Consider the following 71584-nt stretch of genomic DNA (forward strand, 5'->3'; position numbering starts at 1 on the left):
CTGCACTGCTGCCACCTGCAACAGCAGAGCTCCCAGGCCTGACTCTCGGGCCCTCCCTAGAGCTGTGGGCTCAGCGGGCAAAGGGGGGCTGGGCACTTGTGTGGTCAAAGTCCCTGGCTGCTCTGAAGCAACCGCTCCTTATCCTGGAACTCGGGCCTCTGGATCTGGGCCCTGCCTCCCCTCCAAACGTCCCCTCCCTGCCCCAGGGCCTGCCCGGACTTGGAGGGGTTTCTAATGCCCCTGCAGGGAGTCCCTCACTTCACAGCTCTGGACACAGAGAGTCACCCTCGATCATCCCGGACACGCCAGTAGAGCCTGTTCGAGGTGGTGCCTCTGAAGTCCGGCTGCACCTCTCATCCAGCGAGGCATCCTCGGGATTTCTCCGTCCTCCCCTGAATTGTTTCTGCCAGTTCCAGGTGATAACAGTGCCTGGTAAACAGCCCCACTCTGTGCAGGATTTCAGCCTCTTTCAGGGCCAATCAGGGCTGGCAGCAGAGGAACGCGCCCCCGAGGCTCCCTACACACCAGCGTGGCAACGCCGCGGAGCCAGGAAAATGGGAGCAAAGGGCTGTACATTTCCACTCCAGGCCTTTATGTGTGTTTCCCAGTCGTGTCCCCAGGTGCCTGCAGACGTCCCAAGGACCCAACACAGCTCCACTGACTCCAGAACTTCCAGTGTCCTCAGGCCTGGCCTCGGGTGGCCCTGTCCTCCCCACGCTGTCCTGCATCTTGGAGAACGCAGACCAGACTCCAGGAGCCCACGCACCCAGGAGACGCTGTCCTCTGCGTCACTGTGTGCCCTGACTCGAGTCTGTGCTGACCCTTCCCACGCGGGGTTGGGTGTGTCTCCCCGCTGGGCAGAGAGCCCACTGAGGGCGTGTCCCATCTTACACCTCACACCCCACCTGGTCCAGCGCAGGGCTGGGCAGGCAACAGATGCCCCACAGACGCTGACAAACGAACAAGGAAGCAGGCTCAGAGAGGCTGAGCAGCCCGGCACTGGAATCCCCGAGTCAGGCGGGGCGGGGGAGAGAAGGGGTCACGTGGGCTCACGGTGGGGCTGCCCACACTGTCGGCCCTGAATGCTTTAAAGTGAGCAAGGATGCCACGTTTGTTCAGATTCACGCACTCCTCTAACGGATGACACGGCTGGGTCTTGGGGGAGCCCTCACAGCAGAAAACATTAACGAGAGATAAAGGCTTGGCTTTGAAATTCAAATTCCTCTGCTTTCCTCATCAACTTCTTCGAGATGACGATGACTCAGATTGGTTTTTCCAGACCTAGTCGCTTTGATGTTGTTAATGAAAATATGAAAGGTGATTAAGGAGAACTCTTTTTCTTTTTTTCTTTATTTTTTTCTTTATTTTTTTCCACTTTGGGAAAATGCATAATGAGTTATGCATTTGGGCATTTTGGCCTATTGTGCATTTTCATTATTTGTTAAGGGAGGGAAACCTTGAAAAGCCAAAGAAGTCTGGAACCCAGTCTTGGCTGAGATGACTTCCCGAGTGGATGGAGGAAGAGGGCGGTGGCCCACACTGTTGAGTCCAAACTCTCTGCATGGGTCAGCTCAGGGGGACTCGGGGCAGAGTCAGATACAGAGTTGGCAATCACAAACTCTCACTCAGTCATTCTACAAACACTGAAGTAGCACTTCCTGCGTGCCTGGCCCTGGTGGGGCTGACCACCTCCTGGGACCAATATGGCCCTTTCCCTCCCCAAAGCAGGGTGCACTGAGCTGTGTGTGTGTTTGCTCTCTGAGATAGGGAGCTCCTTACACAGCAGGGACTGTGTCTTTGCTGCCAGATAACTCGGGCCCTCACACAGGCCTGGTAACTAGGCAGGGCAAGGGAGGGGAGGCAGGAGGCTGCCTGGGAGACAGGCGGCTACAGAGCATCACGGCTTACTGCGAACAGAAGCTGCTGGAACCAGGAACTGGTAGAAACACTTAATCGAGAACTTCAACAAACTGCTGGAGGCTGAGTGTAGATGAGCTTGAGAGTTAAAAACTCCAAGGGGGGCCAGCCCCGTGGCTTGGCGGTTGGGTGTGCGCGCTCCACTGCAGGTGGCCCAGGTTCGGATCCTGGGCGCGCGCTGACGCGCCGCTTCTCCGGCCATGCTGAGGCCGCGTCCCACATACGCAACTGGAGGGATGTGCAACTATGACATACGGCTATCTGCTAGGGCCTTGGGGGTAAAAAAGGAAGAGGATTGGCAACAGATGTTAGCTCAGAGCTGGTCTTCCTCAGCAAAAAGAGGATTAGTAGCTCAGGGCTGATCTTCCTCACACACACACACAAAAAACTCCAAGGGGCCCAATCTAAGAGGGATGGACCCGCACACTTCTGTGAGTGTTACCTCCAGGAACCCCATCAAGTTCTCACAGTAAAGACTGGAGAAAACCCCTCTGCTGCTTGGTTGAGGGGAGGGGGAAAGTAACCATTTTGAAATACAACGAACATATATCGAGCACCTACTGTTTTCCCAGCTTTTGTAGGGCACCATGGGAGGTGGGTGGGGGCACCACGGGAGGGGACTGTCTGGCCCCTGCTCCCAGAGTCGTGCTACCAGCTGAAGAAGACCTACTCCAGCACCGTGAAGTCAGGGCAGACTTCTCAGAGGAGGAGCTGTCAAGTCAGCTCTTACAGGATTAGCAGGAGTAAGCCAGAAGAATTACTACAAACCATTCTAGGTCCACATGTTTCAGACACTGATGTGCTATCCAAGTTTGGAGCTTGGGAGCGGGTGTCTCGAGACCTCTGGACTAGGTTGACCCCTCCTCCTTGCTCAGAAGCACTGTAAGCTCTGGGCTGGGGCCACAGCAGTCTTGACAACAGACAGGAGTGAAACATCAGTTCCATTCTTGGCCCTGGAGTGTTGCTGTGCGATGCTGTAAACACATACGTCTGTAAGGACATAGGGGTCTGCACAAACGTGCCCCAGTGTGACCCACGCTTGCATTTTCATGTACACAACCTACATCCCCAAGTGTCCTGATGCCACACAGCACCAACTCCTTCATCCACGCAGCTTATGCGGAGTTTTAACGCCAGACAAATGCACTGTGCCCACAGCTGGTCACCACCTCACCAGCCCTCATGGACGCAGCCTGATGCTGAACAGCGTATGTCAAATCAAGCCCTAGACTGGAGGAGAAAGACAGCTCTTCAAACAGCAAGTCTCCTTCCACCCCTGCTGGCTTTACAGTTCAAATCAGAGCTGCTGAGTGCGAATATGATTTAGATTTAGTAAGACCAGGGTGGTACAGGGAGATGAAGATGCCAACCAATTTGTTTCAATTAACGGTCTAACGTTCTGTTATTCAGAGTTTTTAGATCATATAATACTGCTCAGTACCCAACTGGTGGATAAATAAGTCAAAAAGAAACATGAATTAACAAATGGGTGTTGTGATTAGAAGCAAACACCCTGGAATTTAAAGCTGAGAGAATCCTCAGTCTTCAGTCTTTGCTTTTCCTCCAGCATGGAGCACAGCCTGGCCAGCTCTCCTGGCCAATGACTCCCACCTTCTCCTCTCTCTTCATGCCTCCTCCACCTGCTCTCTCACCTGAGGGCCTTGCTTCTCCTTTTACTGAGAAAAGAGAAAAGAGCAGAGAACCTTCTAGAGGCCACCACCACCATCCCTCTACCCCCTCACGTGCATCAAGTCACCTTCTCTCCAGGGACTGAGGGTCAAGGTTCCAAGCTCCTGGCTGAGACACCTCTGCTCCCTCCACCGGCCTCACCACTGGGATGTGCCTGAGGACGTGTGGCACCTGCCTGGCCTCACTCCCGCTCTGGCCACCTTGAGGCTGGTCCTGAGCAGAAGCGCAGGTGGTAGACGGGCAGGGACCTCGCAGAGCCACAGGGGGCTCCTGTCCCCTCACCCCCTATGCCAGCCTAGAAAGTGTGTGAAGAGCCTAGTGACACTGGTCACCACTCAGATGTCACATGGCTCCAACAAGCAGGACTGGTCTGGCCCTTCCCGCCATGACCTGCTCACCCCAGCCCCCTTGACCACCCTGTTGGCCAATGAGGCACGTCACAGAGACACGTGTACCGGACCCACTTGTGCTGTGTAAAGGAGCCCCTTCCCCTCCGACAGCACAATGGGTTTGCTAGCCAGGACGACCATCTTCAGAGCACGGAGCCCGTGCTGGGTGCCATGGCAGCACCTTCCCTGCCTCATCTCCTCCTCCAAGGAAAACAAGAGGGAACTGAGGCTCCAGGTCCCTAAGAGACTTGCCCACGGCCACACGGCTGAGACGTGCAGGAGGCAGGATCCCAACCCAGGTCTCCAGAGTCACCCTCCTTCCCCAAAGCTGCCCCATTCACCGAGGCGCGCCCACCCACACCAGAGAATGAGGCAGCGCAGGCGCTCTCCGCGGTGCTGACCCAACGCGGCCCAGCCGCTCCTCCCGCCCAGGACGCCAGGGCTCCACCCCGCCTTGCCCAAGAGAGGGCGCTAATCGGTTTTGCTTCATTTCCAGAATGTATCTCGGTTAGAAACAAAATTAAAAATGTGGCCTTTTCGCTACTTTAGGGGGAAAAAAGCAAATTTACGACTTATGTCTTACAATTTACACAGCTGGTTTCATGTACTGTTGACCGTTCTGTCTTGTTTCCAAACGTCACACAACTTTCTTCCTCTAGGAAGCTGGAAGGTGCCCTGTCCCCGGAGAGTGTATGGCCAAGGACAGCCCTGACCCCTCTGTCTGCCTGCTCTAAAGCCCAGAATCTCTCTGCGGGTTTGAGGCAAGATGCCCCATACATGCAGGTTCACTTTAAAAATGTACATGTGTTTTATTAAGTACCGAAGAGATATTAGAAACAATAAAATATGTGTAACATTTAAAGAAAAACAATACCATCCGTATACATAGCACCCAGCTTAAGAAAATGAACTAAGCTTTGAAATACCCCTGCACACCCTCCTCATCCCCTCCCATGCACAGGTAACTACTATTTCATATTTATCTTTCCCTGACTTTTCTTTATAGTTTACCAAATATGTTTATCAAAAAATATACTGTTTTGTTTTGCATGTTTTTTAACTTTATATAAATGGCGTCATACCAAAGTATTCCTCTGCAACTTCCTATTTGGACTCAATGACACGTTCCTCGGGTTCATGTGGCCTGGCTCACCCCTTTCACAGCTGTACTGTGCACGCATGAACCTATTTATCTATTTACCGTCAGTAGACATCTCAGTCCTCACCATTTTGTTTGTTTTGTTTTATTTCGGCTGCTGGGAATGTGCAGGTCTCCTAGTACACCTGTGTAAGAATTTCTCTAAGGTATATACCTACAAGTGGGATTCTGGGGTCACAGGATACATGTATCTATCTTCAGCTTTACTAGGTAACTCTAAATTGTTTTCCAAATTCTCCAATTTCTGGCCCACGAGCACTTCATAAGAGTTCTGGCTGGTCCACATGCTCACCAGCCCTGGGCACCGGCAGCTCCCTCAGTTAGTGTAATCTAATGAGGAGGAAATGGAAGCTCGCTGTGGTTTTCGCTGGCATTTCCCTGACACGGGTAGGGCTGGGCATCTTTTCACATGTCGATGGACTCTTCTTTTCCCTTTCTAGGAAGGCCTGTCTGCCCATCATGCCCTGGGAAGACTCTGGACCATGGTTTCATTCCAAGGAACCAAACACGTCTCCTTTGGGGGACTGGACAGTCCTGTGTGGTCTCTGCTCGGAGGCCCTGAGTGAGGCCCACCCACCCAGAGTCCTCTCTTTGCAGGAGTGCACGTTTTCCCAGCTCACAGCTAAACATTTTCCTTGCCACCCCCGACCCCTGATAAAAATAATCCCTTACACTCTAATTGCACTTTGAGTTCAGAAAGCATCTCCTCAAGCTGTATCCCTTTCCAGCTCCCTCAGACACCCCCACCACGCAGCCTCGGGCAGTTCCAGACTGACAGCCCCCTGTGGGCAGACCATGTCCGTCTCCCTCTGCTGCACCCGCAGTGCCTGGTCCCGGCCTGGCACAGATCCAGAGGCCAGGGGATCCTCCTGACCGTTTGGGGTTGTGGGGGACAGCGAGGAGTTGCCGTCTGAGGGCTGCCTCTCCAAGCAGCCCTGGCAGACACTGCAGCTGAGGCCAGGTCCACCCGTGAAGCCACGGAAAAGGCAGACACGCTCCAGAGGCTGCCGTGGTCTCTAACGGGCACGACAGCAAGGGGGTGGCACCTTAGGGCAGGTGGGGCAGTGGGGCTGCAGGGCAGCCTCCTTCCAGCCATAAAGATGCACACACTGCCCCCTTCCTGCAGCCCCTGGAGGGCAGCCAGAGGCAGAAAGGAAACATGGTTTCCCTTCTGCCCACTTGTCTTTCCAGCCTCTTCCTCACTCTTGCCCCAAGGACGTGCTACACCTCCCGGGCCTGGGGCTTCACTGTGCCCCTGGCACTCACTGCACACGCCCCTCCTCTCCTCACCCCTCTGGCTCTTTCCCACCTCAGAGCCAGACTCAGATTCCATGATCATCTCCATTTATCAGCTCAGTTTTTCAGAAACTTCATCCCACTAAAGCCTCTGAGATGTGCCCAGTCTACAGCATTTCCAAAATATCTCAGCACTTTGCTTCTTTTTTTTTTAATTGAGATGAAATTCACATAACATAAAAATAACCATTCTAAAGAGAACAATTCAGTGGCATTGAGTACATTTACAAAGTTGGGGCAACCACCACCTCTATCAAGTTCCAAAACATCCTCATCACCCCACGGGAAGCACTTGGCTTCCTTCTGCAGGATGTCTGCGTGTCTGGTGCCCCCATCGGAAGACCGGGAACTCCTGGGGGACAGGAGAGACATGGGTGTCTCCCTTCCACCCACCCCCCGACCCTTGCTCAAAGTCCCTGCAATACACACTGAGATAAACTGACTTGGTAAGAGGCGGTCACATAGTCCCAGTGTCTGAGTCCACGCCACACCTGACAGTGTTACCAGGCATCCGGCAACACCCACAAACACACCCGAGGGCGTCCTCGCAGCAGCCAGCTGGGCCTGGACCCGGCAGAGGCCCAGTCTTGGAGAGAGAGCCCACAGGGAGACCTGAGGGACGGGGGTTGGAGGGCTGGGCTGTGATAAAGGGACCCATAAAGAGATGAGCAGGGTACAAAGGAATCCACTGCTGCTGTCATCGGTGGTGCCAAATCAGGGCAGCCTAGAGGACGCCGGCTCCCCAAAAGTCAGGCTCACTGCCCCCCCCAGAAAACCACAAAGTCACTTTACACAACACAAGCGGGTCCGGCACACGCGTCTCTGTGAAGCGACGGGGCTGGGGTCCCACGCCCCCAGGGAACAAGAGGCCCTTCACAAGGGGAAAGTGCCCTCCCAGCCTAACGGGGTCCAGGAAGCACATCTGTCACCCCGCAAGGCCACCCAGTCATCAGCGCAGCTAATTACCGCTAATTGTAAAAGCGTTTCTGTCTCCCCGCTAATACATTTAGACTTGCTAATCAAATCAAACCATCCCACCTTACCGTGCTGCTTTCAAATAAACATTTCTGCAAAGTGAGAAATAAATAACTCCCAAGCTTTGTTCTCTGTTCTCTGTAGCCGCCATCTGCAGGGACATGGGGGCGGGGGGGGGGGGGTGGAGGTTGCCATTTATTTGTCTCTGGGACCAAGGAATCTGGTGAGGAACCGGCCTTTACTGTCCAAAGCTTCCAAAGACAGGGGGAGACAGAGGGGTAATACTGGGGACTGGGAGGAAGGGGGTGGTGGGGGGAGGAGGGGGAGAGGGGGGAGGCAAGAACCCGCCATCACTAAGTCTGTACTTTTCCTGTGTCACCTCTCACGGACACTGTCTCCTGCAGCCCCCGGCTGGACTGGTGGCTCCTTCTCAGGTCCCCTCAGACCTCTGAGCCCTTCCTTTCACTCATCAGGTTGGGGTGCCCTCATCTGATCTGTTCCCTGGCCATGAGCTTGTCAAGGGCAGGGACCCTGCGCTGTGGTCTGTTTGCCCAGCCCTCCCCCAGGGCCTGGCACACGGCAGGTGCTCAGGAAACCCCCGGCTCAATGGACAAAGGAACCAACAGCCTAACAATGAGGTGTATGTGACTCCCCTGCCTGCAGATGAGGAAACCAGGGTGCTAAGAGATGCCGAGTAACTGCCCAGCATTTGTGATCAGTGAAGAGCAGCACCTAAGGACGGTCCCTGGTAGGTCTGGCCCTGCACCTGTGCTCCTTCAGAAGTGGGGGGGCGGGGGGGGGGCCCTGGCTCCTCCATGGCCCCACATAATAGCTGCACAGGCACCAATGAGGGAATAGAAGCCTACGGGGTGCTCTGCTCAAGGACACGCTGAGTGATTCTGAGCATCTTGGAAGAGAAACTGACAAAAGGTTGACCATGAATGTAACTTCATATAAATGCATCGGTTACTATAGCAATCCTACTGAAGAACTTCCTCGCCCCTACACATCCTCCCCACTGCTGAGAAAGGGGCTTCTGTTACACCAGGAGCAGAGCTGTGGCCCTTAGGGGGCTCCCTCTGCCTCGGCAAATGCCAACCCCGATCACCCTACCTGCCGAGAGGACAGGAGTATGGTGGGGCAAAAATGGCGCCAGCTAGGGGTTGGGAACCCCGGGTTCTTGCCCGGTTCTTCTAGGATTGGCCCAGATCAAGTCACCTCCCCACTCTCAGCCCCAGTGTTTTTGCCCAGATGAGAGAAACTGTCCAGTGTCCCTGCCATTTCTGATTCCTGCCACGCTTCTGTTTATCTCATGGCAGAAGTGAGTGAATGAATGAAACAATAAGACTGCAACAACAGATGTGCAGGGTAAGCCTTCCGAGGCTGGTCTGGGGCAGGGAGACAGGGGAGGAAGGAAGGGCGAGGAAAAGCATGAGCATTGACTCTGAACATCATCCTCGCCATCACCTTCCAGAGACCCTGTGCAGCTGGTATGACTGAACCCATTGCACAGATGAGGAACCTGAGGTTCAGAGGGTCATCCAACCACTATAAGAGTACGGAGGGCTGCCAGCCAGGTCTGGACAACTACAACCCCCTGTTCTTCCCCCTCCTGCCGGGCAACTCAGCGGGTCTTCCAGCAAATTCTCCCCACCTGGCTTCTCGCAGCCACTGCTTCTGCCCGAGCAATATCCACACAGCTCACATCCATAACTAAAAAACGAGAAGCACATCCCGCATCAAAGGAGGCTGTCGATTTTAATTAATTTCAGACTTTGTGTGTTTTTGGCAATTATTTGTAACAAGGTTTACAGAGGGTATTTAAATTAATTGTGATTTTTATCTAGAAATCAATGCTTATTTTTTAAGTAGCTCATTAGGGGTGAGTATGTATTACAGGAGCAGCAGACTCTATGTCAGGAAGGAGGCATCCGGGGCTAAGAGGAGACGCCAGCAAGGGGAGAGGTCTAAACACGACGACGAGATCAAAGTCAGCGGAACGATGAAACGCTGCTCCAGTAGACAAGATAACATCTGATCTGCATTAAGCAAAGGCAAAATCGGGGAGAAATGTATTCAATAACCTAAAATGGGAAAAAGAGCTGGGCTCCTTTCGCCTGTCAGCCTGGGCTGGTGGCTCTCAGGGAGGTCCAGCCGTCCAGGCCACCTGGCTCAGGGGGCTCACCGGCAGCACAGGAGTGTCAAGGGCCCCTGCGTGGAAACTGCAGCAAAGACTGAGGAGGGGCCACCCAGACATCAGCAGACAAGCCTGGACCAGCCGGGGCGTGGGACACCGGACCCAGGCCTATTCCTGAACACCCCACCACAGGGCAGGTAAGGAGGCCTGTCAGATTATCTTTTGCACTTTCTGTTTCTAAAAAAATTTTTGAAGAAATACGCTTTAAAATTCAACTTAGCAAGACCAAAGCAGACAAACAGAAACGTCTAAATACCAATGTCATAAAATATAAGTGAAAACAGTCTAACATCACAGACTACTGACGAACGGTTAGCCCTCTTTCCCCTTTTATCCCTTTACATAAGACTTAATTAAAATCGAATGTAGTTCTGAGTTTTAATAATAAAACCACCAATATTTGCACAGGTCTTATAGCTTATGGAGATATTAGTACTTCCATTTTGCAGGTGAGGAAAATGAGGTTCAGAACGTTTCCACACCTTACCCAAGTGTGTGAGGTGAGTAATCTGAGGACCTGGAGCTGGGCCCCTCTTCCACACCCCAATCTCCTCAATCTTTCCCTGAAGTTAGCAAGGTATGACAACCATTGCCACCACCATCCTTACAAAAATCACCACCACCACCATAATCATCATCACCATTATCACAATAATCACCATCACCACCACCATCATCATTACCATCATCAATATCACAATAATCACTATCATCACCAACATCACCACCACCACCATCATCAACATCACAATAATCACCATCATCACCACTACCATCATCATCACCATCATCAATATCACAATAATCACCATCATCACCACCATCATCTCTATCACCACGATAACCACCACCATCATCATCACAAAAGAGGAAAAGATCCAATAAACGCTGAAGAATCATGCTGTCCACACCTTTCCCTTTTCTCAGGCGGCCAGGGAAAGGGTCATCCTGACCCAGAGCCCTGGTTCTCACACTTCAAGGGCTCCAGGATCTTGTGGGGAGCATGTCACACACACTCCTGGGCCCAGTGGTGGAGCTTCTCATTCCGCAAGTATGGGGCGGCACCAGGCACCTGCTGGCAAATGGAGCTCCCGGGAGATTCAGATGCAGACGGGCAAGAGGCAGGCTCTGGGGGACGCTGAGCGAAGGTCCAGTCAGGGCCTGAGTCTTTGCAAAGCCTGCAAACACTGTAGTTGAAAGTAAAGGGCCACCTGAGAGTTAAAAAATACACATTAAGTATGATAAGTAGCAATTATGTCAATGAAAGTACTTGACATGTATGCTGATTTGTACTTAAATCTTGCTCCATAATTTATCAATTCCATTTGTAGGGTGGCAGGATTGTTTATCTTGTTCTTTTCCATTTAAAGTTTTAATTTTCAAGAAAAATTGTGTATTCTTTTCTATTCCTGTGATTTCCTTCCAGAACCTCAGTGTGACCTGCTGGCAGCCAACAGAACTGCAGGCTCAGACCCGAAGAAGAACAGACAACTTCCAAGGAGCTGACCTGGGGTTTCCATACCTACTCAGTGAGAGCAGATGTCACAAAAATAACTGCAACACAAGATCTACTTGCCCAGGAAGATACTGTCTGAGCTTCACAGTCTTTCAAAGTAATGTTGGAAACATTTTCTGTTTTACATCATCTTGTTATTAACTGTGTACGGGGTTCCCAGGAGGGCATCCTAGGTGCACAAGGGACTCTGCTGCTTGGGTGTCAACCTCAGTGACTTTAGAACTTTTAAAGCTTTTTGCTTTTCCTTGACACACACACACAAGCATCTTGTCTTCAGGGACACAAGGTAACAGCAAAAACATTTCCAGCACATTTGCAGTTTCTAAGGCACACCCACGCCCACAGTTCACTAATTAAAACGTAACTGTGTGCACCCAAGAGGCAGACAGGTAACACCCTTCATTATCTCCTTGTTACTGAGGAGTCTGATCTGCCACAAAGTAGCAAAGCCATGACTGACAGGTGCTAGCTCCTGGTACGTCTGTTTCCTCCAGGCCGTAGTGGGAGTGGAGAGGTGTTGTGATAGTTAGTAACATAACTTAGAAAACACACATACCGTAGAAAGTAGTCAATAAGTGGTACTTGCCATCGTCATCACTGACGTCATCATTATCACCATCACCATCATCACCATCACCTTTATCGTCACCAGTATCATCACCATGACCAGTATTACCACATCACCATTCTCACCATCACCAATCACCTTTGTCACCATCATCATCACCAGTATCAACATCCTCACCATCACCTTTACCACTATCATCACCACCATCCTTACCACCACCACCACCACCATCACTACCACCACTATGATCCAATCCAGACGAATCCAGAGATGCGTTTCTTGAGGGTAAGGAGATGATCTGGGTCTTGGGGAATGCACAGGACCTTGTTAAAGAGAAAAGGGCGCCCAGCCAGGAGAGCTGCCCTGAGTGAAGAAGGCTCAGTGACCCACAGGCATCTAGTCTGTCTGCAAAATGGTCAATAGTTTCATGTCAGGAGATGAGGCTGAAGAAGTGACCTGTGGCCAGAAAATGAAAGGCCCTGTCTATCCATTACAAAGAATTTTTTGAATCTTCTTCCTCAAGTCCCTGGCTTCCAGACTGTGTCCCCTGCAGGCCCAGGTGTCTCCCACTTGCCGGTGTTCTGGAGTCGGGCCTGAGGGCAGTCTGCATGGTGGGCTCCAGGCCCCAACCCCAGCTTGAAGCAGAGCAGCTCTATCTGAGCCTAAGGAAGAGCTGGAAGGTACTGCTGTGGGCAGCGGGGAGTGGGAGACAGTTTTTAAGCACAGAGAATTAAAGTAAGGGATAAACTTTAAAAAACAACCTTGGTAACAGCATGGAAGACAGACACTGGAGGCAGAAAGAGCAGTTAGGAGGCTGCTAGAATATTCCAAGCAAGAGCTGCTGAGTGGGAACTGGAGTAGCTGAGGCAGGAAAAAGTGAGGGAAATATTTAGGAGGTGAAATTAGCCAGATGATTGTGGTGAGCTGGGGGCAGAGGTGAGAGCTGAGGCCAGCGGGCCACCCGGGAGATGGATGTCTGGGAAGCTCATCGCTGGAAGAAAATGGCCTGGTCTCAAGACACAATGAGAACTCACTTCTCCTGAGCCCTCGCCGTGCGCCAGGCCCTGTGCCAGGCTCCTAACGGCCATCATTCTACCTCATACTCCCAGTTCTACGAGGCAAGTGCTTGCATTATCTCCCCTCACAGGTGAGCAAATGGAGGCTTAAGGATAGTCAATAACATGCTCAAGGTCACATGGAGAGCTGTGCAGGGTCAGGGTTTACAGCAAGAACCACCCTGTGCTCTGACCTCCTGCAGCACTGATGGCTGCCATCTCTGGTCATCACGGCTGTCCCCAGGCTGCTATATAACTGCTCCCCATGGTGATGAGGAGCTCCTTGAGGGCAGGCATTGAGGCTTACGGTTAGTTCTTAATTCTTAATTAATTCTTAATTTGGACCTCCCCCCCAAAACTCACACACGTACTCCATCATCTAGTGGTCCATGCATCATAAAGGTCTCCCCCAGTGGGTAGAGAGATGAATGGAAGGATGGGAACTGACGGACCTCAAAATAAGGTGGGCCACTCTAAGATCAGTTGTCCAGGCCTGGGATGGACTTGCTTTGGAGGTAGTGAGTTCCCTGTCAGAAAAAGGACTCAACCAGTGGGAATGATGAAGCGGGAATTCCTGGAGGATTCAGTAGGCATTTGTCAAACTTACCCAGGAAGCAGATCCTAGAGGCATTGTTGCAGAACACCATAAACTACTGACGAATTCAATCCCATGATACAATCAAGGAAAAACTTGACTATGGAAAATATAACTGCACTTATCCACGTGCAAAAATAAGAAACAAGGCCACTCTCAGAAGTCCTCCCTCGTCTTCCAAATAATCGTTGACGAACTGTAAATTTTTGTCTGCGAATTTTTGTCTGCTCCTTATGACATTCTGTCCTCTGCTAGAGCCCAAATACTGAAAGTTTAAGAATTATTAATGCCAGAAAAAGAATTTAACTGAAAAAGTTCTGTCGATTGCTACAAGTTGCACATTTCTGCAAACTAGGAAAAGACTCCATTGTTGAAGTTAGCAGTAGCATCACAGTTAAAGAACCACTTAATTAGCAGACTTTGGGGAACCTTTCAATAATGCCTTTCCCAAACCCCTGGCTCGAGGAGTGAGTGAGATGCAGCTGTGGCATGGGAGCAGGTAATAAAGGCTCTCAGAAGCGGCCTCCCAACTCCACTCGGCCCTCGACCTCTGGGTTTTTCTCACGGTGCCTCGGATGAGGCCCACCAGCCCTCAGACCTCGGCTTTTCCACCTGTAAAATGTGACGTTCCAAGGGGTTAAGGTACGTGGCAGTGCCTGATACACCGAAACACTGCTGCACAAATGTTAGCTGTTGTTAATGAACAAGAAGACTCGGGGGACTCGGTCCCACACCTGCATTGGCTAATCATCATAAGAGAAAAAAAAGGAAAAAAATCACATAATATAAAGTCTGCACAAACCACCACAACCGGGCTACATTTTTAATGTCAACACACATCTCTAGTGGGAGAAATCCTTTAGAACACGTCCACGCCCCTTCGTAAAGTGCACACTGAAGAGCCAACAGGCTTCATGGACGCTTCTGCTGGTGGCCACTTCCACCCATGCCCATGTCCCCAGGGCGGAGATCTGCCAGAGGCCAGGGAAGCCAGCCAGGAGACACGCAAGTTCCCTAGAAGGTGGTGATGTCAAAACTATGGATCCCTGGGTCACAGGACGCAGGCTTGATGGAAGGTGGCCACCCCTAGACTAGCTCCCCACAGATGACCCAGGCAACCCTTGAGGCCTATCCTCTCTGCCGTGGGTTTGTCCAGGATGAAAAGCAAAAGTCCAATCCAGCAATTCCAGTTCTGGGTATTGCTCCCAAAATAACGGAAAGGAGGGACTCAGATACCTGTACACCCACACTCAGAGCAGCATGACTCACAATAGCGAAAAGGTGGAAACAACTCCAATGTCCATCGACTGATGAGTGGATAAACAAAAGGTGGTCTACCCATACAATGGAGTACCATTTAGCCTTAAAAAGGAACGAAGCACTGACACATGCTACAACACAGATGCACCTTGAGGACATTATGCTAAGTGAAAGCAGTCAGACAGAAAAGGACAAATACTGTAGGATTCCACTTACACAAGGTCCCGAGAGGAGTCAGAGAGACAGAAAGTAGAACGGTGGTCACCAGGGGCTGGGGGAGGGGGATGGGAGCTGTGTTTAATGGGGAGAGTTTCAGTTTGGGGTGGATGGTGGTGACAGTTGCACAACACTGTGAATGGACTTAACCTCACTGAATTATACTCTTAAGGTGGTAGATTTTACGTTATGTATATTTTACCATAATATAAAATTCTAATCAATATTATTTAATAAATCTATGCTGTGTTGACAAGAAGAAAACAGGCCAAGTCCACTAACTGACCATCGGGGGCGAGCTCGTATGCCTCCGTAGGAAAGCTGCGACGGCCAACGTGGGGCCTGAATTGGGATTCAGAGCCCGGCCTGCCCACCCCTCAGGGCTGTCACGAGGGTCCCGCCCATGACTGGCGGGGACGGCCTCACCACACTGTCCGGAGAAATGCAGCTGGGCTGTGTTCCGGGCCAGGGCACAATTCCAGCATCAACACTCAGAATTTCAGCCTTGGTGCACAGAAAGGGCTAAGCCGAGAAGGCAAAAAAGCCTGACATGCATTTTACAAAAATTCTCTGAAACGGGTAAAAGAAAAAGCAGTCTGATCACTTCCCAGACCTGGCAACCTGGTGCGTCACAGGCGCTCGACACACGTGAAAGGGGAAGGGATTCCGGCGTCTGAAAACCTACTGTGTGCGACTGGTTCATTCTTTGGTGACGTGAAATGAACAGAACATAAAACGACAAAGATGACAGAGGAAAACTTCCCACAGAGGGTCCAGTCACATCTCATTATGTCCCCATGACCTTCTTTGGGGAGGGGGCAGTCCCTCCCCTTGGAGAAGGCGGCGGAGGCTCCTACAGCCACAGCCATGGGAGAGACCAAGAAGAAGCTGAGAATGGGCTGGGGGCCTGGCGTCCAGGTGGGTAGAGATGGCTGCTGCCCTCTCCACCGGGGACGGGGGATCAGGAAACCCACGAAGGGGCAGTTCCCTACAGAGCCTCAGGGACCCTGAAATTTGGCCTCCCGACCAGGCCTGACTCTTAGCTCTGCTGGCCTCATCCAGGCACGTAAGCAGGAGGACTCACTTGGGGACACAGGAGGTGACAGTGGCCGCCCTCACTGGTTCTTCTGTGCTGGCCAAGGGGGTCAGCTGGGTGTAGAGGGGAAAGGGGTTGCCAAGGACTCTCATCTTCACTTTCTTTGGTATCCTCCAAAAAAGCACTTAGTAAACCTGTCAACTGAGTAACTTAAGAAACGGGTTTCTAAATGAAGCTGTTGGCGGGGTAACAAGAGGGACTGCTTGGCAGTGGTAAAGGCCCGGCTCCTAGTCGGGGGGTGGGGAGCCCGCTGGGCCTGGTCTCACACGAACACCTCTTCACCAGCGTCCCTCGCTCTCGACCAGGTCAAGCGATGGAGCTCGTGACCTCTGGGGCAGTCGGTTCTCTCCACGCATACCTGACTCTTAGGAAGTTCTGTAGGTTAAGCCAAAATTTAGCTCGCGTCACTCCCTTCCTCTGCGGTCTTAGGAAGCACCATTAACGCCCCTTCCAGGCGGGAATTCTGCAAGCGTCTGGACAGCCACCGGAAGCCACACTGCAGGTAAGGACACCACTGCTGTGCATGCCGGGACAGAAGGAATGCTCCGGAAGGAACTGGTGGGGAGGACAGTGGGGACAGGGCCGAACAAGGGCACATTCTCAGAGCCCTAAAAATGGTTAAGGGGGTAAACTTTATGCATGTGTATTGCATAAAAATACGATTAAAATAAAAATTTATAAAAGAAGGAATTGAGACCCTGCAGTAGAGCCGAGCTCATGGCTCAGTCCTGCGACCGAGGCCATTCCAAGCATGGCTGGTGCTCGTGCTGAGGAGGACCTCACAGCCGGTGAGGAAACTCAACGGCCGGCTCGGCCCACAGGCCCCGGAACCGGGTCCTCTCGGCCGAGAACCCGCATCTGAGGAAACCCCGGCCTCTGGCCTGCCCGACCCTGAGCAGACACAGCGTGTCTGACGGTGTCTCCAAGCTCTCGGGCGATCGCCCACCTGCCGCACGGGCCGAGGTCCGGGCTTCCCCTCGGGTCTCGTCCAATCCCTCAAAATGGACCAGAGGGCGCCCGGAAAGTCAGAGCAAGCCCCAGACTCGGACCCAAAACCAAAGCCTCACCAGTCCAGCTCCTCGTTTTTCCCTCAAACTGCACACACGTAGTGAATACCGAGACAGTGGCTATCACGTGAGGGGTGGGTCCTTCAGGAGTGCATCTTGGCTGTGAACTCGGAGGGGAGGGGGCATCAGGAGGAGAGAGGGCAGTACAAACACCAGAGCACACCAGCCAAGCAAGATCAGGACTGCGCAGCAAGTTCTTGCTTCCCCTGGCCGCGGGGACTTTCCAGGGTCCCTGGGAGCCAGCGCACCCGGGGGGAAAGGGAAAGCTTTGGAGTCAAGAGACCTGGTGGGGATCTGAGTGCCGCCACTCAGGAGCTGGGTGCCTTGGGAAAGTTACTTGACCTCTCAGGGCCTCAGTTTCTTCATTTGTAAAGTGGGGATAACAGTGCCTCCTGGAGTCAAGCAGATGCTTCTGGAATCCTGGTGCGGCCCCACACGGGCTGTGGGCCTTGGGCAGGTCGCTCAGTCTCTCTACCCTCAGTTTCCTCATCTGTAAAATGAGGAAATCACATCATACTGCTTCCCAGAGGGACCTAGGTGCTCCCTCTCTGGAGCTGCCACCGTCACCCAGAGGCTCCCACCAGAGCGCCCATGAGGGGACGCGGCTGCTGATGGCTCTCGGTTCTCTCTCTCATTCTCACCCTCAGGCTGTGTCTTCACATCCACATCCCCCAGGTCTGCCACATGGCACAGACCAGGTGAACAGGCAGGGAGGGGGTGGGGTTCAGAGGACCTACAAGCACCTCTGGGGGGTGAAGATGACTTTTATTGACAATAATGATGGTGACGATGATGGTAAATCCGGGCCACCTCCTCTTCTGCACCTCGCAGGCCCCTCACAAGCCTCGGCCACAGGCGCCCAGCGCCCAGCATACGCCCGTCACTCCATGAATACTGGCCGAATGACCAACTGGTCTCCCAACAAATATTTACCGTGCATCTAAACGGGAGCCATCGATGAAAAAGCCACTTGAAATGCTCCCAGCCCCAGAGGAAAAGGACTCCATTACAAACGACATGCAGCCGTGTCCCCCGCAGGCCAGGCCAGCCTGTCCAGTTCCCATGTGTGCCGAGAGCCGGCGAGCCGGGATAGTTATCAGGGAAGGGTGAGGGGTGGGCCCGGCCCCACCTCACGCAGCCCCCACTCAACAGTAACTACCAGAGCAGTCAGGTACCGAGGGCACAAAACAGGGGCCCAGGGCCGTGGGGTGTCAGGGAGGTGTGACCTGAAGGACGGACGGTTAAACCCCAAGCCGATGGGCGAGCCCAACTTGGGAGCTGGGAGAGCACACAGGCCTGGAGTGGGGAGGGCTGGGCATCTGAGGAGCAGGGGACCCCGCCACAACTGGGGCACAGGGAACAAGGTGGGAAAGGCTCCCATGGGACAAAGAGCTTGTAGAGGGAGGACGTGGACCCAGCTGCGTCCACCCAGAGGCCACCCGCGTCCAGCTCCTCCTGCCGCCTCGCGGCCTCGGCTCCAGGACTTCACAGGGGTAACGGGAAGTGCGTGTGCAAAGGGGCCACCAGGGCAGGCGGCTTGTCTGTTGACCAGCTACACAACTTGGGGGGATGCCATCCCCGCCCTGTGATATGTACCCTCAGGGCCTCTCTGCTGTCAGGCGTGGCAACGTGACCTGCTCTGGCCAAAGGAAAGGGAGCAAGAGCCACAGAGGCCACAGCCCGAGGTCTGAAGGCCCCGACGGGAAGGCACGTGGCGAGCACAGAGCCTGTTTGTTACCACAGCAAAGCTGACCAGTACATCACGGCATTCAAGACGCTACTTGGAGAAAAGCCCACTCCCCACAGGGCGGCCGTGAACTGCGGGGAATCTCGCGGGTCTTCCCGCCAGAGCACAAAGCATACACAGCCCCTTCCCCACCCACTTCGTGAGGAGGATTCTGGGTTCTGTTTATCCACCAGCTGGCCACGGACACCTTCTAGCCCTCAGGACTTTTCAACTCCATGTGCGGTAATGAGCAGGGGTCAAGCCATAACAGGACGAGAACGCTGACGCAGGGCCGCGCTCTTCCTTTGCTTCTTTGTGGCTGCAGGTGGCAGGAGCTGGCGGCAGGATAAGGCTCCCACCAAAGGAGAGAGGCCGCTCTAAGCGCAGGCCGGGGCGCCCCTCGGAGTGAGCCTCTCCGGGCGGTCTGAGGGCTGCCTGACCGGAGCCCCAGCCCGCGTTCCGGGAGCGGGAGGGACAGCAGCCCCGCGACCCTCCTACCAGCTCTGCCCTCCGGTCCTGCTCTGCCGCCGGCACCGACACAGCGGGCGGTTACCCAGCACGTCATCCCACTGAACCTCGGAGCCCTCCCAGGAGACAGGAGTCGCTGTCAGGCGTGTTCTGCACACGACGAACTGAACCTCTGAATGTGGACGTGAGAGGCAGAGCCAGGGTTCAAACCCAGCTCCGTCTGAGCCAGGCTCTGCGCTGTGAGCCCCCACCTCCTACTCAAGAGCTCCGGGCCCCGCTTCCTGTTCCGGCAGCAGGGATCCTAGCTCTGCTCCAAGGGTTATCAGGGCCCACACATGCGTGTAACTGGGCACACAGAAGGTGCAAAATAAGTGGTTAACATGGTGGGGGTGGGGAAGGAGGAAGAGGGTGAACTGACCCTGGCCCCGTGGGCAGTCTCTCTGGACCCCCGCCTGGCCACTCACTTGATCCCTGTCGCCCACTGCGCAGCTCTCCAAGCCCACAGGCCGGACACCCCCTCGTAATTACCTTGTGAAGTAGACAGCAGAGTCTCGTTCCCATTTTACAGATGCAGAAACTGACACAGAAAGATCAAAGACTTAGCCAGCAGGGCCCTGGGGACGTGGCAGGTATTCTGTTTCCTCACACTCAGTCCCATGGGGACACCTGCAGCACCCCCCACCACTCCCTGAGACGCTGAGGGCTGCACGGCATCAGGCACAGGGAGGACCTGGGTGAACCGCAAACGCCACAGACACGTGCCAGCTGGGGCTGGCAGGGACTAGCTGTCTGGGCAGGCTGGGGGTTCCGTCTCTGCTGGCGGCCAGTCTGACACACACACAGTGCAGGGGCTTGGGACCCAGGGTAACCAGGTTCACATTTCAGCACCAGAGCTAAGCCTGTGGACAAGTAACTGACCCCTGTGAGCCTCAGTGTCCTCCTCTGTAAATGGGGACAGGAGTAGGACTCGAAGTTACTGTTGGAAGTGAAGGCAGTGGGGGCCCCGGCTCACTCTCACCTGTCACCAGGAAGTGCAGGCTCCATCCTCTCATCCACAAGAGTCTACAGCAGCCCAGAGAGGATGTGGCTCCTGAGACTTAAGCACGGACTCCAGCCTCCTGGTCAGCCAGGAGGACAGGCCATAGCCACTGGACAGCAATTCTAAAACAACACACACACAGAGCAACCTGCAGTTTACAAATGTGCTTCCACAGAAGGCATTTAATTCCCGTTGCAGGCTGCAGAGGCAGGGTCTTTCATTATAGCCATTTTACAGATGTGAAAATTGAGGCCCCTGGAGATGAGCAACTTGTGCAAAGTCATGAATCTTCTGGGAGGTGGCAGCCAGTAAGAGTGGGCCTCGACTTCCAGCCTAGAGGTTCTTCATCTTCCTGCAGGGTAAACAGAAGCTGCAGGCTGCCCAGCAGGTGCACATTCCTACTTGCTGTCTATTTGTTCTAAAGCACCCTCTCCCGGCTCCTGAATGACAACCAACCAGGATGAAACCATCGGCGACTGGTTTTCAAAACTGCATATGCAAATTAACATCAAATTCAATAAATGAGGCACCCCAGATCTTCCGGAGTGGTCCTGATTTCAAATATTCAGACCAACTGCCAGGTAGTATGTTCAGAAAGTACGGCTGCCCTGCTCACGACGGAGCCCAGATTTAGCAGTTCCTCCGTCTCAGCTCTCGGCGGCAGGGAAGGGGCAGGAAGGCAGACACCGATGGAGCCGGAGGTGCGCCTGGCGCTGGGTCAGCATCGAGCATCCGACCCCCAACCATACCCCAAGGCAGGCGTGACTAGCGTCAACTGACAGGTGGAGGCGGCTGAACAGTGTCCCTCCAAAACTCACATCCATCTGAAAACTCAGAATGTGACCTTATTTGGAAATTGGGTCTTTGCAGATGTAATTAGTTGAGATCATACTGGATTAGGGTGGGCCCTAAATCCAATGACTGGGGTCCTTATAAGAAGAGACAGGCAGAGGGAAGACAGCCGTGTGAAGACAGGGGCAGAGACTGGAGTGATGTGGCCACAAACCAAGGGATGCCTGGGGCCACGGGAAGCTGGAAGAGGCAGGCAGGATCCTCCCCTGGAGCCCCTGGAGGGAACGCAGCCCTGCCCACACCTTGATTTCAGACTTCCAGCCTCCGAACAGTGAGAGAGTACATTTCTGTTGCTTCAAGCTGCCCAGTTTGCAGTGACCTGTTAACAGCAGCCACAGGAAACTTACACAGCAGACGAGAGCTAAGGCTCAGGGAAGGTGAGTAACTGACCGAGGTCCCTGAGCTCATGAGCAGCAGAGCCAGGCTGGAAGGCCACCTCAGCCCAGTGCCCCGGCCCTCTTTCCTCTCCTCTACTGCCCTCTCCCCACGTCCACTTCATCTAGAACACTCCCCCACCCCCACTTACAGGCTGTTGACTGCAATGAAAGATTTGCAAACGTCCCCACTTCCACTGCATCCAAATTAGTGTCATTACAGGAAAGAAGTCCAGATAAAAATACCCAAAGCCAGGGAGCGCTGGGGAGAGAATCAGCACATGTGCAAGGCAGCTCGCAGTGCCGGCAGCCCAACTCGTGGCAGCCCAGCCTCAGGAGGGCCGCCCTCCTCTCAGGCCAGGGCCACAGTGCCCTCTGCACTGGCAAAGTCCCCGCTCCCAACCCCGTGTCTGCCTTTTTCATCAACTAAACAAAGCAGAAGGGATGCGAACGCAGCCTTGGGAGAGCGGGTCGGTACATTCCTCCCTCCACTCACCAAAGAGAGACAGAGCGGGGAGCTGGGGGGGATAAATTACTGTGCGCGAGTCCAGCTGCACCAGGATGTAATAAAATGTGTTGCTAAGATACAAGTGCCAAAGAAGTTCATTAAAGGACACTTTAAACCAAGCTGCCAGACTCTTCTCCCTCTAAAGCCTGCTTATTTGGTACCGTCCCTCGTGTTTATAATTAGATCCACAACATGACAGTGGCGACCCCCATTGAAGCCCACTCAGCAGAACTCGTTAATAAAACAGCTTCAACAAGGCATCGACTTGGGCGGGGGCGGGAGTGGCTGTGGGACCGTTTCATTTACAGAAATACATTTGAGTTCCACTTACTTATCTAAATGAGAGACGAAGGCTCTTCAAGAACCTCATGGGCCTCTAGCCGTGTGAGTGACTTTCCCCTAAGAGGCGGCCGAGGTCTCTAGGACGGCAGAATCGCCGATCTCAGGGCTCACCATCAGCTACCCACCCCGTAGCTCTGCATCTGGCGCTCTGTATGGGGCACCACACGAGATGGTGAGTGCGGGACACAGAGGTGAAGGAGGCAGGAAATTAACAGATTACAACCCAGCGTGATGGAACTGGGAAGGGGCGCAAGCTGGGAGGAGGGACGCCAGTCCCTGTGGGCGAGGTCAGGGCAACTGCCCGCCCCAGCTGGGCCTGGACGATGCAGAGGGGGCAGCCAGGTGTGGAGGGCACGGGGGATGGACCTGGGAAGGGGGATCAGAGGACGGGCCCCGGAGGAGACAGGAGTGACCCGGCCTGCAGGAGTGTTCCCTAGGCCAGCAGAATTTAGAAAAAGCATTAATGCACAGCCCACATGGAAACTTCAGGAGATTTCACACTAGCATGGGTTTCTGGCTTCTCTTGAAAAGTCAAAGGAGCAAGTTGCCCAGGGCCCCCGACACGTGATGACAAGGGTGGTGCTGGGCCTGCTGCCCCGCTGTGGGGCTCCGTCTCTCAGCGGGCCGGCCCTGCAGGCCCCGCAGCATCGGAGTTTGTGATTCTATGTTAGAGCATCACAGACTGTAACGAGGCAGTACGGGATCCTTGATGAGTCTCCGCATTTCTGAACTCCAGGGTCTCAGCATAGGGAGGACCAGCCTGGTCTCCCCCCCAACTGCTGCTTCCCCTTTTGCTGATTAGGGGGTGGTTTGGCAGACAGAGGTCTCAGAACAACCAATTCTTTTCTTTTTTTTTTTGAGAAGTTTTAATTTTATTTATTTATTTATTTATTTTGTGAGGAAGATCAGCCCTGTGCTAACATCTGCCAATCCTCCTCTCTTTTTGCTGAGGAAGACTGGCTCTGGGCTAGCACCCATGCCCATCTTTCTCCACTTTATATGGGACGCCGACACAGCATGGCTTGACAAGCAGTGTGTCAGTGCGCGCCTGGGATCCGAACCAGTGAACCCTGGGCCGCCGCAGCTGAGCACGCGCACTTAACCGCTGCACCACCGGGCCAGCCCCAGAACAACCAATTCTATCCCCGAACAGCTCTTGCTCTCAGGGAATTCCTCCCGACTTGGAGCTGAAATCGGCCTTCTGGTGACTTCCAGTTTCTAGTCAAAATACATTACAGCCAGTCGGCGATTTAAAGGCAGGGGTCAGTCATGCTGGAGAAGACAGCCCCCATCCCGTCCCCCCAGCTCTCTGATCTCCTTCCTCACATTCACCTGTCACTCACTCACTCCCAGCCACACCGGCCTCCATTGGAAACAGCAGGCACATCCCACCTTAGGGCCTTTGCATGGGCTGTTCCCTCTGCCTAGAACACTCTTTCTGCAGAGAGCTACAGGGCTCACTCCTCCAACTTCTGCAGGCCTTTGCTCCAATGCTGCCTTCTCAATGAGGCCCCTGTCGACCACCCTATTTAAAATAGCCACCTGCCCTACACACACACACACACACACACACACATACACACACTTCTTACCGGGCTCTACTTACTGCCAGAGCACTCGTCACCTCCTAACCTACTCCATAATTCATTTATTATGTTTCTCCTCTATGACCTGTCTCCCCCTCTGAGACGGTGAGCACATCTCCAGGGCCTATTCCATCCACCGCTGTGTCCCCAGCGCCCAGCACAGCGATGGCACATAGTAGGCAGGTGCTGAACATCATTCTCTAATGAGTGGTGACTGCCAGTGTTCTCACCGCTGAGCGCCCTCTTCTGGACACACTCAAGCTGTCCAGGCCGGTGGGCACACCCCGAGAATATGCAAAGCGACTTGAGACACAGAGAGCTCTGCCGCCCTGTTCCCTTCCAGACCCCTATGCTGAATATCCCGGTCCCCCACGTCCTAGCTCCTGCTTTAAGACACCGGCCACCTCTGGTTCCTTGCGACCTCCCTGCAAGGCACCCACTTCTGCCCAGTTCCCAGTGCTTGTGGCCGTAACAATGTCCAGCCCCCCTTTGATCTCTGTCCACGATGACACGGGTAACTGTTTTGTCACTTCTCCTGCCAAGCCCTTGGAAGGACCTTCTTAAGCACGTGTCCCCTCAGCAGTGGCAGCTGGCAGAAGGACGTTGGTGACGTGGGCAAAGCAAAGTCTGCAGTCAGTGGGGCTATCAAACCATAGTTTAAGAAATAATTCCGGCGTCTATCCGTGGTGCGTTTATCACCACCGGGACACCTTAATCACAGAGAGGAGCTGGTATCGCTGATTAAAGACAAGGCTGCTTGTCATTTGTAACCTGCATCTCACATTAAATCCTGGATCACAGTCTCCAATATGTATATATTTTTAATTGCATTTTCAAGTTCATTTACATGTGCAGATTGGCTTTCCGCCTGAATGACATCAAAGAGAAACACAGCTCCCTCTCTTCCCCTCTCTCCTGCCCCATCTCTGCCTTCTCTTTCCTGGGGCAAAAAGCCTCTCCTCGAATTGATTACAGCATCACCCATGGACAGCCTGCTGGCATCCCCCAGGGAGGCCCCAGCAGACCCCCATCTGCCATGTCAAGTAACTTTCTGCTGCCTCCACTCAAGAGATCAAAAAGAAGTCATTATTTCCCCTAAAAATGCCCCCCCAAGACCATCTTTCAGCCCCTTTTCTATTTTGGGGGTGACTCTACCCTGAAGTGAGACTCTGAAAGCAGAAATGTGCACAGTGGGCTGAGTGACAAACAGCCCCTACAGGTACTCCTTCTGAAGTTTACCTGCACCTGGAGATCTGCTGTCAATCTGATTCGGTAAGTTTCATAAAATGGACAGTTGTGGAATGTGCTGTGCCCTGCCAAAGCTGCCTGTCCCTCACCTGTGCAAATCGGAAGTCACCTGCTCTGAAAGTTTAACACCCGTCCTGAAAACCACTAGGGTGTCTGCCCCAGGGTCCTTTCTTGGTGGCCCTGTTGTCACAAGGACATCTTGTGCAGGACCCCAGCACATCTCACACAGGGGATGCCCTCTTGGGCAAGCAGCTTTCGAGAGAAAACTCCAGTGAATAGAATTTAATTGCTTAAACAAAAACAGGCTTCTTGTGTGGCTGCAGTGTGGTGGTCAGGAAGACCAGGGTCCCCAGGGCCACTTCTGATTTCTGGATGCCACCCCCACCTAGGGCCTGAGCTTCCCACATGTAAGACTGGGGGTAGGCAGAGGTGCCCTGGCTCTCACATCCTATGCTGAAGCCATCAGGCCACGTCTGGGGCATCTGTGCTCTCAATTTCCACTGAATCCCAAGTTTAAGACCCAATCCCAGCTGTGGACACGCCAGTTTATGGAGACAAAAAGCAACCCAGAGGTTTCTGCCCCGACAAAAAGCCACACTTGCCAGCCTACTTCTCCATGGCAATAACATCTTTGGGGCACCACCAGCTTTCTCCTTCTCACATTGCTGTTAGTAAAGTAATATTGATACAGCTCTCCTCGAATTCAACTGCCCTGCTGCCTGTCGGGAATTCCAACTGGCACTTGGGACACGTTGTTAGAGCCGCTGAGTGGATTCCGACTCCTAGTGACCCTGTGGACAGCAGAGCAGAACCCTGCCTGGGTTTCTGCACCGTCCTCTCACCTTCCGGAGCTCTACCAGACAACGCTCCACTGCTATTCATGGGGTTTTCACGGCCAGTCTTTTTGGAAGCAGGTGGCCAGGTCCTTCTTCCTAGTCTGCCTAGTCTGGAAGCTCCGCTGACACCTGTCCACCACGGGTGACCCCGCTGGTATTTGAAATCCTGGTGGCGTAGCTTTCAGCATCACAGCAACACACAGCCGCCACAGTACGACAACCAACAGACAGGGGGTATGGTTCCCTGGGTGGGACACGAACCTGGGCCGCAGCAGTGAGAGCACGGGATCTTAACCACTAGCCCGCCAACTCGGGACACACGCGTCCTCATTAATCCTCAGGACAACCTCGCTTGGGAGGCAGCATCATCCCTGCTCTGAGATAAGGACCCAGCCAACCCGCTCTCTAATCTTACTTGGGGGCTGAAGACCCACTCACCCTGGGACAAAAAATTAAAATCCCCCATGGACGTACTTCTTTCTGCTGTGTTTTAGTAAGATCAACACAGGTGCCAAGCAAAAAAATCAATAAATAAAATAAAAATACATATATGTATGTATGTGTAAAGCGCAGCCCACCTGAGCCCGCCCGGCCGCCCGCGGCCCGCAGTCAGAGGTCATCACCACAACAAAGCCACATCGCAGCTTCTCACCACGCTCTGCAACCGCCACCACCCAACAATAAGTAACTGCCAACAAGAAACCTTAAGGAGGCATATTTGTTCCTTTGGAGAACAGAGGCCATTTCCAAATAAGAAGATGCCTTAAAGTGTAAAATAATAACAGGAATAATAATAAGAAACACAGGGCAGCAGAGCCAGAGGGGCTCAGGCCCAGGAGGGGCTGAGGGGGCCTCGGGAGGAGGGGCGGGAGGAGAAGCCGCTTTGGGTCCGTCCAACCCTCCCGACTGGCCCTGGCTCGGCTTCCACGCTGCAGGGACCCCTCCCTGGTCCTGGCCCGCCACACACGCGCCACCCTGGTCCCAGCCAGCAGGCAGCCTCCTGGGAGACACAGAGACTGGATGCAGACCAGGCTCCCTCCAGAGTTCTGGGACCTTTTACCGCAGAGTAAAATTTCCACTCATCACGGACTGGCTAATTCGCCGGTGGCGGTCACCTCTCGCACTAACTCCCTTTACTGTTATCTGAACGCACGCCCTGGAGTTACAAGACACACCAAACTTTTCATATTTGTGGCACAAAGTGTTGTCGTCTCTCCCACACCCTCCAGCGGAGGAGTTAAGATCATGAAGCCACAAGGTCCCAGAACCGGATCCCAGCTCCTCCTCTCGCCAGCTGTGTGACGTCAGCAAGAGTCAACCTCTCTGGGCTTCCGCCTCCTCCTGAATAAAATGGAAATTAAGAGCAGGCCTTCCCCAAAGGGCTGAGTGAACAGTGAATGAGTTGGTCCACAGAGAGCACTAGAAGGGGGCCTGCCTCAGGGTTAGCATCAGATGGGAAAGCTGTGACTCCTGGAGGACCAGAAGATGACGTCCCAGTCCCACTTGCTGAGCACTTACTATGGACACAGAACCTAAGACACCATCTCATCTAATCCTCCCAGCACCTCTTTCACGCCATTTCTTGGGCACTTGCCACCCGCCTGCACTCCGTTCTCTGATGTGCGGTGCACCGTCATTCCCAGCTTACAGCCACTGAACGTGGACCGGCCCTTCTTGAAGGATGGAGCTGGGCTTAGAGCTCAGTCTGCCCAGTTTTAAAGCCCACGCTTAAGCTCTTTCTCACATGCCTCTCGGAGACAAAAGTTAAAAGCCTTCTTAGCAGCCCTCTTCTGGAAGGAAAATCGAATCCAGACTCCTATTTCCTTAAACACTGAATTCCAAACAGAGTCGGGAAGACGAATGGTGTGGCCACACTGCACCTTCCTCTGGGCACCTGCCTCTTCTCCAAAGTCCCTCTGTGTCTGGGGCAAGGGCCTCGGAGGCAGCGCCCACAGACACCCCCAAAGGGGCCTCCTTAAGCCCCCAGCGTGGGACCAGAGCGTGCCCAAAACACTGCTCCCTGGCGAGAGCCCCAGTGCGGAAGAGGAAAGCCTCCTCCTCCAGCCCAGCGGCACGCTTCAGCGGGTGGGCAGGCCAGGCAGCGGCCACAGTTAGCACTGGTTCCCACAAGTGAAATCAAGGCAGCAGCGAGCCCAGGATTTGGTTCCTGAGCAGACAAAGGCATTGGAGGAAAAACTTGCTAAATCAGAGGCTAATCGTCGTGGCCCAGAGCTCTAATGAGGCATCGTGGGATTACCAAAGTTATTATCAGTTACCTCATTGAAAACATTCCGAGTTAATTGAAATCAATTGTAGAGTTCTGACAGCAGGTGTTTTCAGAGGCTGAAATATCAAAGCGAACTCCTTGGACTGGCTGGAGAAGACGGCATAGTCTCCGCCAACCTCTACCAGGAGGGACAAAGCAACAGGCCGCCCTCTCTCTCGGAAAAGAAGGCCCGACACAGGAGGAGCAACAGTGCAAAGGCTCCCAGCTCCCCCGGGCGCAGGGCAGGGCTCGGCAGGGTCGCCTGTGGTCACAGGTGCACTGACCACAAATCAACCCCTTCAAACCCCTTCTCTTCAAATCAACCCCTTCGCTCTGTAGTTAAGATGCACTTTCACACCTATTACCTGATTTCATCTCAATAACCCGGTGAGAGAGGTCTAATTACTAGTCCCACTTTACAGACAGGACAGGGAGCTCAAGGAGGGAGAATGACCCGCCCGAGGCTCAGCGAGCTAGGGGAGCTGGGATGGAAGCCTGGTGTCCTGACTTGAGGGCCTTTGCTCTTGCAGTACATTATGTGAACTCGACACGCAGGGGCCAGCTGGAGACAAGGCAGGGGCTGAAAGAGAGGCACCCTCTCGGCGGTCCCAAGCTGTCTGACCTTGGGAAGTGGCCCTTCTCTGATCTGTCCCGCAGGGAAGACTCATCTGCCCAGCCTGACCCAAGTCATGAGACTATCCTGACAGTCAAATAAAAAAGTGTGCGTCGGAGGAGTGGGACAGACCGGTTGAAGAGCATGGTGCTGCAGACAGCCAAGACTCTGAGTGTAAGACTTGTCTCTACGCTTCCCTACAGGTGCAAATGTCACCTCCTCGGAGCGCTCCCCACACGCCCCACCAGAGCACATCTCCCCATCTGCTGCCCAGGGGACCTGGTGGCTTAACGTCTCATGCAGACACCTCGCTGGGCCCCACGGGACACGTTACCTGCCTCCCCAACCATATATGAAGATGTTTGTAAGCAGAGACCAAGTGAAAGCATTTCATAAGTGTAAAGCTTTATAAAACGAGACGTCACTATTACACAGCACCCCCATCACCTCCACATCCCCAGCACCTGGCAGGAGCGCGTTAAATGTTTGTGGAATTAATTGAGTTGTTCCCAAAAGATGCCCACAAAACAATGTCAAGTGTAAAAAGCAAGTTTAGGAACAGCACGCTCAACGCATCCACTAGGCACGTTTATCTGTGTCACAGATGTTTGTGTGTGCACAGAACATATCTGACGAACACACCTGAAAACCAGCCCTGCTCTCGTCCACAAGCGAGAATGGGCAGGAAGAAAGGGGCTTAAGTTTTACGACTTTCAAATCTGTACTGTGAATTTTTTTCCCAACAAGCATGTGTTGCTTTTACAATAAAAACTTTTTTAAAAGTAGAATTCTTATCTCCTAAATGTTATAGAAATAATAGAAAATATCGATCACCACCTTCCTCAGTTAAGATTTTACTTTAGCAGGAGAATGGTAATTATTTTTCTTACTTCAAAAACAAATCCTCTTATTTTAGTAACACAATTTTGGACAAATTATTAACTGATTTTATATATACTACACAGACTTTATATATACTTATTGGTATATACCAACATACTTACTATTTATTATTGTACACTTTATAGTCAAAATAAAATCAATAATGAAAATGTAACTGAAAAATATAAACACGTGTATATGTATACACACACACTTTTTTCCCTTAAACCAACTGAGCAGAGTTGTCCACTCAGTTACATTCAGGAGTGTCCCCCATTAATTTCTCAGCTCCACGAAGCTCTGGTGAAGAGAGGAGGAGGAGGGCACCGTGTGGTTCCCCGCTCTCCAGCCTGTTACGTTCTGGTCACCCAGGGCTACGGGTCCAGCAGCCTCCCAGCCTCCTCTCCCATGTCATGCGTGGGCCCTGTCGTCCCTGCAAGAGCTTCCCCACGTAGGTGACAAACATCTAAGGAGCTCATATGGCCGGGCCAAGCAGGAGGGGACTCAGGCCTCCTTCACTCCCTCCCTTCTCATCTGCCCTCAGCCTTGTTCCCATACCTTCCTGACCTGGGCCTTGAAAGTCCCTGGCCATTCCGGAGGCTACGGCATAAAATCCAGGCCCTGCATCCCGGCCTCTGATGCCTTCCCTGCTCTGCCCCAGCTCGCCTTCTCTGCTGTCTCTCTCCTCCTCTCTCTCACGGTTCTACTGCCAGCAAACTCACCAGCCCCTGCAGGAGCTCTCAGGCCATTATCCCTTAGCAGGACTGGCCACCAGCTCCTCCCATCTACAACCCCAGGCGTCCTTGAGGACCCCTCCTGACCTCCTCCAGGAACCTGTCCTTGATCTCCAGGCCAGAAACGATGCAGGTGTTCCCACAGCACGATTTTCACAGAACTTTTCTGGAATTTCCTTGAAACATGGTTCTCTCTATGCCTCACTCTTTTCTGAGGTTTCCAAGGCAGGGAGCTGCTGGTCTTATCCACCTATGTCCACTCATTTTGAACATGTGATTTTATTTTTTCTTTTTGTGAGGGAGATCAGCCCTGAGCTAACATCCATGCCAATCCTCCTCTTTTTGCTGAGGAAGACCGGCCCTGGGCTAACATCCGTGCCCATCTCCCTCCACTTTATATGGGACGCCGCCACAGCATGGCCTGACAAGCAGTGCATCAGTGCGCGCCCGGGATCCGAACTCGGGCCGCCAGCAGCAGAGCGCACGTACTTAACCGCTGTGCCACGGGGCCAGCCCCTAAGATCTACCATTTATAGCATGCCTACTACAGGCTGGGGACTCTACTAGGACCATTAACTACATGACTGCTACTCCTCACACCCATCTCTTTACGAAGTCATCCACTGGTTCAACAAATATGCATTCAGCCCCTAGGAAGCCCTGCTCGAGAACATAAGGGGAGGGGGTAAAGCAGACACAGCCCCCACCCTGCATGCAGCTTATAGTCTCGCACAGAGAGCAGACATGAAAAGGTCAAATCAGACGATCGAGGAAAATGCTCGAGGTGCCAGAAGAGCTGCTGGAAAGCAACTAAGCAGCACTAGCGGGTACAGGAGTGAGGTGGAGGGTGCCCCATGCAGAGGACGAGCATGTGGGCAGGGCCATCCCTGCAGGTTCTGAGGGCCCCCAGGCTTCATCCCCAGAGCAATGGAGCACCACTGGAAGGTCTCGAGCCAGGGGGTGCCGTGATCATGTGCAGGTTTTAAGACACTTACTATTTAAGACACAGTATGCTATTCACAATAGCCAAAAGGCGGAAACAACCCAAATGTCCATCAACTGGGGAATGGATAAACAAAATGTGGTCAATTCATACAATAGAATATTACTCAGACATAAGAACGAATGAGGTAGTGACACATGCTACAACTGTGACGAGCCTTGAAACATTATGCTCAGTGAAAGAAGGGAGTCACAGAAGACCACAGATTGTATGATTCCGTTCATACGAAAGCCCAGAACAGGCAACTCTATAGGGACAGAGAGTAGATTGGTAGTTGCTTAGGGCTTGGGGAGGGGGGGCAAGTAACAGCCAGAGTTTCTTTTTGAAGAGATGAAAATGTTCTAAAATTGACGGTGGTGATGGTTGCAAATATCTGTGAACATACGAAAAACCATCTAATTGTACACTTTAAATGGGTGAATTATATGATATGTGAATTATATCTCAATAAAGCTAATTTTTTTTAAAGTGGATGCAGTGAGGGGGGTACTGCAATCGTCCAACTAAGAGATGACGGTGGAAGGGAACAGAGTGGTAGAAGGATGGGGAAGAGGAGCTCTGGGAACAGGCTCAGATAAAACCATGGGCCCGGGAGACTTTGCTGTGCGAGGGGGAGTCAGGGGTCAAGGCCACACAGGTGGCAGTGGTGAAGTCAGGCCTGGGCCCCTGCTGTCTCAGTCCCCTGCTCTCTCCCTCAGAACATGAAACGTGGAGCTTCAGTTTTCTCTTTAACATGTAACGATGCTGTTTTAAGAATGAGAGCTCAAACTCTAGGTCAGGAAGATTAAAATTCACCCTCCTATATGAGAGCAGACTTGGAAATAATGCTCAGAAAATGGAACATCCTTTTACTAAAGGACCACGAAGAACTGCAGAGCTTTCGGAATAAATCCACCCCATTTCTAGAAGTAACTGGTGGAGATTTCCAAGGTGGAATCCCTCTGGTGTCCAACATGGCTAGTGAATCACGGTGAAGACATGATTCAGCACCCGGGTGCATGCCACATACATAATATCTTTCAAAAAGACATATTTTTATTGCCGCACTTGAGGACAGCCCCTCGGAATCCCGAGTTCATCAAATCAATGGGTCAAGCAGTGCTCAAGGCCCCAAGTTCACCTCTGGGGTCTCTCTCTATCGGCCACACCAGCAGGGACCGCAGTTCACACAGAAGGGTCTTCTCACTCTATGGTGAATCTGAACTTGTGTGAACTTCAGGTCTGGGGATGTCCACTACACACAACATCTAGATGTTGTGCTAAGAACTCCAAAGAGGGAGGGAAAAAAACCCACTATTTATGATGGGTCTGTTATTTACACAGAACTGCTTGTTGCTTGACAATTTAGATAAAAATGTTACTGCCTCTCTGCATGTGCTGCAAATTCACGGCATAAAGCCACTGGAGCAACTAATGGAGTCTTCACACATCATACCTCGTTAAAGACGCAGAGTCTGTGCCCCGCTGGAATCACAACCCAGCAGCCAGGCGAGGCCACACCTGGGGATGCAGCCCGGCCACTCCAGGCTGGCCACAACTCACCTCTGACCACCTCCCCCACACCTCCTTTTTTTTTTTTTTTTAAGGAAAAATATGAACTCCGTTTTCAAACAGCCAGGTCCTATGGAAGCTGGTTTCCCGTCTATCCCCTAGTCCACCAATGGTAGGAGAAACACTGGGGAGTTCTACAGAATTTGTCTCTCTCTACTTCTGATCAACAATCTATTTACTTATAGGAGTCCTCGATAAACATCTTTAAACGCCTGCCCATGTTTCCAGAAGTAACTGAAAAAATTCCAGTGCCAAGGGCATGAATGGGAAACTGATGGCTGGGCACCAAAAGATATTACTCGGCTGCTCCTGTATTTCTAACAGACGTGGATAATGGGGTCATCCATTCATTTTACTATCCAGTTCATCATCCACATGTGCACTTTCAATTGAAACTTAACCTTTATGTCCCATATTCCAAGTGGGAGCGGCACAAAAGCACACATCTCCGGAGGTGGAGATGGTATGAGTTTCTCCCCGAGCATATCTATAAATGAACACCACCTTTAATTTTATGTTGAGTTAAGAACAAACTCTGAAATACTGGCTTTTTCATATCTGCTCCCACATTTCAGCTTCTCCTGGGCAGGTTCTGGCGTGACCAAGCAGAGCCCCACGGCTCCTCTTCAAGACCCTGGGTGCAGCCCAGAATCACCTCCAAGAGCTTGCTCATCCACCTTTCCCCGGCAAGCTGCCAATCACCACCAGACTCTCCCAAGGAGAGAGAGACGACTAAATGTTAAGTCTACCCAACTCATTTCATAGGTGACCTCTGAAAGATTTCACCGCCGAGCTTGGGAGAGACAAGGCAGCTTTATTAGCATGCTGCACACAGCCTCAGCCCCCTCCACTCCCTCTTTTATGAGCCCTTGTTACATAAAATGCCACAAAGGGAAAAGGAAAAACAACACACTTCCAGTTACAAACACAAGTTCTGACGGCCAGGCCAAACCCTGGCTGTTTACCAGATGTTATTTTTAGTCATTTAAAAGAAACATTTTTAAAAGGCCGGAGAACAAAAGTTTTCGCTGTTTTCTTTCTTTCTTTTTAAACACACACACACACACACACAAAAAGATGGAGGTACATTCCATTCGCAAGCATCCTTCCCCGAGTTCAAATTAAAGGCAAAGGCAGCCTGAAGTCGGACAGCTCCTTCGCGGAGCTGGACCGCAGCCTTCAAACAGGATTTTCAAATGTTTCTCAGCCTCATCTAAATTCCAGCCTGACAGATAATAAATAGCTACTCATTTACTATCATCATAAAAATTTAAATAGCCTTGAAATAGTTGCTACAATACAGAAGAAATGATCAAACCTAAGCTCCGGAAAGCCACTACAAACAGCAAAACTACTGCTACGTGGAAGCACACATAGACATTGTTGCAATAAAAGCTGCTGGATTATTGGATTTGCTCTCTCTCTTTTAAATCTTCTACTCCGAGCATAAGAGGCAACAACTTGCCGTTTTACCCAGTGAAAAAAGGGCTTAGTAACCCTCAGCTATCACACTGTACCAGATGTGGTGGTGGGTTTTTTTTTTTTTTTAAAGAAAGTATCTGATTTGATTCTACACAGTGATTAAACACCTTTGTGCTCAGCGGAGAAGGGTCTTCCAACCCCTCCCCCTCCAAAAATGGCATCAAAGCAATCAAAACGGTAACGCCGGGCCTGGACCCCTCCCCCCGCGAACTCCCCGACTTCGCCGGGGCCGCGCGCCGGGCCCCCCTGCGGCGGGAATGGAAGCTTCCACTCCTGGCCGGGGCGCGCGCGCCGGGCCCCCTGCGGCGGGAATGGAAGCTTCCACTCCTGGCCGGGGCCGCGCGCCGGGCCCCCTGCGGCGGGAATGGAAGCTTCCACTCCTGGCCGGGGCCGCGCGCGGCCGGGGAGGGGCCGCGGCACCGCCAGAGAGGGGTCAACGCGAGTCCAGGCAGGCGCCCCGGCCAGGCGCGGGCCCGCGGGAACAGCCATCTTTCCTTCCGCAACCCCGGCCCCCTCCTCTCCCGCACTCCCCCTCCCACCACTTTTCAACTTGAAAGACTCGACGAGGACACCCGGCCTCCCAGTTCTCCTCTCCAGGGTCGCCGCCACCCCCGCCAATCTCGTCTCCCCCGCTCCGAGAATTCCTCCGTGGAGGGGGCACCGGATCCGGCCGCCCGGCCCGGAGCTGGGGAGCAGGAAGGGGACCTGCTCCGCGGGCGGGGCGGGGCGGGCGCTGCCCAAGTTTGGTGCTCACGGCGGCCGGCATTCCGAAGGAAGCGCGATCGACGGCCGGCGGGCCCGCGGGGCGGGCGCGGGGAGGGGAGGGGGCCGCGGGGCGGGCGCCGGCGATCCCGCCCGCCTCGGAGCCCCGAGAGCGCCATTGGCTGCGCCGCTCAAAGTTCTCGGCTCGGGGGGCGGCGCGGGGGAGGGCGGGAGCGCGGGAGAGGGCGGGAGCGCGGGAGAGGGCGGGAGCGCGTGTGCGGGGAGGGGGGCGGGGGAGGGGCGGGGGCGCGTGTGCGGGGAGGGGGCGGGGGCGCGTGTGCGGGGAGGGGGCGGGGGGGCGCGTGTGCGGGGAGGGGGCGGGGGGGAGGGGAGGGGCGCAAGTGCGGGGAGGGGGGCGGGGGAGGGGTGGGGGCGCGTGAGCGGGGAGGGGGGCGCGTGTGCGGGGAGGGGCGGGGGCGGGGGAGGGGCGGAGGGGGGCGGGGGCGCGCGGCCGGCCGCGCTCCGGCGGCGGCATCTGTTCGTGGTGCTGAAACCCCGAGCGCTGAGCTCAGCGCAACTAAGTCACAATGGACAACTTTTCCTCCCCGAGGGGCCCGGAGGGGGGTCGGCGGCCGGGCCCCCCACCCCGAGGAGCCTCCGGTGTGTCCCAATCGACACCTGACGCGCGGCGATCAAAGCTGGGGCAGAACTGGGGGGTCCTGGGGGCGTCCTTCTTTTGTTCCCGGGAGCTGGCGTCAGGTTCCAAGAATAAAAAGTGATGCTGGAGAAGCGGAGGGGAGGGGCGAGCCCAGAGGAACGATTCTTTAAATAAGATTTGCAATGGAACCCAGAAACCGCTTCCAAGAAGTTTGGTGTCCAGGCCCGAATTACCGCCACCCTCTGTCTACCCCCAGCCTCACACCGGCGTGAAGGGGGGACATGGAGCCGGGAGAAATTTCCACATGCCAAAAACATGTCCACCAACTCAAAATGGACGCCGGGCTGCTCGCCGCCTTTTAAGCGCAGCCTCTCTCCTTCGACCACTGCCGGAGCCGCGCTCTCCCCGCTCGGCCTCCGGGAACCCGGCTCTTTCTTTCCAGAAAAGGAGGGGCGGGTAGCTCTGAGGCTGGAGACAGACTCCTTTGGGAGTCTGAGCGTGCGGCGCCGAGGCCGGCACTTTGTAGGGTGCCGCCCCAGTGCCCGGCGACCCTCGTCCCGCAGCGCGGGGTGGGGACAGCTCCAGCTCGCTTACTTGTTTGTCGCTGAGCGCGGCGATCCGCGGCTGCCTCTCGTGGAGCTGCTTCTTGAGGTCGCCGTTCTGCGGAAACACGGAGGAGCGGGCTCAGGCCGGCGGCCCCGGGGGCTCCAGTGCGCCGGGCAGCCCGCGGGCCGCAGCCCCCCGCCCGCAGCGCGCCCCAAGTTCCCGGCCGCGTCCCGCACGCGCGGCGGCCGGGCAGCGCCGCGCGGGGCCGCTTACCTGTGGCTGCCGCCTCATCGGGGCAGCTCGCGGGGCGGGGCGGGGGCCGACGCCACCCGGCGGCGCGCCCCGAGCCGTGCAAGTCTGCAGGCCGGGGTGCGTGTGCGAGTGAGTGTGAGTGTGAGTGTGTGCCGGGGGAGGGGGGAGGAACAAAGAGCCAAGTAAACACGGCGAGTCCCTGTCGAGCAAAGCTCATAAATATTCAAGTCGCGTCCTAATCTCCCCAACACACACGCGCGCACGCCGCAATACCGCTCGGGCTCCGGCCGCCGCGCCGCCGCTCGCCCGAGCAACCATCGCCAAAACTACTTTTGCAAACTGTGCAGGATTGCACGGGGGCCGGAGGGGGTCGGCGCACACACTCACACGCACACCCCGGGGCAGGCTCACGAAGGGGTCCCCTCCCGGCACCCTCAGCCCTGCAGACCCTGCGTCGAGAATGAGAAGACGCCGGGCTCTGGTCCCACGGGCCCCCGACCCCCAAACTGTGCAGGATTGCAGGAGAGGGGGGCGGAGGGGGAGCGCAGAGGCGGTCCGTGCGTGTGCACAGTCCTCCCACCCCGAGGCAGGCTCGAGGAGGGGCCCCCTCCGGACACCTCCAGCCATGCAGATCCTGCGACGAGGAAGAGGACGCCGGGCTCGGGTCCCTGGGGCCCCCACCGCCTACCTGGTGGCGCGCGAGTTCCACGGCGAGCGCCTCGGGCCGGCTCTGCAGCTCCATCCCGGGAACTTGGGCAGCACTTTTCGCTCACTTTGGCCCCGGCTCCCGGGAAGTTGCGCGGCTCCGCGGGGGCGGGAGCGGGCGGGCGCGCACCGGGTCTCCGGGCCGGGGGGCCGCGAGCCCACTCCCCCACGGCCGAAAGGGAGGGGGGTCTGGCGAGGGGGAAGAAAGGCGGCCGGGCGCCGCGGCCGCCCAACTCCTCAGGCTGCCCGGCAAGTTGCGCCGGGTCCCCGGGCTGCCGGCGCGGCCCGGCGCATGGCCCCCCGGCGCCGGGAGCCCCGCGCAGCCCCGCGCGCGCCCGCCCGCCGCCGCCCGCCGGCAGGGACTATATTTCCTCCGGCGCGCGCGCCTGGATCTCGCTGGGCCTCGGCAAAGTTGTGCTTCGGCTCGATGCTAATTCGGCAGTGCCCGGATGGAGCGGGCCGGTGCGGCGGGGGGCGGTGCCGGAGCCCGCCGCCCGCCCCGCCCCCACCCCGCCCCCGCCCCGCCCCCGCCCCGCGCGCGCGTGCGCACTGCCGCCCCGCCACGGCCCGGCGCCCCGAGCGGAGAACAAAAGCGGCCGCGCGGAGCGGCGCAAACTCGCCGGCCCGCCGCTGGGGGCGGCCAGCCCGGGGCCGCTCGGGCCGGGCGCTCCTCCTCCCTCCGCCGCCTCCCCAGCCAAACCCGGGGAAAGCGGGGCGCCCGGCCTAATCTCGGGTTATAAATACTTTCCGGTGGAGGGAAAAACGCCCATTGTTCCATTTCTTTTCTGCTCTGGCTCTCGCTGCTCCCTCTTTTCCCCTTCTCCCTCTCCCCCTTCCACTTTATTTCAATTGCCTGCATCCCCTCCTGCCTCCCTGTGCCCCAGCGCTGCGACTTGGGAGATGAAATGAGTCCTGTCTGCAGATTCCCCACCGCCTCATGGCCACCGTGTTGTTTCAACAGTGCGAAAACCGATCTCTTGACTGTTCCTTTAATGATTTTTTTTTTTTACATTCACAATTAAACTCTCAACAGATGTCACTGGACTTTTTAAGACAGTTGTTAAAAATTGTAAACGTGCCCGGTCAATGTGACATAAAACGATTATAACTACAGCTGCGGAGATCGCATTTCAAAACTCCCAGCCCCGCAGCCAGGAGGTTAATGTCTCCGAGTCGATGTTACCGAAGTGGAGTCACCACCCTCGTCAATTAAGGTCGGAATGCTTTCTGCTCCAGTAGCATTGGTAAAGTGCTGGTATGTTTGAAAGATGCTGGAGAGAAACGGTGCGATCTTATTTCGAAGTAAACGTTTAAACTGATAAGTCATTATAACTTCATCTTCCTCCACAGCACAAAAATTACCCAGGCACACACAATCCACAAAGGCCCCTTTCAACACGTGCCAACATGCCGCACATTACTTCTGTTGTCAGCAGAAGTTGTTGGCATTTTTTTTTCAGGTGAGGACTCCAATGTTGTTCTGGCCTCTATTAGGGCATTTGCCACAGTGACTTATGTGTTTGTCTGTTGGGACCCCTCAAACACCGGGGGCTCTCATCCCTGACCCCAGCACCCAGACTTTAGGAAGCACTCAGCAAGGGATCGCTGGTTAATTTGTGAGCTTTGTTATCAGAGTAAAACTAACACATGTTCTAAGTGGTCATGATCAGTTTGGTCTAGCACAAACCAGGAGGAAGCAGGGCTCACCAAATGCAAAACTGAAGGGTGATTCTGGGTGCCCTGAGGAGGCTCTGGCTCCTTCCACTCCGGCTTCAGCCCAACTCAGGATGGTGTCCCCCGTACTTAGTGCTTTGCTGGCCTGGACACCAGTCTGGTAAAGTGGACTGCCCAGGGGACCAGTGTTTGGAGAGCCAGAGAGAGAGAGCGTGCAAGAGGATTCCTACTGTAATCTCTGTAAATGTCACTGGCTTTTTGGTAAAAATTCATAATAATTTCCTTGGCCATGTATGTAATTAAATCAACAGAGAGGATATTCGGGTCGTCCATGACTCACACAGACTCAGGCAGAGGCTGGCTGGAGGAGAGCGGCTCACGCTGTAGAGATGTTACAGTGTTGTCTGCAAGTTTCTGTAATTAATTCGGGTTACAGTCGTGATCATCTACATGCCCCTCTATTGCTTTCACAGCCACCTAATTCCTGAGCAAGCAACAAACGCCAGGGGCTGGGGTGCCCTCTGACGATGGGGGAACCGGGTATGTGGAGGAAAACCGAGCTGCAGCTCTTGTAAGCAGATGCTCGGGGAGCCCGGTGCTGCTGCCGCCCATGTACTTCCCCCTGAGCGCATCCTGCACTCCAGCTGCCCTCCTGTGGCCCGTGCTGTGGCCTCCATCTGGAATGCCCCTTCTCTTGTAACTCACCTTTTTAAAATCCTCTTCATCCTCCAAGATTCACTTCAAATGCCGCCTTTTCTGGGAAGCTTCCTCTAATGTCCTCGTGTAAATTCCTTACTCCTCCCCTGGAGACCTGCCACACCACGCAGAGCTTACCTCGCATGGGGGCATCCTGTCCCACAATGAAGGTAACTTTTCCTCCCGCGGAGCCTGAGCTGACTCTGAGCCTGGCCTCCGGGCAGAGCACAGTGTGTATGCGGAAGGGAGGCACGGTGTGCCCAGGGCCAAGTAGGCGCTTAGAGGGTGAATAAGTGAGTGAGGGGGTGAATGAATGAGTGAATGCTAAAAGAGAAATGCATTCCATTTTTGGAAAGGGGGGGCTGTTAATAATGGCCCTAGCAATGAGCAGTGCCTACAGTTCATTCCAGCATCCACATTTCTCTTCCCCTGCATTGTGGTCAGGTGGACAGGGGGCCTGGATTGAAGCTTGAATGTCTGGGTTTGAGACTTGGGTCCACCCCTTAACATCCTCGTGACCTTGGGCGAGTTACTCCACGTCTCCTAGCCTCCCTTTCTTCAGATGTAAAATGGGAATTATCCAACCAACTACAATTACCCCCAGACCCACTCAGCTCCTCCAGGCCCCGGACGTTGGCTACTTGCTCAGTGGAGAGCCCCAGTCGCAGTCCCTCACTGGCCTAACAGGCCCCGAGGTGCGGGCCATCCTTCAGTATGGCTGCTGGAGGGGGTGCTGCAGGGCTCTGGCCCCCGTCCAACCCTGTGGACCCACAGGGACCCCGGCTGTTCCCCGCTCTTCTGGTTTCTGAGTGAAGCTTTGTGGCCGGCCAAGGGGTTGAGTAACACAACTCAGAATTCCGGGGGAGTTAGGTAGGGCTTCATCCAATGAACTTGGACCAACTAGAAACAGGATTCCGGAAGGAGCCAGCAAATCAATATCGCTCCCTTCCTTGGCTGGATGGAATGCTCTGTAACACAGCCCACATACCCCGCAAACAGCAGTGGACAGCCCGGTAATCCGTCACCTTGCTGTCGCTTTCCTTCTGGTCCTGTCCCCTCACTCCTGCGCCCTAGGACTGCACCTCCAAAAGAGACTTCACGCTTTAATTTGCCTTTGTTTTCGAAGGACCCCCTGGCTAAGAAGGGGAATAGCAATAGCTATCATGCCACAGGGTTCTGGTGAGGATGAATGAGTCATGCCTACGAAAGCCCTAGTGCGCTGGAAAGAACCAAAAAGAGCAGCGAATATTCTCAGACTCAAGAATCGGTCTTCGGTTGCTCCCCCATGTGAAAGGTTCCTACAAAAGGCCAAGATGAATCTTGAAAAAGGACTTCAAAAGAAGCTCAGTAAGCATTCAGTATGCACCTGTGGTATACAAGGCCCTACACCAGTTGCTATGTGACTCACATCCAGTCAGAAGGGTCCCAGGCCCTGGGACACCAAGGTGTAGTGGGGGCTCTGGCAGAGAAAGTACAGACGTGAGGAACTATAATTCGGGGGGGCCTGCATTAAAAACAGAACAGAGTGAGAGCAATGGGAGAACAGGAGAGGAAAGTTCATTTTGGGAGGGGTGGTCCGAGAGGGGCTTGTCAAGAAATCATTTGAACAGAGCTTTGAAAAGGTAATAACGCCCTTGGTTCCGGGTTTTACCATTACAAGGCATTCTCCATATCTGTGATCTCACTGACCCTCGCCAGAGTCCCAGGAGGGAGGTCGGTGCCCCCATTTTACAATTTGGAGGACCGAGGCTCAGGACACTAGCTTGACTTGGCGTGGATGCACAGACTGAGGTAGAGGAGACCTGGGCAGGTGTTTAGGCTCTTCTACTTTTGGAAGCTGGCTGAAGGATGGATTGGTTTCCAAAGACAGGGAAGGATATTCTGGCTAAGGAAGTGGCATAAGCCAACGTCCTGAGGCAGGCTGCCTCAGGGGACCTGCAGTGGGTCACTGTGGAGAGAAGTAGGACAGAAAAGATGGTGGGACCAGACTACATGGTCTAGAATGCCAGGCTGCGGAGTAAAATGCATTATCCGGGGAGAGGGAACCTGCCCAAGGTTTCTGCACAGGTGTGTGCGACATGATCAGGTCTGTGCTCTGAGATGACTGCATGGTGATGGGAAGGATGCAGGGGAAGGTGGGAGTCAGCTGGGAGGTGGAGGCCACGATCCAGGAGAGAGGTGCCCATATCTGGCCTGGAGGAGAAGAGGGGAGGCAGGTGCAGATCCCTGGGGCCAGCACATCCTGAGCACAGAGGAAGTGCAGGGGCTGTGGCAGGAGGGGGCTTGAATGTCTGGTGTGTGGTACACCCATATGAGTGAGCTTTCAGGGAGGGAATAAATTTGACTTTCTGTTAGTGTTACTCTTGTAGGTATATTTATAGCGAGCCTTCCCTCTGCCCTCTGTTGAAGGCATTCTTTATTTTATTTGATCCTATGGAGGTGAGTACAATTGTCCCCACTTTACAGATGAGAATACTAAGGCTCAAAGTGATTCAGTAACTTTCCCAAGCTGCACAGCTATGGGGCATCCACACATGTCAGGGGCCCAGGACAGTCTTGTTTATGCCTGTTGTCCTAGGTAATATTTAATGTGCCTTCTTTTACTCTCCAATGTGTCCCGGCTTGGATGATGAATTATATGGTCAGCCAGTGGTAGGGATGGAGACAGAATTCACCCTCCAGTTTCAAAACTCCAGAGCCTGCTGTCTTGCCAAAACTCTACTTTGTCTTACCCTGGCCATAGACCAAGGGCCCTTTGGTCTAGAGCAGTGGCCGGAGGTTGGGAATGGCACTGTCTGGAGCCGGGGACACTGGTGTAGGGGACTCAGGTTCCACCAGGGTCGAGCCATAGGACCAACTGCAGCATCACAGACTGTCACTCTGCTTCCTGCAAAATGGGTGGCCAGGCCCTGTCCAGTCACTTGCCCACCGGCTCAGAGGCTGCACAGTATATCTGAGAGACATCTGCCAGACACCGACAGGCTCAGGCCTGTAACCCAGTTGCCCCCTGAACATCTCCTTGGATGTCACTGGGCACCTCAGCTCAACATGCCCTAACCTGAGCTCACCAGCCACACAGGGCAGCAGCGCCATCCATCGGCTCCTGAAATCAATCTCTCCTCTCTCAGGCCCCATATCACATACACTTCATGTAATTAGTTAAAATGAGGTCGTACTGGATCAGAGTGGGTCCTAAATCCAATGTGACTGGCATCCTTATAAGAAGAGGAGAGACACAGACACACACAGCGAGAATGCCGTGCGCTGACAGAGCAGAGGTTGGAGTCTGTAAGTTGAGGAATGCTAAGGATTGTTGGAGCCACCAGAAGCTGGGAGAGAGGCCTGGGAAGATTCTCCAGAGGGAGCCAGCCCTGCCAACATCTCGATTTAGGACTTCTGCCCTCCATACTGTGCAAGAATACACTTCTGTTCTTTTAAGCCCCTAGTCCGTGGTACTTCGTCATGGCAGCCCCAGGAAACCCACACACAGCTCGAGCCCTCCATTGTGATGAGTAGACGGACTCGCAGAGACTGGATTCCTGGTCCCACTGCCCCGCAGCTCTGCAGCCTTGCAGGAGCTTCCCTGACCGTCGCTCCTGTGTCTCCTCAGGAGAAGAGAGCACGATATGTATCGAGCGCCCAGCACGGGGCTGGGAATATTCAGATCCATAGTGGCCCAGAATTTCTCAGGTTTTAGAAAAGCCACAGGATGCGTGTACCAAACGTTCCCTTACCTCTCCAGCGGGGTCAGCGCATTACTCAATAATCAAACACCTCGATATTTCCACAGCCGAACGTATGAACACTCGCCAGAAGTGGAACGAGAGCCACTGAACAGCCTCGTATCGGTTCGGGTCAGGGTTTGCTGCCAAATGAGTGTGAGCATCAAACTTACCCGGCAGCCAGTTCCTCTGTTCTAGGGTGAGAAAGGGTTTAACTAACGCTGTCACCACTCTGAAACACTTTGAGCCTCAGTATGGACTGGTGAGGCCGCCAAGCTCTACACAGGAAAGCAAACCGACCAAACGCTTAAGACAGAAAATCCTGAGGCTGCTCATTTTGATTTTGAAGGACAAATTGCTTATCGCCCAAGTGAAGATTAGATTCCACAGCGTTGCTGGCCCCAAGGGGCATTGTGTGGTGTGTAAATACTCATTTCTTTAGCTGGCCTATTAGAACATGGAGCTCAATGAGCCAAAGCTTGTTTGCCCCACCTCCTGGAAAACACCAGTGGCTTAATGTTGAAGGTGCCAAGCACAGTACTGAAGTGCTATCTAGTGTTCCTAAGGCCAAGAAGGCTGTACTGTGCCTAACGGAGAAAATATGTGTGTTAGATCAGCTGGTTCAGGCCTGAGTTTCAGTGCTTTTGGCCTTGAGTTTACTGTTAATATATCAGCAATATGTATTAAATATGGTGTCTTTGAACAGAAACACACATAAAACAAGGTGATGTGTTGATGGGTTGATGAAAGTGCTGTGACCAGAGGCTCACAGGAACCTAACCCTGTATTTCTCCTAGGAGCAGTGGTTCTAGCATTGTATTCATTAATTCAGTGTTTGAGGCAACTTTATAGAACATAACTCCTGCGAATAACAAGAATGGACTGTAGTAAATAATTAGGAAGCGATGAGCTTCAAGTGATTTTTACCTTTGTTTCTTAAATTATTCTTTTCAGTTAAATTAATTTATTTACTATGTTTTCAGGTTAAATTATTATGTAATCGTAAACTTGTAAAATATGATTTTTCATGGCTTTGTCTAACAACTGACTTGCAAACTTCCTGACATTTCCAGTCGTCTCTCGCGCGTCTGCTCCGGCACGCCACGAGCTAGGAGGAGCCACAGCAGGAATAAAGGTCTGCCTGGCTCCAAACCCGGTCTCTTGCTTTTTGAAGCTTCACGCGGAAACCCTTAAGTAGGACGGAAAAATCGAGGTGCAATTGCCCGCTAGGCTTTAGTGTCACTCAGGGTGCAAGACGGGCAGTGTTCGCTGGGAAAGGACCACGCACCTTCTCGTGGTTCAAGTCTGACTGCAGAACTTGGGAGGAATTTATGAAAGAGAGTTCCTCAAACCACGCCAGGAGATAGGCACGTCATGAAATGACGGAGACCCTGTGCCTTTGGAATTTTACTTAGTATAAACGAACACAGATAAATGCTAAAACAGTGAGACAAAACACCCAAGGAAATGAAACCAGAACCAAAAAGGATATATATCATAAAAACCTAAATATAATCAGACCACAACATGATAAACTACAATTTCTTGTGTTCACCGTCTTAAGTTTTACTTTTGCAGACCTTTGTATTTGGAGGACAAGGGGATAAAAATGAGTACAGTTATAGATAGAACTGTCTGGTGATTTTCAGCTGTTTTGAAATTCCACAATTTGTTTTTTTGTCTTTAGATTTTTTTTTAATTGAAGTATAATTGACGACACATTATGTTAGTTTCAGGTGTAAAACATAATGATTCAATATTTTTATATATTTGTAAAATGATCACCACAATAAGTCTAGTTAATATCCATCACCATATATAATTATAGAATGTTGTTTCTTGTGATGAGAACTTTTAGAATTACTCTTTTACCAACTTGCAAATATGCAATATGGTATTATTAGCTACAGTCACCATGCTGTAAGTTACATCCCCGTGACTTATTGATTTATTTTGTAACTGGAAGTTTACACCTTTTCCATGATTTTTTGTTTGCTATTTTAAGATTATAATTAAAGCAAGTTGCAAATGTGTTTTGGGATTTGATGATAGCCCTTGGCGTCACGGAGAACCTGTGGAAGTAGGCATGATGGTTGTCGTGATCCGTGGAGTAGGAGAGGAAGGTGGGCAGTGGAGGACAAGGAGCAATTGACGTGAGAGCCAAGGGAGAGATCCAGCTGAGCTCTTTAGGGGAAGGAGAAATTGCAAGCTTTTTTTTCCCCCTGAAAACTGTATTTTCAAAGCTATGGATATAAATACACACCAAAAGCCCCAGTAAATGTTTTTGTCATTCTTTACAGTGATTGTGACTTGTTTAATGCTGATAAGCATTCCTGTAGTCATTTACACCTCATCAGGATGAACAGGACTTAGAGCACCTGAGAAAGTGAAACAGGAAAGAGCCTTAAATCTCACAGGGGAGGAAACTGAAGCCAAAAATGTTGAGGTGTCCTCCCCATGCAGGTAGTAAGTGAACACATGGGGTGTCTTAGTCTATTCAGGCTGCTATAACAAAAACACCATAGGCTGGGTGGCTTATGAACAACAGACATCATTTCTCATGGTTCTGAAGGCCAGAAGTTCAAGATCGGGGTGCCAGCATGATCAGGTGAGGGCCCTTTTTCTGGTTCATAGCTGGCACCTTCTTGCTGTGTCCTTGCGTGGTGGAAGGGGTGAGAGATCTCTGTAGGGTCTGGTTTTTGTTTTTTTTTTTTTTGGTGATGAAGTTTGGCCTTGAGCTAACATCTGTTGCCAATCTTCCTCTTCTTGCTTGAGGAAGATTGGCCCTGAGCTAACATCTGTGCCAGTCTTCCTCTATTTTGTATGTGGGTCTCTGCCACAGCATGGCTTGATGAGCAGTGTAGGTCCACGCCTGGGATCCAAACCCAGGAACCCCAGGCCACCGAAGCAGAGCACACTGAACTCAACCACAGTGCCACTGGGCTGGCCCCTGTAAGGTCTCTTTTATAAGGGCACGAATCCCATTCATGAGGGCAGAGCTCTCATGACCTAACCACCTCCAAAAGGCTTCACCTCCTAATATCATCACCTCAAGCATTAGGATTCCAACATATGAATTTGGGGGGACGCCATGCTATGGCATGGAATAGGGCCCCATCTCCTGCCACCTGGCCCTATGTGCGTCCATCTCCTCAGGCCACTTCTCGATCCCCTGTGTTCTTCCGTACCCTCTGCCGTCTGTTCACATTCTGTATACAGTAGATGATAACCCGAGTAAGGTAGGATGAAGTCAACTTCCAATCTTTCGCCAGGACTCAGCTATCCCATTCTGCCGCTGCATTTCTTTGAATGTTTATTCTTTGTGCCTAAGACTCTAGACAGATATACCTAGAAGATGGAGAGCTGAACTTGTGGATATTCATAACACACCCCTTCCAGCCACACCAGAGTTGAAATTAATGAGGTGACTTTTGGAAAGCGCCTTGGGATGGGGGCTGGTTGCCAGGGGAGCCAATGATGTGATTAGAGGGTTGGGACTTTCAGTCCCATGCCGCTGATCTCTGGAGAGTGGTGAGGGGCTGGAGGTTGAATTGAGCCCAGTGGCCAATGATTTAATTAATCATGCCTATGTAATGAAGCCTCCATAAAAACTCAAAAGGACCAGGTTTGGAGAGCTTCTGGGTTGATGAACATGTGGAGTTTTGGGGAGAGGGGTGCACCCAGAGAGCATGGAAGCTCCTCGCCCCTTCCCACATACCTTGCCCTATACATCTATTCCATCTAGTTGTTCCTGAGTTATATCCTTTTATACTAAACCGGTAACTTAGATAGTAAACTGTTTCTCAGCGTTCTGTGTGACCCACTCTAGCAAATTAATGGAACCCGAGGAATGGGTCACGGGAACCTATGATTTATAGCCCTTTGGTCAGAAGCACAGGTGACAACCTGGACTTCTGATTGGCTTCTGAAGTGGGGGCAGTCTTGTGGGACTGAGCCCTTAACCTGTGGCTTCCAGGTAAATAGTGCTGGAATTGAGTTAAACTGTAGGACACCCAGCTGGTGTTGGAGAATTGCTTGGTGGTGTTGGAAAACCCCCACACATCAGAAGTAGGGTCAGAATTGTATAAGGGAACCAAAGCACAAAAGACAAAGTGTAATAATAACCCCATGAAGGGGTTATTTTTCATGTTTTCGTGTTTATAGGCTGCTTGCATAATGCATTGTCTTGTTTGGATTCTCACAACTGCCCTATCCTATAGCTAAAGCAGGTGATGTTAACTCACTTTTGCATCCAAAGATACTGAAATTAAGTGTATCGCCCAAACAGTGGTAAAGACCCAGGATTTGAACAGAAACCCAGATACTTTGCGCAGAAGTCCGATATTCTCCCCACCACACCCAGCTGCCTCACAGAAATTAATTCCAGGGATGGTAACAGCCTAACACTGAATATTTCCCATGTTTCAAGCAGAGTTCTAAGCACTTCCCATGGTCAACTCCGTCAGTCATTTGGTCTCACCATAAGCTATGAGATCAATACTTCTGTCATTGCACAGACAGGGAAAGTAGAGAAGCGGATTTACTTACTGTATGGACCTATGCTCTCTGCCATCCTGCAATGCTTGTGAAATAGTGTTATTTTCTTATGGAACGCTAAAAATTTTATTTCCAAGAATGCTAACAATTTGACAAATAGTATGACATAATAATAAATTCCTTCAAGAAACATTGTGGTTACTGATCCCATGAGCCTTAGAAAGATAACTTGGTACTTACTCCCGCGGGTGGGAAATTCTGCAGTCCTTTGACATTAGTCACTCCTTAAAGGCCAGACAAGGTAGAAAGTAGGTTACAGTGTAATCAAACACCAGTAGTGGAAAATTTCATGTTTGATATCAGGAGACACACAAAAGGGGCGTGTTGTTGAAGAATATAAAAGAACTACTTGGAAGTAGAGAAGAGCTCAAATTGCACTGGAGATCAATTTCATTTTCCCTTCAAGGAGGCCAGAAAGACATATTTTCATTTTCTTGAGTGAGAGAAGAGGAATGTAAACTATTTCTTAGGGAGGAGGTTTGCCTTTTTCTGGATTGGAGGGTGAAAGAAAGCTGGAGAAGGCATCTTCAGAGAGGGAACATCACAGAGCAGAGATAACTCTTGGCCAGAGAGCAGAGTCTCATGTGAAAGTTGTTTTATAAGAGGTTGTTCTATAATACTGAAGCTAGATCCTCTCAAATCAGTATTGGAATGAGACAGAGTATCAAAAAATAAATAGCCAAGGATGTCCTCGTTAACTGCAATGAAGTTTGAAGTTATGTGAGTATCAGCTCTCCCTCAATATGAACTAGAACTATGGTCGTTCCTTCTGGTCTATTAAGAATACAACGGTGTTTTAAACTTGACTTTTTCATTGGGCTGTTAGAATAAAATGTGGACCTTCAGGAAAATCTTATGGTTGGAAAAGGCACATATATATCCAGAGACACCTTTACTGAATTAATGATATGGGCTATTTATTCAACTAAAATTTTAACACAGCGAAGGTGCAAATCAAGAGGGAAAGAGGAAATGTAATTGCTTCTAAGAGCAGAAACCTCGTCTTTTCATTCATTTTATATCCTGAGACTTGCACAGTGGGGTGTATGTGGGGGTGTGTGTGTGTAAAAGAGAAGAGAGACAATGTATGTAAGAGCTCAAAAGAAACACTGCCTGATAAATGAATTTACTAAAAAGTTATAAAAACAAAGTTACTGAAGCATGTAGTGACTTTCGCTCTTTCCTCTATTTATAAAACAAGTAAGTTATTTGCCAGACGAAAAGCTGTTTACTAAGTTTTCTCAATAATCCTTCTTCCTTCAAATTATCAGACATCATACCAAAATGATAATTCTTTACATGTGTTTAAAGAGGAATTTTCTGTGCCTCTTTCTGGCTAATAATTCCTTCTTCTCTGGAAATGATGCCAATTCCAGACAGGGTGGAACCCAATGGCCATGTCTCCACTATGGGAGTAAAGTGATTGGGCCACAACCGCAGTGATTGATCCAAATAGGGGCCAATCAGAGTTGTTCTCTGTCTTTTTTTTTTTTTTTAACTAGAGCTGGGAAGGGTAGGGCTGGAAGTGGAGCTACATATACGAGACTCTGACGTTGTTAATCGTCACGTTTTTTAATTATCTGAGCCACTCCACTAACTTTCCAGAGAAGTTCCCATTTTGCCTAAGACAGCCAGGCCACAATAAGAGAGAATGAACGTGACACACGCTGAGAGGAGAGTCCTGGCAGTGTTCAAAACTCCAGTTCTAGTTGCTTCCAAAGCTCAACTGTGTCGCCGTCATTCCCTTCATTTTATTATTCATCCCCTTCCTTCCATTATTTAAAATGTTCCAATAACCTTCCAATAAAGTCCCCTTTGTTTTCAGCTAGTTCAAGTTTGTCACTAGTACCTAACCGAGACCCAAAATAAAACATCCTACAGGCTCGATGTAGCCCAATAAACTGAGAAGTCCTGCTCCTGGTTGAAAATCTGTGGGTGATTTTTCAGGTCCAACCACAGGCAATTACACAGCTCTACCGGGCAGGCCTCACGGGGGAAGGCTGCCCTCCCCACCCCAGACTTGCTGCCCCATCTGTGCACGCAGTCTCTAAGGGGACTTGCAGTCAAGGATGCAGGCGCCCCCTGCCCCCGGGTCCATGAAATGCAGGACCTGCTCGGGCCTCCTCTGTAGTAAGATGATCCTCACGTCTCTGTTGACCCACTGAGCCTCGCCTGGCGCCATTCCTCGGGGAAAATGGAACACTGGAGGACCTGGCACTTTTTCCTGTTTAACCTCTTGCTTGTACTAAGTGGTAAGTCGTTAAAGTCTTGGCTGTTACTTCCAGTTTGGCGTGTGATCTTAATTGAGCACCTCCACACTTGGCAGCTCAGCTCTTGAAATAAAGTAGTCAATGAAAATGGGATCTCTATTTGCATTAAGTTGTGCAAACACGTTATGACTTAGATATTTGAAGACACGTTGTGTGTAAAAAGGTAAATAAACTGGAATATATACTTCTAGAAGCTTTTAACCTGACCTCTATGGAAGTGTATGAAAATGTTCTTCATAAAGTCCTAGATAGCTCATGCCATGCAAGTACTACACTCGTAAGTCACCACAATAGCAATCATAAGTCGCCATGACAAAACAACAGATTCCCATTTTGCTACATTTTAAAGGCTCTCCATTCTGTAAATGATAACTAAGGAGCATTCTTGACTTCCCTGCCTTTGAGTTATAGTGTTTTCCCATGATAGATACAGAGAAGGTACATAAGAATCATGAATTTTGTGAATAGTAATCAAAATCATTCTCTAACTCAGTTCACAAAAACACAGTCTCTGTCCTTGATATTAAGGAGGGAGTGAGAACAAAGATTGTCATCAAAGCTAAGATGCAGAAATTTTCTGATTAACAGAGAGTGAGTTTTTAAATTAATTTACTTGTCTTTTAAATCCCGTGTTTGGGTTGATTTAATTGTTTTTAAATTAATTTTATTTTATTTATTTATTTATTTTGATGAAGATTAGCCCTAAGCTAACATCTGTTGCTAGTCCTCCCCCCCCCCTTTTTTTTTTGCTGAGGAAGATTGGTCCTGGGCTAACATCCGTGCCCATCTTCCTCTACTTTACATAGGGGGCTGCCATAGCATGGCTTGATGAGTGGTGTGTTTGTCTGCACCTGGGATCCAAACACGCGAACCCCAGGCCGCCAAAGCAGAGCACGAGAACTTAACCACTATGCCAACAGGCCGGCCCCCTTTAATTAATTTTAAAAATCTCCTCTTCCTCCTTTTTTCCTTAACTAACTCATCTTTTTTGTTCCTTGTAGCCCTACATCAAACTTTCGATACACCTTGGCAGGGACATCTATAAACTTGCATGGGGACAAATCCGTTTGTGACTGACTTTATGATTGCATGTTGCCTTAACTATACTATAAGCCCACAGGACAGAAAATAAACGTATGACCCACTCCCCTGATGGAGCTCTCTATGTCAAGGTCAATCACAGCTGTCCTTTAAGAATAGGTACCTTTTCTGCTGAGACAAAGCGCAGTAGACTTAACCAAAGTCCAGAGGTAAAATAGTTAAGGGCTGAGATGATAAGGAGAATCTGGGAAGATCCAAGGAGGAGGTTAGACTTCTGCTCAGTTTAGAAAGTCAAGTGTGAAAGTCTTCAGAGACAGGTGAGAAAACGGACCAAGCAGGATGAGGTCCACTTCCAATCTTATTCGCCAGGACTCAGCTATCCCGTTCCCCAGTTGTGTGTCTTTGAATGTTTATTCTTTGTGCCTAAGACCCTAGATAGATGTACCTAGAAGATGGAGAGCTGAACTCACCACCACACAACATCTTGAATTTCTCAACTGTACCTTAATTATTTATTTTAATTTAATTAAAAAATTTTAATCCTGCTATTTGTGACAACGTGGATGGACTTTGAGGCCATTATGCTAGGTGAAATAAGTCAGAGACAGACAAATACTGCATGCTATCACTTATAGATGGAATCTAAAAAAAAAAAAGTCAAACTCGTAGAGAGTAGAAAAGTGGTTGCCAGGGGCTGGGGGTGGGGAAAATGGGGAGAGGCTGGTAAGAGTGTACAAACTTTCAGTTATGAGTAGGGCCTGAAGATTTAATGTAAAATATAGTGATTATAGTTAACACTGTATTGTATAATTGAAATTTGCTAAGAGAGTAGAATTTAAACGTTCTCACCAAAAAAAAAAAAAAAGATAAATATGTGAGGTGATGGATGTGTTAACTAAATGGTAGGAATCCTTTCACACACACGGAAATTTAACTTCATCCTTGGGGACATTAGCTGTCAGATGATGGCATCTGTGGTGAGTCAGAATCTCTTGGTTTTCAGCAATACCACAGTAATGATGATTTTTTTTTATTTGAGAATAACCTTTGGAATAATTAGAAAAATGCCTTAGTATGACTTGATATTTTTTTCTTCCTCTGTCCTCGGAGGCTGTAACATTGACCTGCCCTAGGAATTCAGGATTCCAGAAACGCTTGATGGATGGATGAAGTCACCACATTCTCAGCGGGATTGCTCACGAGGATGATGATCCCTTATCTGTTTCCTTTGATAAAGTCACTCCGGATTATTCCAATGTGAGAATCTCCCGATAAAATCATATCACTGCACTTCTGTCATCTATTCCTACGCTAGTGTGAGAGCTGAGACCATAACAGGGTGATGACTCTATCTGGCTCCTCCTCCCAAGTGTAATCAGCGCCAGTTTTGGGGGACGGCCCAGTTGCATAGCAGTTAAGTTCGTGCACTCCGCTTTGGTGTCCTGGGGTTTGCATGCTCGGATCCTGGGCGCGGACCTACGCACCACTTATCAAGCCATGCTGTGGTGGCATCCCATATAAAGTAGAGGAAGATGGGCATGGATGTTAGCCCAGGGCCAATCTTCCTCAGCAAAAAAGAGGAGAATTGGCATCAGATGTTGGCTCAGGGCTGATCTTCCTCACAAAAAAACAAAAAAGTTTTTAAGTTGTTTAAAATGGATGTGAATAGGAAATTCACATTCTTGCTTCCGGTTGTGGAACTCCTGACCAGTCCAAGGTCCCCCAAGTCCTGTAGCCACAGCATTTGCTTCTGTGGAATGTTCTCCAACAACTTTCCCTGTAAAACTGCTGTGATCCAAGAGGAGTGGGCTCCTTCCCATGGAATGTGGGGCTCTCACCCTTGGTTCTCCTAATAAACTTACAGTTTTGCTGGGGAAACAAATATATGTATTTCAGAAATGAACAGTGGAAGTAGACAGGATGTAAGACTTTGACGTCTGTGTAGGAAACTGTCCCACCCTGAGGGATGACTGAGTTTAGGCTAATTCACACAGAAAAACTAAAGGGAAAGAATAGTGTAGGTCCTTGTGGGACTGAAGCCCTGGAACCCCAGAAGATTGTGGGACTAGTTAGTTAACAGGTACAGTCCACATGCTTCTCCCTTAGAACTGTCCAAGATCTTAAAGTTGTGATCAGAGTGAGCATCTTTGGAAGACAAGTTCTGACTGTTAGAGAAAACCATGCCATGGAATTCTTTAGAGTGGAGTCTCAGCTGTCTCTGTGTGGACGCCCAGAGGAGGGAGCCTCTTGTTAAATAATGTTGCAGCTGCACATGGCACAGAGTTCAGAGATGTCAGACAGGTCAGGCACAGATTAATCTACAAACTTCAGCCTTATTCTCTCAAGAATGAGTTAGTCTTGCGAAAAATGCTTTGAATGAATCAGAAAGAGAAAGGACTTGGGCAGAAGTTGATGCTGGTGTAGCAGAGCGTCGGTGTGCAGAATTGACAAAGGCCATGTCTGGGAACTGTAAAAGGGTCATGAAAGAGAATGGGAGCATTTTGGAGGATTTCTTTAAATAAAACAGTGGTGAACTCCAGCTGCCTGCCCTCATGCCCAGGGCTGGACCCTGGGGAGTGAGCAGAAACCTCTGTGAGCAAAGAGGCTGGAGTCACAGGAGGAGAGGCTCTGACCACAGCCCTCCTCTCTGACCACATGTTCTCATTATGGCCGGCCCCACTTGGGAAGAAGAGAAAAGATTTAACACCAAAGCAAGCAGAAGATTACTCACAGGACTGACCATTCTGATTAATAAATGAAACTCATTTTGTCACCTAATTGTCTGTAAGACTGTTGTTCCTTGAGAGTGACCAGAAATGTCACCAACCTGACAGTTTTTAATGGATGGACAGAGGAAACTTCCCCCGCCCCCATCGAAGGACAGCAGGAGAAAAACAAAGTTTAAGTTGCGTTTGATTGTGTGACAAGTCAGACTTCTCTGACATCATGGGTACACTGGTGTGACCTATATTTTCTCCTCCACTCTTCTCCAAGCAGGTAGCATCTGTTCCATTTCTTTGGAGCATCTAGGTTCACATCTCCTGTAAAAGCGTCAGCTAATTTAAAGAGATTGTGTTAACAATGCCTTTGACAGTCGTTAAGAAAGAGGAATGATATTTTTAGGGATTAAAAGATTGACAGTAGAGAGAAGGGGTAAGGGAGGCTGAAAATGTGTGGCAAGACAGAGAAGGCAGGGGGTATGTGGATGGATACTGGGCCCTGGGCGCCAGAGTGGCCAGTCTTGCCCAAGATGCCCCTGTCCTAACAGACTCAGAGGCAATAGTGCCGCTAGACCAAGAAGAGCCATATAAACCTAGACCACAAGTGTCCAGCAGAAACTCATGAGGAAAGACTACCTCAAAGGAGTCCCCAGTTGGCATCCCAATGCACTGGTGCCATTTAAGACCCTTGGGCATCTTTGTGCAATCTTGAGGGAGGGGAGGTGTCCCCATAATGACTGAGATTGAATTTCCCACTAATCCAGGGGTCTGGGTCTCAGAATCACATCTAGGAGCCCTCAAAAACAAAGAAATACATATTCCTTCTATAAGTTTGCATATGGAGAGCCATACCATCACAATAGCGAGAAAACTTTTGGCCTTAAGATCTGATGGGCAATCAAAGAAATGATCAGCGGGCAGGCAACAGACTGAGATGGTCACCAATTGATGATTTTCAAATTCCAAGATTTAGTTTTTTGTGCTGCTAAAAATTTTTTTTCTTCCCAAGAAGTTTGTTTCCACAGTAATAAAAAGCACCTATTGGGTTGGCAGGCATGGTATTTTAGGGCGCCCTTTAGAAGAAGCAGGAGAATGTGGGTTTCTCTTGGTATAGCAGACACCCCTGGAGTTGCCTGCCAGGCCCCTCTCTCTGGAAACTGCTCTCACATCGCACCCCATCCCTAGGCCACAGGAGTGGGCAACTGGCAGCCACATTTGTAGAACACAACATTGTTCCCATTAGTCCACAGATTCTCCAAGGGGCATAGTGCACATGGTCCATTCCTTCCGGACTATACTGCACAGCAGCTGTGCAGCTTGGGTAGGGTTGACTGTAGAGGTGGGCCCTGATTTGGCCAAAGATAATGAACATAAACACATCCTCCTCACCTAGTGATTGGTTGAGGAATGAGCACATGGTCTAAGTGGCTCTAATTAGAATGAAAGTAAAGACTCTTGTTCAACTACTGGAGGAAAAAGAAACTTTCTCTTTCTGTACAGTGAAAACTGAAACTGCTGGAGTCATCTCGCTACCAGGAAGGAAGTCAGAGGATGCAACTGACAAAAAGCAGGAGGGCAAGCCAGAGGAATTACAGAGAAAACTGAATTGGAGCCCTGATCAAACCAAACCTGAAGCCATCCAATGCCGTTGGACTTTTGGAGTGTGATCTAATAAATTCCTTTTATTATTTAAGTCTGTTTGAATTGTGTTTTCTGCTCCGTCCTGACCTGTAAAATTTGGTTCCGTGACGAGGGAAATTACATGGAACAGACCCTAAAATGTGAAATTGGCTAAGTGAAGTAAGCAGAGTGGAAGACAGTGAACACAACTCTGTACTGGGCTGGGACGTTGGCAGTCCTTTTGTATAGTGGTAATAAACTGGGTCCAGTCAAGATCTAACAGAAGATGTGGTAGAAAAATTCAAGATGTTGGGGTGTATTGATTACTTATTGCAGCTTTCCATAAGATCCTAACAAGAGATGTGTGTAGGCTACCAGAAAAGGAAATCATTTTGCTAAAATATGATGTTAGCAAATGTCTTAACGGAGCCTGCAATTCAAGATATCTGTGAGAGGATCAAAATCTGGAGTCTGATATGGTTGAAAAAGCCAAACTCTTTACATCACATCAGCAGAGGAAAATCTGGCAGGGGAGGTGAGCAGGGTTTGAGGGAGGCGTGATTCTTACTCGTAAACATAGAGACAGTGACTCCAGTCGCGTGGATGGTGGGTTGTCACGTAGAAGCAGGGGACAGAGTAGCTGTGCCTCCCCATCCTAAGTCATCATTTTGAATTCCCTGGGGCAGAAACCTAGATGGAAGCATGGCTATGAACCAAGGACTAGGGATGGATAAAGTACAGCTCACAGGAAGATAGTTCCAGATGGAAAGGCTGCAACAGACATGCTCTCTGGCTTTGGTTCCAAGCCCGTGAAGTGGACTCTATTCTTGCTATACTTAAGAAGAGTTTGTTTCTTTAACTTCAACCTCGTGTGATGATATTGGACATGTCCTGTTCATCATTCTTTTAATTGGGCCTAGTTCTGGTAAAGAGATCGCTCTGTATGACTCTCAGTCTTTGGCTTCCTCCTCCAATTTCTTTTTCTTTATTTGGTTGACCCAGGTCATATTGCCTCCATAAATATGAATGGGAAAATGAAAGAACAAAAAGAACGCTCTCTTAAAAGTCAGCCTAAGTTGGCCTTACTTCCTTTTACCGTACATTTGTATCCGCTAACGAAGCAGGAAGAGTTTTTACTGATTTTTTTTTTTCCACAATTTCTGCTGCTTCAATACCCTAAGCAATTGGTTTTTAAATTATTCTGAAGTGTCCCGGGGCTCTGTGAGGTAGGAGGCCAAGCCAGCTGGACAGGATTTTCTGATCTTTATTGATTTATATATTAGAGATCTTGTGCAATTACTTTTTCTAAAATGATTGCCATTTAAAAAAAAAATAATAATGTTTAGAAACCATCGTCCTAGGCAATGGCAACAAGGATTTATTCTTGGCTAGTAGTTGTACTGTTAGGCTTTAAAAAGAGGTGTCAGAAGGAGAGACCTGGAGAGAAGCAGGAAGTGGAGGCTGGCAGCCGTCCTCCGTAGTAGAGGAGGGTATGTCACTGCCTGTGGAGCGGGGTTCACACCCAGAGGAAGGAAGGAAGTGGGGGCCTGTCCACTCAGCATCCGCTGGGGAGCAGCAAGATTTCTACAGTGGCTCTCAAGGAAGGATTAGGACAAGCAGGAGTTACTAAAATTGAGCCTTTTAAGGGATTTAAAAAAGTTAACCTCAAAGCTGCAACTCAGAGGAATAAGGAGCAAAACATGCAGACAGAGGGTCGCTGCTTCCAGATCTAGCTGGATGACTCAGCTGGGTCACCCAGTCCAATCTCCTCACTTGCAGATTTAATGAAAGTTAGAGTGAAGCTGGTTTCACTGTCCACGTATAGTCGACCTACATGCGTGAAAGGCAGTAGTGGCCAGCCAGCCCATGTTGAGCCCTTTGGAAATGGATATTCTTTAAAGATAGAATTATTTGAGGACCTTCAAAGACAGTACATCAGGAACTTGATATAACTAGCGAACTATTTCCCTTGCTATTTGCCCTACATATGAATTCTCTGGCATAATCTACCCAAAGCATTCAACACCAAAGATGTTTTGGGGAGTAATGGCTGAAAAATATCTATGCATAAATTACACCTTGCTTTTTTTTTTTTTTTTTTGTGAGGAGGACTAGCCCTGAGCTAACATCTGATGCCAATCCTCCCCTTTTTTCTTGAGGAAGATTGGCCTTGAGCTAACATCTGTGGCCATCTTCCTCTACTTTATATGGGACACGGCCACAGCATGGCCTAACAAGCAGTTCGTCAGTGCACGCCCGCAATCCAAACCTGCGAACCCCGGGCCACCGCATTGGAGCGAGCACTCAACCGCCTGCACCACCAGGCTGGCCTCTACACGTTGCTATTTTTAAAATGAATTTGCAGGACGGCCCCGTGCCTTAGCGGTTAGGTGCTCGCACTCCGCTACTGGAGGCCCGGGTTCGGATCCCAGGTGCGCACCGACACACCGCTTCTCCGGCCATGCTGAGGCCGCGTCCCACATACAGCAACTAGAAGGATGTGCAACTATGACATACAACTATCTACTGGGGCTTTGGGGGATAAAAAAAAGGAGGAGGATTGGCAATAGATGTTAGCTCAGAGCCGGTCTTCTCAGCAAAAAGAGGAGGATTAGCACGGATGTTAGCTCAGGGCTGATCTTCCCCACAAAAAAAAAAAAAGTGAATTTGCATTAACTATTCCCCGTTGCCTTCTTGACTGGAGAAGGTGGATAAATTCTGTTAAGCAATAATTCTTGTTGAATAAGAGTTAGATTTAGTCCATCTGTATCTTTCCCGTCTTTCTATTGACTCCTCTTCCACATGTCTACATCCTTGAAGGCTGAAGCAGTTGAGGACAAGTTCTCTAATAATACTGTATGTTTAGTTCATGCAATATCATTCGATATTTAGCAGTTATTTCTCAAGTACTAACCATGCAAGTCCTGGGGATACAGAGATAAATGTGATAGCGTTCTCTGTCCGCAATCCTCATGTCAAGTGTAGCAGATCATTTCCAAGTTCTGTTTGTGATTATCTCACCTTGTTAGAAACATGAGAGCTAAAGCAGTTTTCCTCTGTGTTGGGGCTTTTCCTGTTGTAAATTCTTATGGCCGTGTTGATGTTCAGGGTTCAGGAGAAATGTTTTAAGACATTCCATGGAATGTCCAGGTCAGCACAAGATGTACAGAGAAATGTATGGAGGTCTGGTGTCGATGAATATTGTATACCTATGTAAAAATAAATGGGGCAATACAAGACAAGACATTCCTGTCTGCTGTGCCAGCCTTAGAACCAGTAGGATGCTCTGAAGGACCTGGGCTGGGAGAACAGCTCTTTAAGAGGGCTGAGCCGTGTGGGGCTGCTGCAAAGACATCTTACTTCTTCAGATGACATCTTGAGGGCCAACTTGACACTTTCCAAACTTACATAAGAACAAAAAAAGTAACTGGGAGTGAAGTCCCAGGGCCAGCCAAGTCCTGGCTTGAGGAAGTCATCGACATCATTGTATCATTCTCCCACCACATCTTTCCTGAAGAGAAATGTCCAACCTTTGAGAACCTTCTACCATGGGACCAGGGTTATGAAATTAGAATTGGGCCAAAGTTTTCATTTGCAATTTTTATCTTTTCCTTGTTCGCATAGTCATAAATAGGCTTGTTAGTTTTCTAAAGCCTGGTGTTCAAGAACGCTCTAGTTGAATCAGTCACTTGGATTATGAGAGAGAATGGAAACGGAATGTCTGTAGATTCTTCACGTGAGCCCCCAGAAGTCACCTCTAATGCGTTACGACTCTAAGAAATGCCAAAGTAGGGGTGTGTAGGGTGTGCTGTGTGATAGCTCACACTGTCACAGTTATTTAAAAAGAAAGTGAAGTGTGATGTGAGCTCTCAGTACAACAGGGAATTTAGAAAATTTTGATGAAAGTAAACCTTCTTTCCTCATCTCTAATGATCCACAGCCCAAAGGATTTGTTCTACTCACAGGCAGACATGAGGAACACTCTCTGCCTTGTCAAAGAGAGAGGAATTGAAAATAAGATGTAGAATGGAGAGCTCCTGGATGCTGGAGGTGAGGCTCTCATATCCCTTCCCTGGCAATGAGCAGAAGGAAAGACATTATACCCAAATTTTTATAAAGGTGGAAGCTGCTATTGAAATTTCCTACTTACTGGTAGTATGTAAAGGTGGAAACCTAGCTAGACCTTTTTAATTCTTGGAAGAATCATTTAAGTTGCATAAATGTGAGGCAAGCAGCATCCACTGACCTGGGAGAAAGGTCTAGAAGGACCTTTTGTCTTGGGCTTGGCAAAATTGTCTTCCTAGGGAGTGGTCCCATCTACCTAAGGTGCTTAGGGCCATTTCGGGGTGGAGACTCACACCCCAATCCCTTCTCTGCAGTACTTAAAGTCAGGGAAACCTGTGGAGGGACCCATTACATATGAAAAAAAAATAACAATAAAGATCTATAAGATCCCCGAAATAAAATGATTGTGAGGATTGAACAAAATGAGACCAGTGAGTAGGCCACTGCTCTGAGTGAGGAGGGGAAATCAAGGCAGGAATAGATCTATCCGCCCCCACAATCTCTTCTGGGGGCAGCCTGACACCCCAGGGAAGGGGTTGTCTGGGAGAACCCCATGTGTAGACCCTTCCTGTCAATAGCAGTAGTGGAGAACAGAGTTCCCTCAGGGCATACATGGAAGCAGAAAAGCCTGTTCTGAAGTAACCAGCTTCCAGGAGATGTTGAAACATACTCCAGCTCAATGTCTGAACACCCCTTCAGCATGATGGGGCAGGGCAGGCAAGTCCGGGTCCTGAGACTCCGAGCTACTGTGGGTCATAGAACCGCTTAGAGAGAGGGACAGGTTAGACCTGCTCCTGCTCATCATGTCATGTGGAGGGGGAGATGGAGCATGGGGACGCCCTGGGTATGAAGGGCATTATTTTATAAAGCTGAAGTGAAATAAAAGTCTTCTGGGACTCTAGCGTCCTGGCGGATGGGATGGTGTACTGTCTCTGACGGAATCCAAAGATGGAAATCCAGGATGCCGGGAGTGGGAGGGGGCCAGTGCAGGCTCAAGCTGTCCCTTCTTTGCATAAGCCTGAGGCGGGGGGCGCCACAAGCAAGGAGAGCCATTGTTTACAACTCAACCCCAATCAGAAGGATGGCCTTCACGGCTCACGCCACCAGGCAAGTCCAGGCCTTCTGTGGCCTCCTTGACACTTTCTCTCGGCCCAGATAATGCTGGGCCTTCAAATCCTCATCCAAGGGCTCCTTTGAGACCTTCTACAGCCCATGACCAAGTACAGCCACTTGTGGGGCAGCTCACCTGGAGGACTTGAGGAGACTGGAGCCTCAGAGCCAAACGGCGTCTGCTTGGCCGTGTCCAATAGCCGATTGCACACAGAGCCCAGGACCCGCTCCCTTCCCGAGGACCAGTTATGTTTCCCAGCCCTGTCTTGTCAGAAACCCAGGTTGAGAATCCAGAACAGCAGGGAGAATAAATCTAGGCTAGGAGATCAGAAGGGAGGAAGCAGTACCAGTTCTGAAATCCAGGATCCAAGCCAGATGCAAGACGTCAGCCGAGGGTAAACTAAGAAGCAGGCAGTTCGCAGCCAGAAATCAAATGACCCTGACTTAACAGTCCCGATTCAAGCGTCAAGTCACAGCCAGGGCCTGGTTGGGAAACGGAGCGCTCAGGCAGGAGGCAGGAGGGAAGTGGGAGCTGGTGTCTTTGTCTATCCTCAACCCTCAGTATCCTGACTCAGAATACTGGAATATTCTACCTAAGGAGAAAGGATGGCTCACAGGAAGTTTGAAAGGGAACTGGAAATGCAGCTTCCTTGAAACCCAGCCATGCTCTTCTTTGTCCTTCCATCAGGCTAGTCTGTGTTGAAAGCAGCAGCAGGGCTTGCGAGGACCAGGCTGTTCTTCCTCTGCTAGGAGCTGCGGCAGTGAAGGGCTCAGGCCACGGTGGAACCCACAGCACGGCCAAACAGAGTCCTGAGTTTCACCACAGTCAACTTGACCTTCACTCTCTCTCATACTGTACTTGCCCTCTGGGGAAAAGTCTCCAAAACGTACAGTGACACCAGCCGTCATTTCTTTTTACTTTCCCCAAAGGGAGAGAAAGGGAGAAGGAGGAGGCTAAGGGCAGAGACTGGCAGGGCAACTATACGCTGATTTGAAGAGGGATGAAAGCCAGAAAGGGCTTGATGTAAAATTGTGGGATGTAGAACATTCGATCCAAAATTGACTGCTCAACTTAATGCTTCGGGGGATTTAGCTTGACTCTGATAGTCCCAATAGTTATTCTCCTAAGCCCCAAATATGCCCAAAGTTGGGGTGATGGTATGCATTCGAATGTTGAAAGATTAAATAGAAGAATGAATGTGCCAACCAATTAACTAAATATGGGCATTATCAAAAAAGATAATCTTGGGGCCAGCCCAGTAGCGTAGTGGTTAAGTTCATGCACTCTGCTTTGGTGGCACAGGGTTTGCAGGTTCAGATCCTGGGCACAGACATACACACGGCTCATCAAGCCATGCTGTGGTGGTGTCCCACATACAAAATGGAGGAAGATTGGCACAGATGTTAGCTCAGGGCCACTCTTACTCACCAAAAAATAAAAAATAAAATAAAAAGGATAATCTTAAAGCAATGGAAAAATTAAAAAGCTGACTTCTCTTCATGCTAGACCACTAAAAGAGTCACAGACATACACATACCCACCTAGGAAGGAGCTTTCTCAAATACCCATACTTCCTAAAAGCTTCTGGCTTATTTAAAATTTTATTAAAGACTCTAAATGTCTCAGCAATAATTTTCAAACATTTCTGTCTCCATGGGCGGCCCCATGGGAGGTGTTGGGGAACGGAGATGATGGCACATTATAAATAGTGGGGGGTGGGAGCGCAGTGGCCTTCAAGCTTTGAATTTCTTAACATTTAGAGGCAGTTCATTTTATCACACTATCTGAATATTTTCCCAAGAGTAGGTGTGGTTTTCAATAATTTTGCTAAGGAGTTGCGTGTCGTTGAACATGCAACCTTGCATGATATGCTGTTTTGAAAAATATACTATTCTTAGAGTTTTCTCTTGAAAACTCTGAAAAATATATATATGAACATGCTGGAGTTGGGCTTGATCTCTGAAAGATTTCCATGAGTTTGCTTGTCCCAAACAGTAAATAATTTTAGAAAAACAAAGTACAAATTAAAGCATGAAGCATGATTGTGGGTGTTATACAATTCGATATATTGTGAAAAAAATATATGAAAAGATGTACTTAGTTGTATAAAGAATTCACTTAAAATTTCTTCATGAGTATTGGATGTACTCTTTTTTTTTTTTAAATAATTCTTTTCCTTCAATTCTTTTTTATCTTTTATTTATTTATTTTTTAAAATTTTTATTTATTTATTTTTTCCCTCAAAGCCCCACTAGACAGTTGTATGTCATAGCTGCACATCCTTCTAGTTACTGTATGTGGGACGCGGCCTCAGCATGGCCGGAGAAGCGGTGCGTCGGTGCGAGCCCAGGATCCGAACCCGGGCCGCCCGCAGCGGAGCACGCGCACTTAACCGCTAAGCCATGGGGCCGGCCCTGGGTGTACTTCTAACTTTAAAATGGTAGCATCTTCTGCACAGCCACATCAATAATCCATATGATAAAAAAAATCTTTCCTAAGCTATTCCTCATTAACTATCATGGCCATGAAATAATTTCTTTTACTAAGGAAAGGATTACATTTTCTAGTAACTTTTAAATGGTTGGTTAAAATGTCAGAACTATTGTTCTGAGTGGAGAGATTAACTTGAGACTTTAAGATGTCATCCTTTCATTCAGAATCTTCCAAAACTCTCCAGATCTTCATCCTACTGTCTGGTCCCTCCCACCCCAATTATTCTTGAACTTTCACCCCAGGTTGCACTTCTCTTCTAGCCCAGCTGGTCTCTTCACTGCATCCTAGACTACCATGCTGAATCTCAGACCTCCATCTCTGATCTCAGGTCCCCAGGTTTTCTGGCTGGAGTGTCCTTCCTTCTCCTCCCATGTACTCTGCAAAGTCCCAAAGCAAACCAGCCTCTTAGGGCCAGCTCATGCCCCACCACTTCTAGAACCTCTTCCGTACTTCCCATTGGGCCTACTCACCATGGTATGGTGCTTCACAATATAATTTATTTCAATTGTATAGCTTGCCACCATAACAAGATTAAGCTCCTAGTGAGCAAGCCAAGTCCTATGCCTCCTTTAACTCCCCGTGGATGTCCAGCTATGAAGCCCAGCCTTTGAGTTGGTGGTTAGAAGACCCAAGTTAAAATCCCAGCTCTGTCATTTCATTCATGACTTCCCTGAACTAGCATTTATTGACACTGTGGTATGTCACGACTGTGCTCTGATGGGGGATTCAAAGCTGAATCAGGCATGGCTACCACTTTCACGGCACTTTGGACTGAATTGTGTGTCCTCCCACTCAAATTCATATACTGAAGCCCTAATGTCTGATATGGCCGTATGTGGAGACGGGAGCTCCAAGGAAGTAATTAAGGTTAAATGAGGTCATAGGGTTGGGGCAAGGAAACAGCATGGTTGTGATGGTGGAGAGGAAGGCTAGGCTGCTCTGTGCTCCACGAGTCCCTGGCCTGGGTTGCAGTGGCCTCAGCATCTATCAGATCTCAGGGGTTTTCCTAGAATCCAAGGCCTTCCGGGAGCTCCTGACACCGAGGCCTGATTTCCAACGCTCTTCCACACTTAAGGAGCGAACAGCAGAGCTAACTTATCTAAACAGTACTCTCAGCGTGGGTTCACTTACCTTCTTCCCCGTTAGCCAATTCTCCCCAGAAAGTAAAAATGAAATTGAGAACAGAGGATCGTTAAAGAGCAGAATTCAGCTGAGGCAGGAGCTGAGGCCTCAGGCCTGCTCTACAGAACGTGGCGTGATCAAGGATAACTGGCGCACACCGACTGTGAGTTGTCCCCTCTGGTTATCCCCTCCTCCTGGGCATCAGGAGTTTATGGATGGATGGCGGTCACTGGAGTGTATTGCTCCACCCTGATGATATGACTCAGCTTGTCTCTTAGCCTCTGCTTTTCTTTTCTCTCTCTCTTTTTTTTTTTCAATTTTTCCCTCCTCTGCTAAATAAACAACCATCTCCCTATAGCTCCAGTTCAAATTCCCAAAAGAGAGAATCTGATTTGCTCTTTAAACCCGCTTTCGGTGGATGCTTTAATGCAGGTCAGTGTAATAGTCCGGCCAGCCCTTGGCAGGCTGCCCTGTTTTCCCTGGCAGTGACCTGGGCAGGGCCCTCTCCCTCCAAGCGGATGGTGAGAATTCACGCATACTGAGGCAAGCCTGCCCTGCCTCTCTTGGTGGAATGCTCTCGGCTGCCAGTAACAGAATATCCAAATACAAGGAACACTAGGAGATTCTTTTTCTGCCCTAACAAGAAGCCTGCAGATGGTGGTCCTAGAGCTCAGAGTCTCTGTGACCTTGTTGAGGACCGGGTTCTTCACATCTTTCCCCTCTGCCAAGTGGTTGGAGGGTAATTACAGCAGTTCAGTGAATGCATCACACATTCAGATTCCCCCAATGGCTGGCAGGAGGCATCTTTCTGTCTCATTGACAAAACAGGTCATAGTGCCACCTCTAGCTGCTAGAAGGGCAGCGAGAGAGAGTTGCTGGCTTTTACAATGTCAACTGGGGCAAGTGGATGCTGATGACAGGTGGAGGGTAGCACATTGTGTAGGCAAGTTTTTGCTCTAACAGGAAAACAGGCAACTGCATCGTAGTGCTGTAAGAATTTGGTAAAACACTGTTGTGGAGAAGTTACACAATCTTTTTGGGGCTCAGATTCCTAAATGGAAAATGAGAATAACACCTACATCACAGGGCTGTTGTAGAGATGAAAGAAAGAATATATAAGAAAGTCTCTGCTTCGATACCTGACATACAGCAAATACACATTCATTTCATCCTCCATCACCTGCAGAGGAAATACACAATAGATACTTGTTAACCAACTAAAACATCACTTACCTGGAACATTATCCTCTTGAATTTTTTTGGATATTTGTTGTAAAAAAATCAGCTTGACATGCAAAGTAAAAGTAAATACAAAACATTCAAAGGCTGGCATGTGAGGAAGTAATTCTAAATGCAGTCATGCTCACTGTATTTACGAGAAAGCTCTCGTAAATGCTTAACTACATGTGAGCGTCTAACACACGTCCCCGAGACCATCTGCTTGTCATTGTCCCTCTCCCTCAGGCATGGAACCTCTGAATAATTTTCCATTCCTTCCTGCAACTGGCTCATTGCGAAAGTGTTGGGGGATTTTTATTGCTTTTTAAATGCTTTGTGTGTTTGATTTTTTTCCTCCCTGTAGAGTCTCTGGGACAGTCTGGGGTCATTTCTGATCTGAAATAAATCACACTAACCGGCAGCTTTGCCTCCAGACTCTGATCCTTACAAGAGGTTCAAGACACTGCAGTTAAATCCATTTCTCCCACCTGCCTCTTTGACAACATAATCAGTGGATGCTTCTGCAGTGGATTCGATTTATTCACATTTGATTCCGAGACTCTTTATCAAATTATCCTAATTATATCGCCTCGCAGTTCCACTCATGGATCCTTTCCCTGCCAACTATGCAAAAGATGTTTGGTTTCCTTCTTTCTCCTCTGACATGTCATCAGAGCCCCCTGCTCTCTACCCAAGATCCAGGCACTCTTCCTTTTATTCAAAATTCATCTCAAAGCCGACCTCCTCCAGGAAATTCATACCAGCAATTCTGTGAAGTCATATTTGTCCCACTAAACAAGACCATTTGAACCTTTGGTCTTCAACAAGGTTGAGAAACCAATAGACGGTGATAAACTGGCAGTCTTTTTCCCTGGAATGTAAGCTCTGCCATGCTCAATATGACACCTAGCCTGTAGTAATTCTAAACATCTATGTTGTGCTTGAAAATCTCCAAAGAACTTTCTCTTGCACCGCTTCTTGTATGAGCTGGACAGCGTTAACAACCATAGGGTACAGGTAGAGTGGATCATATTGTCCCATTTTCTTGCTAAGATAACTGACACTCTATGTGTTAAGAGGCTTGCAAAGGTCACACAGCTAGTAGGGTCTGAGCCTTGAATGCCTGTTGACCTTCCACCATGCAGTCCAGTACTCTTTCTATTGACCCCAGCTGCCCTCTGTGGTATATGCATGGCCCATGGAAATGTCTGCTAAGTCACCATACCCATTGAATTTATTCTTGAGAATGGCTTATCAACCATGGGAGGGATGAAGATCAACACTTGCATCCTTTTTTTTTTTTTTTTTTTTTTTTTTTTTTTTTTTTTTTTTTTTTTTTTTTTTGTGAGGAGATCAGCCCTGTGCTAACATCCGCCAATCCTCCTCTTTTTTTTGCTGAGGAAGACGGCCCTGGGCTAACATCTGTGCCCATCTTCCTCCACTTTATATGGGACGCCGCCACAGCATGGCCTGCCAAGCAGTGCGTCGGTGCGCGCCCGGGATCCGAACCAGCGAACCCCAGGCCGCCGCAGCGGAGCGCGCGCACTTAACCGCTTACGCCACCGGGCCGGCCCCATCCTTTTGTTTTTTTTAATAATTTTATTTATTTATTTATTTCCCCCCAAAGCCCCAGTAGATAGTTGTATGTCATAGCTGCACGTCCTTCTAGTTGCTGTATGTGGGACGCAGCCTCAGCATGGCGGGAGAGGCGGTGCGTTGGTGCGCGCCGGGGATCCGAACCCGGGCCGCCAGCAGCGGAGCGTGCACACTTAACCGCTAAGCCACAGGGCCGGCCCCAGCACTTGCATTCTTTAATTTGTCTTTTCCTGAGCCCGTTATAATGATTTGCACTCCCATATACTTACCGACCAGCACCCTGCTAAGTGCGATGTTGTGTTCACTTGCCAGAGCTGCCATAACAGATTACCTCAAACTTGGTGGCTTAAAACAACAGAAATTCATTCTCTCACAGTTCTGGAGGGCAGAAATCCAAAATCAGGGTGTCATCAGGGCCACAGTCGTTCTGAAGGCTCTAGGAAAGAATCCTTCGTAGCCCCTTCCAGCTTCTGGTGTTCCCCTGGCTTGGCGTTCCTTGGCTTGGGATGGTCTAACTCCATTCTGTACCCTCGTCTTCATGTGGGATTTTCTCTGTGTGCCTGTGTGCCCTCTTCTGTCTGTCTAATTTCCTCTGCTTCCTTATTAGAACGACCTGTCATTGGATTTAGGGCCTACCTGGGTAATCAAGGATGATCTCATCTTGAGATCCTTAAGTTAGTGACATCTGCAAAGACCATTTTTCCATATAAGGGCACATTCACAGGTTTCGGGGGTTAGGACATGGACATATCTTTTAGGGACCGCTGTTCAACTGACTACAGATGTGGATTACAGAAAGAGTAGGACACGGCTGCTGACTTCAAGAAGATTATAATGGAGTTGAAGAGGTAAGACATACTGTTTGGAGACAATTCTCCATGGGTCACTCATTTCTCCATGTCTTACAAGTGAGCACTGACTGCCCTTTGTTCTGGACTATTTTTTCAAGGGTATTTAAATAGCGAACAGATAGAGATAGTGTCTCGCTTTGGAGCAGTGGGCAGATATGCTTACTTCCCATTATAAAAGATTTGGTTACTCCGTGTGCACTGTTGATGAGAATGTAAAATAGCACAGCTGCTAGGGAAAACAGTATGGTGGTTCCTCAAAGAATTAAAAATGGAATTACCATATGACCCAGCAATTCCACTTCTGGGTATAGACACAAAAGAGTGGAAAGCAGGGGTACAAAGAAATATTTGTACACCCATGTTCACAGCAGCACTACTCACAATAGCTTAAAGGTGGAAGAAACTTATGGATGAATGGATAAACAAAATGCTATATATCCATAAAACAGAATATTATGCAGCCTTAAAAAGAAATGAACTTTTGACACATGCTACAATATAGATGAAGCTTGAAGACATTATGCTGAGTGCAATAAGCCAGACACAAAAGGACAAATACTATATGATTCCACTCATATGAGGTACCTAGGGAAGTCAAATTCATAGGGACAGAAAGTACAAGGGTGGTTACCAGGGGCTGAGGGGAGGGGGAATGGGCAGTTAATGTTTAACGGGGACCGAGTTCCAGCTTTGCAAGATGGAAAGAGTTCTGGAGATGGATGGACAACAATGTGAATATTCTTAATACCACTGAACTGAACTTAAAAATGGTTAAAATGGCAAATTTTATGTTACTTATATTTAACCACAATTTTAAAAATTTTTAATAAAAAAAATAATTGGTTCCCTAAGCTCAGCGTTCTTCTCCTGAGTAGTGCAGCCATGTATCCTCATTGCCCCTGTGGGACTTGGGGACAAGGAGAATTGACACAAACACGCTGATGCTCTTGCTGTTTGCTGTGCTGTAAGACCAAGTCCTTTCTCTCTCACCCAGGAATCTCGGTGAATCTCATCTTCTAGAAGCAGTAAAACTGTGACAAGCTAACTTGTTAGCTTGCAAGTCAGGTAACATCTCAGATGCCTCCCAGCCCTTGACACATACTATTGCATTTCACTCATCAAGTGGAAGTAGAACCGTATGTGCTGAGCCCCAGAGCCTACGCCCCAGCCCTGGAACACTCTGCTCAGTAGCCCTCACACACCACTCTCAGAAAATTGTGCATGTGATTCCTGGGAAAGACCACAGCAGTGGAGGGAATCTAAATGCAATTCAACTCAACACAATTTCATTATGTGCCTGAAAGAAGACACCGAAGATGACTAACAATGGATCTTGCTCTTAAGGAACTCACTGTCCAGAGGAGACGCAGATGCAGGACAGATAATTTAACAGAGTATGATGATCACAAAATATACCAAGTCCAGAGGCAGCATGGCAGAGAGTACAGCTCTAGGGAGAAAATCAAGGAAGATTCCATGGAAATCGGACTTTGAAAGATTTCAAAATTGGGAATGTTGCCAGGGTTATGGGGGACATATTCTAGGCACAATAAAAACTCCTATGCAAAGATTCTGAGCTGGGAAACTGTGTGGAGTGTTCACCAAACATAGGAAGGCAGAGAAGGTAAGGAAGAAATAAAGGTCAAGTTAGGGAGGAATTAAATGATTTGTTTCCCATGCTATGGAGATTGGATTTTATCCTGAAAGCAATGGTGAACCATTGAGGGATTTAAGCAAGGGAGTAAAACTATCAAAGACGATTAGAGTAATATGGAGGGTAGACTGGATGGGAATGAGGCAGGCAAGAAATGATGCGAATCTGATGTAGGGCAGATGCACTGGGTATGGAGAGAAAATACGTTTGAGATTTAGGAGATAGGCTCAGTAAGACTTGGTAAATGGTTGACGTGGGGGGAATGAAAGGAACCATGTAGCAAAGAACAGCCAATTTGCTAGTTCAAATGACTAGATGGATGGTGGTGCTACTAAGACTGATAACTAATGCAGCTAGAGAATGTAGGAGGATGTAGGGGGACTTACAGAATGTTCTCTTTTGGGTGGGCTAGCTGGGATTGGATAGTTTTGGACATGTTGGTATAGATCTCCTTAGGACATTCAGAATGAGACAGGCTGATGCAGAAACAGATGAGGTTAGGGCTTGCCTGGGGAGATGGTGTAGAGTTTGAATGGAAGAGGGCAGAGCCCTGATGGACACATGCATTCATGGGGCAGGCAGAGGAAGAAGGATGAGGAGGACTTTGGGGTGAGCGACACTCATCCCCATTGTTCCTTCTTCCAGGAAAGGGTGTTTCTGCTGGGTTGGGGGCCCATGGTCTACTGGTGCCTTCACTTAATCCTCTCCCACACCCTCCAGGCAAACTGTCTCTCTCCTGGACCTCACCATCTTCGCCCTAGCTTGCTCCTTCTCCATCCACCCCATCAACGTGTTCAAGCCTCTTTTCTCTCAACCCCACCTCTCCAGCTCCATCTCCTTCTTCATTCTCTTTCCTCTCCATGTCTTAAAGTTCTCACCTCCCAGTGGCACCATATCCCTCTGTAGTCCAGCCTTTGCTTCAACGCTTTTTGGAAACTGTTCTCAGTAAGATCCCACGTTTAGTTCTTACCTTGCTCTTCTCTCCCCACCGACGGGTTGGTCTTTTCTGGAAAGTCTCTTGCCTCCTAGGTTATACAGCATTTTCGTGGTTCTCTGAGATCTACCTGTGTGTTCCACTGTCTCCCTCCCAGGCCACCTCTGCCCACCCCTTCATTGGGGTCCCCGTGTTTCATCCTTGTTCTGCTCCCCTCCCCTTCCCCTCCTCCTTTTTGCTCTTAACCACTATCCTAGATTCTGTTGAGAAAATAATATGAATATCATATAGAGAACCTATCTGTGCATGTGTGTTTAAAGGACGCTTAATAACAGTATCACCCTCTCATTCTTCTCAAGGTAAAATCTCTGTGAATTGTGATACATTTGCATAATGGCTTTCCTTTGCGTATTTATATGGCCCCAGCTAGATCCTTTAGAAGAAGGTTATTCCAGCATCATTAGGAACCTGCCCCACTGATAAGGAAAACTTAGGTAACTAGCTTCTTTGAAAACACAATGAATGCTTTTGCCTACTGCTGATACTGTAATCTTGGAATATCAAGAGACAAGACATCTTGTATTAGGGTTTGATCAGAAAAGCAGAACCTCTATGAGTGGTATAAAAAAGAGATTTATTACAGGAGTTAGACCTTACACAATTGTGGGTGCTGAATTTTAGGGGAGAAGTCTCTGCAGAATCTTGACTTTGCCTCGACTGTAGAGCCAGAAGTGGCTACAGGTCAGTCAGCCTTGCAACTGGGAAGGGGAGGTGCATGCGGCACGGGCCAGGACAACCCGGAAGCTTCGAGGAAGAACCGGCTCCGGTGAGGGGCAACCGGAAACCAGGAAACTAGCTGGGATAAGCAACTA

At 50.1% G+C, this 71584-nt stretch overlaps 1 protein-coding gene across 1 annotated transcript; it reads right to left on the reverse strand.

The window, feature by feature from the left end:
* Window positions 1–10580: 10580 nt before the first annotated feature.
* On the reverse strand, window positions 10581–42831 carry LOC131394234 (collagen alpha-1(I) chain-like). The gene is made up of 5 exons (XM_058525452.1): window positions 42807–42831; window positions 41789–41931; window positions 37352–37730; window positions 36460–36525; window positions 10581–10833 (listed from the first exon to the last, which is right to left on the reverse strand). The coding sequence occupies exons 1-5, from the start codon at window positions 42829–42831 to the stop codon at window positions 10598–10600; spliced, it is 849 nt and encodes a 282-aa protein (XP_058381435.1). The 3' UTR covers window positions 10581–10597.
* Window positions 42832–71584: the final 28753 nt, after the last annotated feature.

Source organism: Diceros bicornis, chromosome 30 (genome assembly GCF_020826845.1).
Source record: "Diceros bicornis minor isolate mBicDic1 chromosome 30, mDicBic1.mat.cur, whole genome shotgun sequence".
Classification (NCBI taxonomy): domain Eukaryota; kingdom Metazoa; phylum Chordata; class Mammalia; order Perissodactyla; family Rhinocerotidae; genus Diceros; species Diceros bicornis.

Excerpts from the sequence above, each read along its gene's own strand:
- LOC131394234 (XM_058525452.1), bottom strand. The coding sequence starts at position 42,831 with ATGGCGCTGCTGCCCTGTGTGGCTG. Across the intron at positions 41,932-42,806 it reads GCTGCTGCCCTGTGTGGCTG|GCCAGATATGGGCACCTCTC; the intron begins GTGAGCTCAGGT and ends CTTCTCCTCCAG. Across the intron at positions 10,834-36,459 it reads CCGCGCTCAGCGACAAACAA|GTGGCCCTTTACTTTCAACT; the intron begins GTAAGCGAGCTG and ends TTTAACTCTCAG.